Source organism: Biomphalaria glabrata, chromosome 11 (genome assembly GCF_947242115.1).
Source record: "Biomphalaria glabrata chromosome 11, xgBioGlab47.1, whole genome shotgun sequence".
NCBI classification, from domain to species: domain Eukaryota; kingdom Metazoa; phylum Mollusca; class Gastropoda; family Planorbidae; genus Biomphalaria; species Biomphalaria glabrata.
Genome location: NC_074721.1, coordinates 15,012,169 through 15,082,066, shown reverse-complemented (window position 1 = coordinate 15,082,066; position 69,898 = coordinate 15,012,169). Strand labels below are relative to the sequence as shown.

Genomic DNA, 69,898 nt, shown 5'->3' with positions numbered 1-69,898 from the left:
TTAGGTATCAGTTATAGAGATTTGTGTGTAGCGGGGGAGGGGGGGGGGATTTCCCCTCCCCCCAAAAAAATCCTGGCTACGCCAATGAGAATAAGCTACAGAAGCTAAGAGATGGAAATAAGATAAATAATTTACGTCTCTAGCTCATCCCCAAGTACACTCAGTAATGCAAAGTTGGGTTCAGAGGTCGCTGAGGAGGTATCCAGTTCATACGTCTCATTCAAGACCCACATTGCAATTTTGCTGTAACCAAGTTCTCTGCTACAAACGACTCAAACTTGTGTTGGGTGATACAACAGTTAACTCCCTCGTCCTATTTCATAGGTCTTTTTTTTTCGTTACCGAGACGCAAGGGACTCTATGATCTACTATGTTTATTTTTTTTTTTTAAGGTTTGAAAGTCTCTACAAAAATGAACATTACATATTCAGGTTTTAATGAACGGCTAATATGCAGACACACTAACATTTTTCCACACAGTAAATGTTGAAATTCTCAGTTTTCAAGGTTTTATATACAAAGTGTGTGATGACAAGTGCATCCTTTTTATACTGGTGAAGAAGAAGTCATGAATTGTCAAACAAAGATTTGACGAACTAGACACGTTCGTTTGTTTCTCAACAAGACGTTAAAGAGATTTGATTTTATTACAGAGCCTTATATTAACTTACTCTGTCTGTCTGTCTGGTAAAAAAGTTTGTATTACTCCCACTACCCAATCTCGAATCAATCTGAAATTTCGCACAATTATTTCTTTTACCTGCCAACACAATAACATTTATTAACTCTTGGTAAATTAATTAATTTGTTTGGTATTTCGAAAAAGGGAAATAAATAAATTTTACTTTAATTAAAAGGTGGTATAAGTTGAATTAGTCCCCTTTATTGTTTGTAGAAAGAAATGTTTGTAAATAACTATAAAACCTATTTCCATAATCAGCTCCCTGTCACAATGGTTACTATATTGTCTTGAGAAGGCTGTGAGGAGGTCTTAGTTTCAATTCAGGACGCTCACTTTTTTTTTCTATAAATCCATTTAAAAAGTGATCACCCATATACCCCCTTTTTTCTCCCCCACCTTTCCAACTGGTCCAGACAAGTGATAGGATAATAGCGTATTGAGAAAGCTAAAAGCAAGAAACTGCACTATACAAAAATAATTGGTAAAAATATTTCTAATCCCAAAGATTTATGATTGTTAGTCTAGAATTGTCTAGATCTATTAGGCCTACAACTAATTCAATTACACGACGGATTAAAACTAATTGATACAACTACGCTTGATAAAAGCTTTTCATAATTTTTTTATTTTGCTTTTGTTGTATGTCATAAAAATTATATAATATATTGATAATTATCGCACTTATCTGAATTTAGTTCTTAACAATGTATAAAATAGATAAAAACATTCTCCGTAATTTAATCGAGAGCTATGGCAATATACTTACAGTAAAAGATGACAAACACACAAAAATGCGCTGTTTTAAAAATTAAATCAAACACAACAAATACAACAAAACATCAAAATAATTAAATTGTAGAATATTCTACGTAGGGCGTAGTGAGAATATTTTGTGGCAAATCCCATTCATTAATGTGAATCTGATATAAAACAATTAGGAAAATGAAACTAAATAAATAATTTATCAAGCACACAATTTCTGAAATGTCACCAGACTAAACAGTTGACTGAATGCGCCTTAATATCTCCCTCTCTCTCTCTCGCTATTTCTAAATCTCTCTCTTTCTCTCTCTCGCTCTCTTTCTCGCTCGCTCTCTCTCTCTTTTCTCTCTCTCTCATTCTCTCTCTATCTCTCTCAATCTCTCTCTCTCAATCTCTCTCTCAATCTCTCTCTCTCAATCTCTCTCTCTCAATCTCTCTCTCTCAATCTCTCTCTCTCAATCTCTCTCTCTCAATCTCTCTCAATCTCTCTCTCAATGTCTCTTTCTCTCTCTCGCTCTCTTTCTCGCTCGCTCTCTCTCTATTTTCTCTCTCTCTCATTCTCTCTCAATCTCTCTCAATCTCTGTCTCAATCTCTCTCAATCTCTCTCTCAATCTCTCTCTCTCTCAATCTCTCTCAATCTCTCTCTCAATCTCTCTCAATCTATCTATCACATTCTCTCTCTCTCTCTCTTTCTTTCTCTCTCTCTCTCTAGTTCTGTATTTTACTCAACTTGGAGGCCGAAAAGAAGAAAGTGAAAAGACGGCCATCCACGTCTAGTATGGAGTCAACTCTTCTGAGAAAACCTCCACTCCGTGGTCACCAACTTGGAAGAGGCTGGAAGTCACTCAACCATGACTGATCTCTGCGAAGAGAGCCTGCCACCATGTGCGCCGAACGTCGCTGGAGGCCTAAGTTTAAGTAACTCTAAGTAAGGTTGTTGTTTTTTGCAACCCAGCAAGGAATGTATAAAATACTAGACATCAGAATGAAATTAACACATTAATGTTGTAAACCTAGTATCCTAACTTGCACACATCGCGTTTGAAACTTTTAACAGCTAAACAATGAAATAATTACGCTCTAAGTGAATACCATAGTCTTTATGTCAAGCCGTTTGACATACCCAAGAAGACTTTTAATTGTATGTATGTCTGTGGTGGTTACCATCTCGCACGATGCTCGATGGCAATAAAATAGTTTTTAAATATAATTTAATGCAACTATTTTGGTGGAAGCAGACTTGAATTTCTTTTTAATAATTTGTCGAAAGGATTTTCTAAATGCTTTAATAAATATTAAATAGACAAAAAAATTCAGAATGTTGGACAAATCATAAAAAAGAAAAAGTAAAATGTCTAGGACTGGGTTAACATGTCTATAATTAATGGCAGGCCTAATGAGACTGTAATAAAGGCTTCCTGGCATGGTAAGGACTACAAACAATATGGCTGAACAGAGCATAAGCCGAATTAATGTGTTTTCCATTTTATGACGAAGATGTGATTTTTGTACGTATCCAGAAGTTGGTTTTGAAAAGTTGAGTTTGACTATAATTAAAGTGGTAAGAACTGCAGTCAATAAAAAGGGCACTGCAAAACTAGCCAAAATTATTTTAAGATAATGACTAGAATTATTTAAAATGATACATAGTCTAGATGAGTCATTAAAGACTTTGTTCAAAACATTCAGAAGAACGGAGTAAACAATAATAATACATACCAGTGTTGCCATGGTAACGTGCACCCTTTTTGTTAAAAAAATAAAACGATGTTTTAAAGGAAAAAATATTAAAATAAATCGTTCAGTACATAGCACTACTAAAGTCCAGTTTGTAGTAGTCACCAAAACATTAGTCGGGATAAACCATGTTAAACAATACAAATATCGAAATCTTTCTGTAGCGAAATAGGTCAGCCCATAGTTAAAGACTTTAGCCATCAAGGCGAGCGTATCAAAGATTGCCATGTAGATGGTTAGTATTGATGTTGGACTTTTCAATCCTCTCAGAACAAGAATAATTGAAGTATTCCCGAACAATCCCAAGACAAACATCGCTGTAGTAATGAAAAATCGTGCCTTTAAGAAAATCCTGCAAGTGGAAATATTGTTCTTCATTACTTGATAAGCTTAAACTAGCCTCAAACCCAGAACATTAGTCATAGAAGGCCTCAACACTGACCTGCAACGTCACAACATTTAGGCAGTTTAGACCAATAGCTCGTTGCCACGTCGTACAGACATGTGATGCTATTAAGTTGTGACTTAGCAGGGCAGTGTTGAGGCGTTCTATAACGATTGGTCTCGGTCAAACTAACAATCTCACACAAAAGTCTACAAAGAAATGTGTCTATATCTGCATGGTGTATTTAAAAAAAAAAAAAAAAAATTTAATACCTAGATCATTCTGAAAAGTTATTTCCATTTGAATATTATAACGAAATAATGTTTTAGTGTGAAAATAATTTAATCATTACAAAGAAATCCTATAACTTACATCTCGCTTTCTTTACTTTTCGCATGCCAAACGTTTTGCTGTGAAGCCGTTGAAGAGGTGTTCAGTTCAAACGTCTCACTCATGACCAAAGGTGTGATGGTCCTCTAACTTGAAGTCTTGAAACTTAATTCAAAGTGCCTGAAGTAAACATATATTTAGCTTGTTAAAATTAGCCCGTGTCAGTAGTTAATGTACAAATCTGTATCATAACACCTCAATTCGTCCTTTATTTTCACGGCAAGAAATTAAACAAGTATGGTATTGAAGTTAATTATGAAAGTCTAGTCTATATTTTAAAGTAAAGTACTACATTATTGTATAAAATATTTTTAAAAGTATCACTCCAGTAAAATACTTTTTCTGAAGTCAAATATTCAATACGTTGAAACCAAAAGGAAATTGCATGTTAAAAAAAAGATCCACTATAATTAAAAGACAACTATTACACCAAACATATGCAGAATTATATTCACTGCCACACGCATACATAAAATGTAGATACAGTGTTTATTTTTACAGAGATTTAGTATTGAAGTATTCTCCCTGATAGGCATCGAATAAGAAAATTATATTTTTATATCAGCTCTTTATATAAACTGGAACGAACATGGCAACAATATATAGTCTAAGACCAAATCAACGGGCGAAGCCGGTGTTCAATGCTAGTTTAAATATAAAAAGATGACAAGAAGCTCTTGTTCTGTTTATTATAGAATGCAAACTAAGTCGTTTCTCAATGCTTGAATCGTTGTTGATAAAGGTGCTTGATTCAAGACAAACGTTCCTTCGTTCAATGTATATGTTGTCTTATAGGTCACTAAAGGAAGTCACCTTCTCAACCTGACACAGAGATGTGTTGCTGTACTTCCTTATATTATATTATAATTTGTCGCTTGTCCTACAAAATGAAAATATGCAACTTTTAACAATCTATAAGACATTTCATTTTGTTAAGTCTTAAGAAAATGTACTTACAGTGTAAAGCAATGTCGCAGCACTCAGTCGTCACTAAAATGCATACAAATGTTATTAAATTCAAACAAAACAGACCAGGGCACAGTGAAATTGAATCCAGAACACTTCCTATTATAAAGAGCAATGAGTATAGTGTGTGCCCATCCCATACATTGGATTTATATTACACGTAAAACAATTAGAAAACAAAATGAGTCTGAATTAAACATGAATGTAGCAAATAGTTTCCTAAAATGTCAGCAAAGTAAACAGATGAATGACCATGGCTAGGACTTTTGCTTGGTTCTTTGTAGATGACGGAATATAGAATGTTTCTTTTAAAAATTAACAATTGGAAAGATACGACACACCTTCATAATAATGATAATAAAAATAATAATACGATCAAGACTGCACGCCTCCAGCAATGAACTAGTTTCCATCCTAAGCGAATACGACTCCTAAGCAACTCTCTAAACCTAAACAACTCTGGTGTTAATGTTGGTTTTGACGACGCAGGGCATGAGATTTGCCATTGGGAAGAAAAAACACCCCACGGAAATTTCTAGGCTTTATTAGATAGGGAGAACATTGACAAGGCTGCTTCCTTAACATGGCTCAAAGCTGGTCATCTCTATCCTGAAACAGAAGGCTTTGTTACAGCAATACAGAACAGAGTAATTAGGACAAAAAATTACGAGAAGCATATCCTAAAACTTAATGTTGTTGACAAATGCCGAAAATGTGGTTATGTGGGTGAGTCGATTGAACACATAATGGCAAGATCTGCCTACCTAGGTCGCCATAATCAAGTTGCAAAATTAATACATCAACACTTGGATTTGACAGATAATTTGATCAATAAGAATACTTCTTCATATTACAGATACTAGCCACAAGAAAGTCTCGAGTTTACTGATCACTTATTATTCTGGGATAGGCCTATTTTGACTAACAAAACAGTAGACTCCCTGATCTGCTGTTTATTGACAAAAAGAAAACAAAACGCTACCATTATTGACCACTGTTTCATAATTTAAGAAAAAGCTGAAATGAAAAAAACAAAGAAAATATGGGAACCTAGTTCTGATTTTGTTTTATTTCAATATATTTGATTTCCTGCTTTGGTTTCTCAATTTCTGTATCTCTTTGAATTACCTTAGCTCTCGTCTTCTTTCTCACTTTTTGTTTTCTTTATTATTTAACTCTTTCCCTGTCCTCAGTCAGTTTGTATTTCATACATCAGGTTTTGTTCTCTTGACCTCTCTGTCTCAGTATTCTCTTGACCTCTCTGTCTCAGTATTCTCTTGACCTCTCTGTCTCAGTATTCTCTTGACCTCTCTGTCTCAGTATTCTCTTGACCTCTCTGTCTCAGTATTCTCTTGACCTCTCTGTCTCAGTATTCTCTTGACCTCTCTGTCTCAGTATTCTCTTGACCTCTCTGTCTCAGTATTCTCTTGACCTCTCTGTCTCAGTATTCTCTTGACCTCTCTGTCTCAGTATTCTCTTGACCTCTCTGTCTCAGTATTCTCTTGACCTCTCTGTCTCAGTATTCTCTTGACCTCTCTGTCTCAGTATTCTCTTGACCTCTCTGTCTCAGTATTCTCTTGACCTCTCTGTCTCAGTATTCTCTTGACCTCTCTGTCTCAGTATTCTCTTGACCTCTCTGTCTCAGTATTCTCTTGACCTCTCTGTCTCAGTATTCTCTTGACCTCTCTGTCTCAGTATTCTCTTGACCTCTCTGTCTCAGTATTCTCTTGACCTCTCTGTCTCAGTATTCTCTTGGCACGGTCGTCGTTTCTCTGCTTTTGTTTTATTTTAATACATTTCATTTCCTGCTTTGGTTTCTCTATTTCTGTATCTCTTTGAATCACTTTAGCTCTCGTCTCACTTTTACCCACAGTTCCTTTTGTTTTCTCCTCTGTTTCACGTCGTAACTCTAGTTGTATTTTTTCTATTTCTCCTATCAAGTTGATACAATTATTTATTGTGCCTAACAAAACAGGAATCAATAAACACAATTACTCAATAAGTCAATTAATTATGGGTAATTCATTATTTTAGTTGATATCGAATAAGGGTAATAGCTTGTACATTATTTGTATCTCTTTCTCTTCTTTTTTTTTCTCTCTCTCTCTCTCTCGTTTTTTTCTTCATACATATATATATATGTAACAATGTGCTGGAGTAAACAACTCTGTTGCTTTATTGCACGCTATTCAAAACTCAGTAAATTACATACAATAGAAATGAGCGATACCAGCAGACATTGTGATCTTCACAGATACATTATCGTACCTACCAACCAATAAAATCTCAGCTAAAGTCCAAAACTTCTGGCGACAAACACTGTCGTGCGTGGAGTGCTTAAAGTCAGGTAATGATAACTTTTCAGTACGTACTGTCACGTGTTGGAATAGCAGGTATTGAAATAGCTGACGAATTCGCAAAGCTAGAAGCTCTACATGACCCACCAGAAGAGGCACAAACTTTTGAGATGGTAAGCGCAATAATTTAAGAGCTACAGATCTAAGTGGCACAAAAGCTGGAACGTTATTACACAGGTCTAGAAGTGTGCATGTTACTTCGGACGGTTTCAAGAACCAGAAGACACATGTCATAGCCACAGCATGGAGGACGATGAGACAATAAACCACATTCTCTATGAATGTCATGTTTTGCATGAAGGGTGATCGTGACAAGGAGATGAGAGAGAGATCTTGTTCATGTGTGGCAACGGGTCTATCCTTGTACGTTTTGCATGAAGGGTGATCGTGACAAGGAGATGAGAGAGAGATCTGGTTCATGTGTGGCAACGGGTCTTTCCTTGTACGTTTTGCATGAAGGGTGATCGTGACAAGGAGATGAGAGAGAGATCTGGTTCATGTGTGGCAACGGGTCTTTCCTTGTACGTTTTGCATGAAGGGTGATCGTGACAAGGAGATGAGAGAGAGATCTGGTTCATGTGTGGCAACGGGTCTATCCTTGTACGTTTTGCATGAAGGGTGATCGTGACAAGGAGATGAGAGAGAGATCTTGTTCATGTGTGGCAACGGGTCTATTCTTGTACGTTTTGCAAGAAGGGTGATCGTGACAAGGAGAGAGAGAGAGATCTGGTTCATGTGTGGCAACGGGTCTATTCTTGTACGTTTTGCATGAAGGGTGATCGTGACAAGGAGAGAGAGAGAGATCTGGTTCATGTGTGGCAACGGGTCTATTCTTGTACGTTTTGCATGAAGGGTGATCGTGACAAGGAGAGAGAGAGAGAGATCTGGTTCATGTGTGGCAACGGGTCTATTCTTGTACGTTTTGCAAGAAGGGTGATCGTGACAAGGAGAGAGAGAGAGATCTGGTTCATGTGTGGCAACGGGTCTATCCTTGTACGTTTTGCATGAATGGTGATCTTGACAAGGAGAGAGAGAGAGATCTGGTTCATGTGTGGCAACGGGTCTATCCTTGTACGGGGACAAACTTAAAACCCACTGCTCGCTATCTTTCACGTGTTCTAAGGGAAGTAATCTCAACCTGATCATTTACTAATTGGTTTCTGATACGGAAGTGTGGAAGAACCTTAAACTCTCGAACAAGCAGGATGAGTGGTGGCAGAAATATACGAAGAAACTATTCCCAATTTCAAGATTCAAGACAAGTCACCTATTTGGCCAAAATAAAGAAACTTCCTTCCGATACTTCCTTCTTGACATGAAAAACATAGAGCACTGGTTTGCATGGAGTGCTCTCCCTGTACGGTAAAGGAATACTATAAACAACACTTCCGCCTTACTGGACTGAGTTACAGGAGTCACAGTGCCTTCACAGTGCCTCTGTCCGAGGAGAATAGCTCGGTTCTATCAGGATGTAGCGCTGTGGGTTAAAAGCTGTCCAAGGGTCAAATAATACTGATTTCCCTCGAGGCTACCTCCGAAACCTTCCCCATGTTTGGGTATAGCCGAAAGGTATCAGAGGTTTCGATAAGAAACATTAAGAAACTGGAACAGACACAAAATAGAGCAGTGAGATTCATAACAAACGAATATTCACATTTGACTAGAGTAACACCTTTATTAAAATCACTAAATTTAGAAAGCCTTTAGGAGAGAAGACTCAAAAGTAAAGTAGCAATTATACATCAAACTCTGAACCATAATCTTCAAATACAAAAACAAAATTTAATAAAATACTCTGAAAGACACAAAGATAAAGGCACATTCCTCATCCCATATGCTAAGACAAATTTGTACAAATACTCCTTCTTCCCTAGTGCTATTAGAGCATGGAATGGGTTGCCTGAGCTAGCCAGGAAAATCAGTGACTTGGCAGAATTTAAGTCATTGGTTAATATGCATGACTGAATGCATGACGTGTAGGACGTAATCATCTTCTTTTTCGAAGTAACGTATGTATTATATAAGATAAGATAAGAAGAAGTTTACATTCTCCCAGGTGGGTAGCTACGGCTAACGGACTAATGATTTAATGCCATGAAACTCTAAATTCTGTCACCTGATCTTCTTACTTGCTCAATTTACGTTGCAAACCTCTTGCACCATTGCAAAATAACAAACATACCATATGTATGTATTACAAACCCAGGAAAGCTCTCATTATTACAACAATGTCGGACCTATCTCGAACTAACCCATTGATACTTTTTTTTTATGTGCATGTTCAAAAACATTTTCTTTTTTATTATATGTAGACAGGTTTGTTATGGTAACATGAATAATATTGTTACGAATCTCACTATCCAGGCTCTCTGCAAACTGCACCATACACTACCAACTTAAAGAACTTGACAACTCAGGGCTCCAAAGTAACGTAACAGTTTAATGTCAATACTGTACAATTGGCAACACGTACACTGTACAAATATCTCTCCGATTACACCGTATCGCCGTATCAACTCTTGCACTGGCCTCTCCGTCTGGCTCCGGGCTTGCACTGGGTTCAACTGTTCTGGACTGACTTCACACACTAGGCTCGTTGTGTCGGACTTGATCACAGACCAAGATCAAGACGCTAGTCGTCTCAACTGTACTTGACAGTACTCCGCACCGAACCGTCGTAATGTTCCGTACAGAACCACACCGTTGAACTGTGCTGTAGTCGACCGTGTTCTGAGACCCTGTCGTGAACCCTGCTGTATTGAGCCCCTTTTCTCAACCGTCTTGACTGCGACACCTCCGCTCTTATATAGGGTCTCTACTGGCCTTCTATAACCGGACAGAATGCCGCTCGACGTTTCTGGGTGGTCAGGTGACTACAACTCTAGTGACGCTTCTGAGCTCTGTTCACGACACAGATCCTACTCGAACCTTCATGTTGTTAACTCGTCTCGGCTGACCGTCGTAGCTCGTCACGGTTGACCGCTCGTCTAGCACTGGCCTGGGGCGATTTGCGTCCGCTGACTACACACACACCACTACCCCCCATCTGTGCCACCACCAGGTTTATAACCTGGTTATATAATGGTTATCTAATATGAGCAAAAACTTTTTAAAAAAAATTGAGTTTAATGACTATGTTTTTTGTACATTGTCAAAATAAGTAAGTCTATAAAACATTTTTGAAAAACAAAACAATTTAATTAAATGTGTTAATAAGTTTCCCTTATCATGATGTAACTTTTAATAGGCTTCAAAAGTTTTCATTTTGAATATATAACTCAATATGCTTAGCAGATTAACATTTGAAAAAGTAATTTAAAATGAACACGAGCTTTTAATATAACCTGTCCTTTAACCTTTAATTGCAGAGAAGAATTGTCAAGAAATCTAAAAGCATGACTCCATAAACACTGGCAGTTAATAACAAAAAAAACTTTACTCCATATCAACATATAATTATTATTATAATTTTTATCATAATTATTTGAATGAAAAACTAACATTGAGATAAAAAAATATCTTAAAACTGAAGACAATTTAAAAACAAAAAGTAGGAATGGGAGGGGAAAAAATAATAAATGAACATTCTGTATACAATATTATATGACAACATATTAAGTCCCATGTGGAAAAATATAAAGATACCTACAAAAAAGGAGGCAATTCATCACTAACTGCACTGGCCACAAATAAAGCCAGAGTTATAGTTGAAGTGCCATAATACTGTTCAATTGTTCAACATTATTTGTGGGTTAACTAAAACTAATGCTGGACATATGCCTGCACCATGTCAGGGGTGTTTGGCATAACCTTGTCCACACGTGTGCCAGGTGGCAAGTTCAATAGATATAATTGTGATTCCTGCAGCTATAGACACAAACAAGTGTTTCTCAGGGATGACAACAGGAGCAACTTCCTTCAAGACACAACTCACAATGTTCAGTTTGACCGCAATCACTATCAGGTCACTTTTCTCCACGACTAATGTGTTATCTTTAGTTGTATTTACTCCAATGCCCGCTAGTACTTCCAACATCTGTTCACTACTATCACTCACATATATATTCTTTGCATGGACCAAACCTGATGAAATAAATCCATTGCTCATGACTTGTGCCATCTTCTATATTATAAAGTAGAATGTGAGGGGTATGTATGTATGGATGTATGTTACTTATAGACATCAAAACCGCTTGACCAATCTTGATAAAACTAGGCAGGAATGTTCCTTGGGTACCAACTTAGACCGTAGTGTATGTATTGTAGCCCTAAAACAAACTTAAGACTCTCAAAAAAAATAAAGTTGTCCGACTCTATTACAGCTATAGTATTTTATGGATCTAGGCCATGTCTACAATGTTGACATAAGAAAAGATAGAAAGGATTTAGACCTAGATCTAATTTTAAGAAATACACTTTGCGCAGATAGTTTTTTACTTTGACACATGAAAATACAAAAGAAGATCCATTGATTTCATTATATAATAAAATTAATCTTCAATTTTGTGTTTCAAAAGCATTTTTTACATTAATTAGTTCCTTATATCTGTGATTACAGATTTCCTGACGAACATTCTTTCATTAGACAATACCGTAATGAATCGCGTACTAAAAATTAATTCGTTTAATTGTTTACTTTATAATCCCATCCCTAGATCTAAAACTCTAATTCAACTCTAAGATGATAAAACTTCTCTTCGCACAGATAGTTTTATACTTTAACACATAGACATATTAATTAAAGTCCATTCATTTCATATTTTGATCAAATAAACATTCAAATTTGGTTTTCTAAAGCTACATTCGCCTACGAAAGCTGCGAAGCCGAGTTGAGATAGGCCTAGATGTATATTCATTCATGAATCGCGTACTAAAAATTATTTCGTTTAATTGTTCACTTTTTAATCCCATTCATTTAACAAAGCTATCGCTCTTTTCGTTTTTAATAGATAAGAATGTATCGACTTCGGGTAAACCCATTTTCGCAAACCTAATTTTATTTTCGTAGCGAAAGAGAAATAACGTGAAAGGATCATTAGCTAAGTTTAACATACATATAAATCAAATCCACTAGATTATTCAAAAGCATTTTTTACATAAATTAGTTCCTGATATCTACAGATTTCCTGGCGAACATTCTTTCATTAGACATTACCAAATGGTTACACATTAACACATCTCTCTTCTGAGGTCTGAGTCTATTCCTAGGCCTAGGTCTAAAACTCTTACTGAACTCTAAGATGATAAAACTTCTTTTCGCAAAGATAGTTTTATGCTTTAACACATAAACATACTAATTATTGTCCATTCATTTGATATTTTAATCAAATTAACATTCAAATTTGTTTTCTAAAGCATTTTTAATACATTCGTTCGCTGTTCGCTAAAGCTGCGTAGCCGTGTTGAGATAGGCCTATATTCATTCATGAAAAAAAGTTCACGCATGCGCAGCACAGAACTCTAGATTAGTGTAGATTTAGATCTACGTCTACCTCAAGATCTACTTTATACTTTATACACATGAACAAAATTTAGTCTATTCATCTCAAATTTTAATCAAATATATGTAGGCCTACAAGCAAATGTTTTAATTTGAAAAAAAAAATTGATTTAATTAAGCCTATTAGGTATTTTGATTTGATAGCTTCATTCACACTATTTTTACATTGACACATTCGCTTTACTTATTACATTATTATTTCGTTTAATTGTTTACAAAACACTCTCAGTGACTATATCGACAGTAATGCGCAAATAAAGACCCGCGGGTCGCGGGTAACATATGTCTAGTCTATATTATAAAGTAGAATGTGAGGTGTATGTATGTATGTATGTATGTTACTTATAGACATCAAAACCGCTTGACCAATCTTGATGAAACTATAAAGTAGAATGTGAGGTGTATGTATGTATGTATGTATGTTACTTATAGACATCAAAACCGCTTGACCAATCTTGATGAAACTAGGCAGGAATGTTCCTTGGGTACTAACTTAGACCGTAGTGTATGTATTGTAGCCCTAAAACAAACTTAAGACTCTCAAAAAAAAAATAAAGTTGTCCGACTCTATTACAGCTATAGTATTTTATGGATCTAGGCCATGGTTAACAATATTGACATGAGAAAAGATCGAAAGGATTTAGACCTAGATCTAATTTTAAGAAATACACTTTGCGCAGATAGTTTTTTACTTTGACACATGAAAATACAAAAGAAGATCCATTGATTTCATTATATAATAAAATTAACCTTCAATTTTGTGTTTCAAAAGCGTTTTACATAAATTAATTCCAGATATCTGTGATTACAGATTTCCTGGCGAACCTTCTTTCATTAGACATTACCAATCGGTTACACATTAACACATCTCTCTACTGAGTCAATTCCTAGCTTTACTTATTACATTATTATTTCGTTTAATTAATTGTGACTATATCGACAGTAATGCGCAAATAAAGAACCGCGGGTCGCGGGTAACATATGTCTAGTTCTTCCATAAATACAACAGTTTTATTTATTTCTTTTTGACAGTTTGCTGACAATAAAAAAAACAACTCGTGACTACAAAAAAAAATTAAAGTAACTCCATTGAAAGGGATCAAACTTCTCTTGGTTTTTTTTGTAATTATTTCTAGAAAGGATTTTCTAAAAGCTTTAACAAATATTACATAGACCACAAAATTCAGAATATGTGATAAATCAGATAGGAGAAAGAGAGAAATGTCTAGGACTGGGCTGACAGTTTCATAATCAAATGCAGGAAAAATTAGACAGTAATAAATTGTCCCTGGCGTCGTTAGGATCACAAACAAAATGGCTGAACTAACCATAATCCGACTAAATGTGCTTTCCAGTTTCAGGCGAGAATTTGATTTTTGTATACTTCTGGAATCTGGTTTTGAAAAATTGAGTTTCACTATGACTAAAGAGGTGATTAGTGTAGTCAATAAACTGGGCACTAGAACTGCGACAGCATTTATTAATATATTAAAATTGTCACCTGATATATTTATTGTGATACAGCCCTTAATTAAATCATTATATTCTCGAAGTGTCACATTAACTAGTATGGAGTATACAACAAAAATGCACAGCATTGTTGCCATAGTAACGTGTACTCTTTTTGTTGAAACAAAAGTTCGATAATGAAATGGAAAAAATATGGAGATAAAACGTTCTGTACATATTAAAACTAGAGTCCAGTTGGCAGTTGTTACTAAAGCAATAATTGAGGAAAAACTTACTAAGCAATATACATGTCCAAAAATGTCTATATTGTAATAATATTCAAATCCATATTTAATTACTTTATTTATCAAAGAGATAGTATCAAATGTTGCCATGTAGATAGTTAGTATTGATGTAGCTGTATTCAATCCTCTTAAAACTAAAATAATGGAAATATTTGCGAACAGCCCAAAGGTTAGCAACACGGATGTAATTACCAATCTTGCCTCTAAGAACAACCTGTAATAAAAAAAAAGTTATAGAGAACACTTTATTAAATCACCTGCTCTATATATAAGAATTATATAGATAGATAGATAGATAGATAGATAGATAGATAAATAGATAGATAGATAGATAGATAGATAGATAGATAGATAGATAGATAGATAGATAGATAGATAGATAGATAGATAGATAAATAGATAGATAGATAGATAGATAGATAGATAGATAGATAGATAGATAGATAGATAGATAGATAGATAGATAGATAGATAGATAGATAGATAGATAGATATAGGTAGAAGATAGATAGATAGATAGATAGATAGATAGATAGATAGATAGATAGATAGATAGATAGATAGATAGATAGATAGATAGATAGATAGATAGATAGATAGATAGATAGATAGATAGATAGATAGATAGATAGATAGATAGATAGATAGAGGTAGAAGATAGATAGATATAGGTAGAAGATAGATAGATAGATAGATAGATAGATAGATAGATAGATAGATAGATAGATAGATAGATAGATAGATAGATAGATAGATAGATAGATAGATAGATAGATAGATAGAGTAAGTTTTATAGTTCGTCCAACGTAGTTCGATGATGACCACTTTTATCATCCAGAGTGCTTTGCACTGGGGTTTTGTGCCTTCTCGTGTGGCTGGTGACACCTATGTGGCTGGTGACACCTATGTGTGCCCGGAACGTTCGGCTGCACACTGAGCAGGTTATTCGCTTGCCTGAATTTTTTCTCTGACGCTTTTCTTCTGCCAGCGCCCTTCACTTATACTCTCCAATTTGGGCGCCAGTTTTCACATCGCGACGCCATGATGCTCTATTATGTGCTTCCGTCTCCCAGGTTGCAGGGTTCATGGTGTTCCTAGAGCGTTTTCTTGTCCACCTTAGTGATCGCTTTCTTAAACTGACCCTAGTGGAATCTTTTAGAAATGCGGGAATCTTCCATCCTGCCCAATGTAACTAAGGCTGCATCAGGATTGTGTCAATTCTTTGCAGCCCAGCTCTTTGGAGGACTCCAGTTTCAGGTATTCTCTTACCATTTAACATTCTGTATTTTTACGAGACAAATCATTTAAAACTGATTCAGTTTTTATTCCGAAAGGGAAATAGACACTATTAGTTTGGTGTGGTCTGTCTGCCCGTCCGTCAGTCCGTCCTTCCGTCCGTCCCGTTTAGATATCGTAAACTAGAAAAGATATAGTATGTCCGACATCATGATATTTTAGACCAATCAAAGCTGCAATGGCTACTTTTTTTCTTTTCTGAAAGCGAAACATTTTTTTTATATCAAATATTTAAGCAGTTTGTTTGTTTTTTTCATAAAAATACATCATTTTTCAACTATTCACTATTAATAGTAACAAACACGGGAGACTGTTTACTATGGAAGATGGCTATTTATAATATTTTTAACACATTTATGTAAGCGGTCTTAGATTTTCTTGTCAAAATTTTTTTTAATTGTATTACTACGTTATGTAATTTCAGTCCTACAAACTACTAACATTTACCAACAAATGTTTACCTTTATTTAAAGAGAAAAAAATCTTTTTAGTTTCAAGCAACAATTAATGAGCAGTGTTTCATATTATAGACGTGAACTACAACGCAATACTATACATCTGGGACGCATAACTAAAGGGAAAATTTTTATTTGTTGAGACATTAAATGAGAGATCAATTAGATAATCAATCAATAACATCAGTTAGGCCAGGTTCACATTAAACTTCTTAACTTCATCTTCACCTATTCCCTTGTCTGTTAGACTGTTGGGGCACCATACAAGATCTGTCAACCGCCTTTCTCCATTCCTCATTTTCCTTTGCATTTAATACAATTTCATTCACTGACAGGCCTGTAAATTCATTGATGTTGTCTTCCCATCGCTTTCTTTAACTTCCTCTTCATCCTCTTCCTGTTACTGTTCCCTGAAAGAGGGCCTTTGCAATCTCTGAGGACCTTGTGATGTGGGCATTGAGTTTGAGTTTACCTTTTTTGACAGTGGTTAGCAGGCCATCGTGCGGTCCAATTGCTGTATTGATCATGTTTATAATTTCTTCATTCGTGATGCGGTCTATGTAAGTGACACCTAGGATATTTAACTAAATCTTCATAACTTTAAGTTTATTGAATATATATGAATATTATCAATGTAATAATAATAGCATTAATAAATCTCCATATCCTGCATTTTAACTACCCGAGCGGACCGTTTCTGGGGCCGATTTTGAGTTTGTGTTTCCGCACAAACTGTTTATGTCATGGGCGTATCCAAGTTTTTTATTTCGGGGGGGGGGGGGGGGGGGTTGGGCGGATTTTTTTTCTCGCCCTGGGTAGCAAGGGGTCTGGGGGAGAGCTGAGAGCTCACCCAGCGCGGGGTGGAGCCCCGCCACCAAGCACCATTTCTGGTATTGAAAGCCAACTAAATGCATATTCTGAAGTACGTACAGTGCATTATTTTTCTATTAAAAAGTTTCATTTCAAAAACCTAATGTGCTATTCTTACTGACTTAGACCCTCCCGCGCCGTTCGGCGCATTTGCTGGCAAGCTGTTTCCACAAAAATCTGTCACTGGCAATGTCTGAAGCCTATTCCCACCTGCTATGAGGACCTCCATGAAAGTATTGCGCATAGTTGTACTAGGATGTCATCGCAACTCTTATTATGCGTAATTCATTTTGTCAGAGAACATGTCCCGCAAACCTCATGCAACGCTCTGTCATTACCTTTAATAAGGGGTCGACTGCCACTTCGGTATAGGATTTCCTTGATTTAGACCCGATCTCTATAACTGGTTCCTAAAATCCGTCTTAGCCATCTTTGTAGAGCCACATTTAGTGCTTTTCAATTTCGGCAGATGACTATTCATTGCACTGTAACTTCTCTTAACTACGATCTTGGAATTAGGTGACTATTTTGCTTTACATGTTATATCGAAAAGAGGAGTTTTATCGTCAAAATCACCTTCTGGGGGGGTTTTAAACTAAAATATATCTGGAGTTGTTGATTTTTTTTATTCAAAACCACTTTTAGCTACGATCATAGAATTTGGTGACTGTAGTTTACTTTACAAATAATATTGAAGAGAGAGGTTTTCAACCTTAAAACTCTCTGTTGGGGGATTTTAAACTCAAAACTATCTTGAGGGGTTTTAAACTTTTTAAAAAGCCATCTGGAAGAGAGGGGTTGAAACTCAAAACCCCCCATTGGCTTGGCTACGCTCAAAGAATTTTAGAATGTAATTTGCTTTTTTTTTTATTGAAGAGGTATTTTTTACATCAAACCCCTCTGAAGGGAAATTTAAACTCAAAACACCCAATAGACTTGGCTACGCTCATAGTAATTTGATTGCGAAATTTTTTTTTTATTTTTTATTTTTGAAGATTTATTTTTTAGCTTTAAACCCCGTTGGCGGGGGGTTTAAACTAAAAACCTCTTTGGCTATGCTCATAGTATTTTGAGTACGTAATTTGCTTTTTTTATATTGAAGAGGTATTTTTAGCTTCAAACCCAGCTGAAGAGGGGTTTAAACTCAAAACCACTTTGGCTACGCTCATATAATTTTGAATGTGTAATTGCTTTTGTATATTATCGTAAATTTTGGAGAGGGGTTTAAAATCAAAATCTTCCTTAGATGTGCTCTTGGAATTTGGGGATTGTCGTTTGCATTTTTTTTTGTATTATAGAAGAGGGGGATTTAAATGCAAAACCCCATTTTAGGGGGTTTTAAACTCAAAACACCTTGCTAGTTGGTTTCAAGCTCAAAACCCCCTGGTAGGGGTTTTCAAACTCAAAACCCCCTGGTAGGGAGTTTTAAACTTAAAACCCCCTGGTAGGCAGTTTTAAACTTAAAACCCCCTGCTAGGGGTTTTTAAACTCAAAACCTCATGGTAGGGGGTTTAAACTCAAAACCCCTGGTAGGTGGTTTTCAACTCAAAATCCCCTGGTATGGGGTTTCAAACTCAAAACCATTTGGTTTGGGGTTTCAAACTCAAAACCCATTAAAACCCCCTGGTAGGGTGTTTCAAACTCAAAACACCATTGGCTGTGCTAGGGCAAGTGATTGTTTAGTATAAAAATTTCACCTAAAATAAAAAAAAGTTAAAGCAAAAGATCAGTCACTAAACTCCGACACCCTCCTTGCGGGGGGGGGGGATTTCATTTCGGGGGCACCCCCCCCTGGCTACGCCCATGGTTTATGTAACCTTGTTTTACATGTCTTCTGTATACTGTCCACGTTTCGGAGACAAAGAGCAGTGTAAGGAGGATAACAGCCCGATAGATTCCTAGCTTTGTGTTTGTGGTGATACCTCGTCTATTCCAAACATATTTAGACACTCTGCTATATGATGCACTGGCTTTGGTGATACGCAAGTCGATTTCATTATCGATGTTTCCGTTTTGGGAGAGTGGGCTGCCAAGGGTGGTAACTTAGTCCACTGCATTTATGTGTTGTCTATTCATCTAGAACAGGGGTGGGCAAATTACGTCCCGCGGGCCACATGCGGCCCGCCGAAGTGTTTTATGCGGCCCGCCGACACCTATAGAAATCAGGTGTGCCCACAGTATATACATATAAAAATGCAATTATTAAAAATAATATCTATATAAATTTTTGAAACTGTCTCATTATAAAAGTAAACGAAGATTATGCTTATTGGCTATACATCAACACATTCAATTCAAGACACAATCTCTGAGTGTTGGATTGGCTTGGAACAAGATGGCAAGTGTAACAACTGATGTAGCTCGATCTTTGACTAAGACATTTTTTTTTTATAAAAGATATCCCAACCATAAACTCTAAACAGGAAAGTTTGCGCAAAGCTGCATAAAATTTCAATTTATGGGTCATGTCATAATAGTAATCAAACTTAGTAGAGCTGGGTGTGTTAACCACGGGTAGTTCCGATTTATGGATCCGCTAGCGGCTAGCCTAGCACGGGCAAGGCAAATGAGGTAAAAAATCTCGAGGTAGAAATTGTTATGTTACTTGAAGGGCATTCACTGTGACTTTGTTACCAATATTTCTAATGAATAGTGGAACACAGATTTCATGTGTTTTATAATTGCTATTGCAATTGGTTGCTTACGTATGAAATATAATGCATGGTAAATCTTTTCAAACAAGGCTTTCCCATTTCTACAAGCAAGCAAAAGAAAATAGTTTTTGTCATTTTCCTTTGCTGAAAGACGAAACTATTTTTAGTGAAATAATTAAAAGTACAACACTTATTAAGATTCCTTAACTGTGCAATTTATAAAAGCAAATTTTAAGACGTCAAGAACCAGTCTTCAATACCATCAGCTCACCATTTATCGCAGAAGCTGATTCAGCTCCAGAGGACATAACTCCAAGCAAAGAGAAGTTCCAGTCATTACTACCACGGGAGTCTTATGGATGCCAGAAGCTGTATTTCCACACAAAAAAACTTTGCTGTTGTTCACACTATTTGGGTACACATACATGTTCTTCTTCGTTCTCATTTTACATGTTGGAGGGTTCAGATCAGCAATTCTACATCTGAGATGAACCGCGCAGTGGTTTCCGGATCAGGCAGTTCTCCGAATAGTCTTTGGTGAGTTTTTTTGGGGGGTCTCTTGATTTAGTATGTACCATTGAAGGTACATGGTCAGCATTCTCTGGTGATGCTCCACAAGGGCAGGTTTCGCTCGTCCCGACATTCAACTTCCGGAACATATATTATTGTCTCATTCCGTGATCAAACATTTTTGTGGAAAGTAAATAAGTATAATCACTGGTCAATGTTGACTGACTGTAATTTGACAGCAGTCACAGGGGTAACAACTAGTAAGCTAGTTCCACAGTTCCAGAACATTATGCACGAGTGTAAAAAGTTAAATACTGCTTATTAAGTACAACTGTATATTTGTGGGGATATTGTGATATAAAAAGACATTAGTAATTTTTAAAAAATCGTAAAATTGATTTCAAAATTGCTAACTCTTGTCGTAATTTTTTTACGCGGAGTTTGAAAAAACGTGAATATAATACATTGAATATAATACACTGTAAATGGGAATTAAAAGAAATTCTACACAGTTAGCGAGCGTATCTTTCTAAGAAATATACATATATGCGGCCCGCCATTCCCAAACTTTTTTTAATGCGGCCCTCGATACGAAAAGGTTGCCCACCCCTGATCTAGAAGTTTAGATACGAGATATTTATAGTAAATGTATTTTAAACCAAAACAAATGTCTTAGTTTTAATTTGGTTTTGCTTTAAAACAGTGTTTATTGTTGTTTATTGTTATTTTTTTATCCTATTCTTAAGAACTGTTATGACCTTTCTTTTGTTTGTAATGACCACCACTTTTCACGTGTAGCGCAAAGCTCTAGCTCAGGCCAGATGAAGAACTTTGTTTTAACTGTTAAAGTGACTGAATTATGTATCAAAACGAAATGACTTATTAAAAAAAAATTATGATATAGAACTTAGAAAATAACCAGAGTTCATCAGTATGAAAAAATGGTCATCAAATGACTTTTACAAATCAGATAACTTACATCGTACTGTCACTATACTTGTATGGCAAAATGGTATCGTTTGGTTCAAAAGTAAGTGAGGAGGTGTTCAAAGCAGACGTCTCATTCATGACGGTTGTTGTAGTGGTGCTGTAATATTGGATGTTAAAAGTCCAATTTAAAGTGGCTAAAAAATTATTTGTTTATTATTAAAATTACTTCGTATCTTTGTTATATTTAACAAGAGAAATATAACAATTACTTAGTAAAACAACAACAAAACCTTGAATTAAAGGTAATTGTATCAATTAGTTTGGATCAGTCATTTAATTAAATTTGTAATAGATAAAGACAAACAATAATAAATCTGTGGAATAAAAAATATTTTTACCGATTTGTTTTTGTTTAGCGCAATTTCATGCTTTTAGCTTTCTCAATGAGAAATGATCCTATCACCTGTCTTGACCAGTTGGGTCTGAATTCGAACATTAGGACTCAAACTTCATCAAGCCAATACACTAACCACTCTGCCAGCGAAGTTCTTATGAAAATAGAAGGTCCATAGCTATATATTGTTTGTTTTAAACTTTTAAGTAACGACCTGATTCTCTACACAAATAAGAAAAGCATCTAATTTAACTTTAATTTAATATCGACACATTATCCAAGTACATATTCTTTCCCTTGTTCAATACCAACCCCAAAAAAATAATCTCCAATAATAAATGTACTAATTATTTTTTTAAATATAATTTTTTGCTTTGTTATGTAAAAGAAATATTTGCTCAGAATTTCAACTTGATCTGAGACTGAGTGTGGGAGAAATAACGTGTACAAAAATTGCACCAAACAGACAGACAGAGTTAGCTATCTATATATCTCAAGTTGTCTTTTATGGTACTTGTGGAACTGCTCTAGTTAGTATCTAAGTTAACTATTATTTTCCATAATAAATTTTAAAACAATTTTATTTAAAGTTTAGTAAAATCTTACACTTTCAAACATTTCTTAAATTAAATTTCATACATTTTTCAAATTAAAATATAAAGTACATTGAAAAAAAAATGTGGTATAAATAAACAGCTATAAATACTTCAAATAAGATTACTTTGTACACATACTTTCTCTTGAGATAATCTCCTCATTCTTTGTCTAGACGTTTATTTAATTTATAATTATTATTTTTCTATCAAAAGTTTGTTTTCAATGTTTTAATCATCCATTAAAAAGTCCGGTGTAAAGACAAGAAGTTCCATGTCAGACATGTATAGTGACTTGTACCGCGTTGTACAATCTAAATGTGATGTGTTTTTGTTTTATTCCATTCTAGATTTGTATGCAAACGCGACATAAAGCTCTTCAAATGCTATATTTTTTAAAAGCTATTATGTATGAGTTATTTAGAGCAAATAAAGACATTTACAAAGGTTTTTCAGCTGCATGAAGAAGCAATGTCTTTTTTTTTAAGTCTTTTTGTTTATTTTACTTGTTTTTTTTTGTAAATTAATTTTCAATCTTTTTAAATTAAAAAAAGTGAACAGGTTGATAAGGAATTATGAAAGTATACTTACAGAGAAAATGAAACTAGTATACTTCCTGTGACAAAGTGCCGAATCCGCCCATTCAATCCTTTATATCACAAAAAATTGGGGAAATGAATAAAAAAAATTAATCTAGCATGTCATTTCGAAAATGTCACCAGAGTTCGACTGACCACGACTTTCAGGTGGAACCGTTGCTCTGTAGGCAACAGAAAATGTTATAAAAGGTCAACACTTGATTAGACTAATAAATAATAATAACTCTGCTGTCATCTCTCTGACCCTGAACTTTTCAAGCAAGACTGTCAGAGCGTGATATTGCTACATGGTTGACGTATTATGATTCATTACAACATTTCTCATTGAATACTTGCAATGAATTTTGTTTCCGTTTTTAAGGAATCAGGAGCATGACAGCGCCCTAAAATTAGAAACATGGCTTCAATAGTGTTACAAATGACAGTGATAGGTAGAGGTCAACGTATGACCCCGGCGAGATAACAAAGCAGCGAGTGTTTTCTGGAATGTACATGTATCAACAAAGACAGGATGTGACGTGTCCTTACGTGTTATTCCAGAAGGTACTAGCAATGTCCAGTGACAGATAGAGGTCACAACTTGTGACCCCGGCTAGATGACACTGCAGCCGATGTTTTCTGGAATCTACATGTATAAACAAAGACAGGATGTGACGTTTCCTCACGTGTTATTCCAGAGGATACTAGCCGTGTTTGTGCAACTTTGGACAAGCGATTAGGGACTCTATATAAGCCAGAGAGTTAATGTGAAAGTCAGTCGTATGGAGTCGTGAGTTAGCCGTTACAGTCGATACAGACGATGTAAGACGTGTGCGGCTCTAGTGGAAGAGAAATGTGTACGACTCGATGCAAGTTAACTAGGGTAGAGTTAACTGGAGTGGACTACTGTCGTTAAAGTCTATACAGCGAACTACAGTGGACTTGAGCCGTTACAGTCGATACAGTCGATGTAAGACGTGTGCGGCTCTGATGTGGTAGACTGGAGTACGACTTGGTTCAGCTTTGGGAGACCTGGAGCGACACTGGGAAGTGTGTCATTGGTCTGTTCTGTAGAATACGGCTCGATGCAAGTTGAGAAGAGATGAATTGCAACGAAGTGAAGAGATGCAGTGCAACGAAGTATAGCTAACTGTAAACTGACAGATATTGTACAGTCTTCTACGCTACATGTTAAAGTAATGTTAGAGTTAATAGTCATTAAAGTTATATGAAACTGAAAGTTTAGTCGTCAAGTTCTTTGCAGTGTTTTTATTTGTGTGCCTACTAATACATTTAGCCAGAAGATTCAGAAATACGTAACAATACTATTGCTACTAAAAATAAGAACGATAGTAATACAGGAGTATACTCTAGAGTTATTCTCTATGCTCTGGTTTTGTCTAACTATTTTACACGGATGAATTGAAGCTATATGCAGAAATTAAACAAAAATTACAAACAGTTATTAAAATGTTAAAACAATAAACTAGGTTTCTTTCTTTAGCAAATACGACTTAAATGCTGCTCTGCTGAACCTGGCCAATACTGATGTTTATATTGCTTTATATGACGCCAGTGGAAAGAAATCGTACTCCATGGAAGGTTCCTGGCTTTTTATATATTGAAAAGTTTGACAAGGTTTATTTCTTAGCATGGCTTGAAGCGGACACCTGAGACAAAAGGCTTTGTCACCACAGGACCGAGATAGTGCAGCTGAAATTTTGAAAGGCACATCCTGAAACCAGATGTTATTGACAAATATTGAAAATGAGAAAAGGTCGGTGAGTCAATCAAATGGCAGGATGCCCATCTTAGTCTGAATCGGCCTATCCTAGTCGCCATAATCAAGTTGCAAAACTAATACCTGGCCTTGAGATATGATTACAGTAGAATGCACCCCCTTACAACTAAAAATCACCACAGGATGTTCCTGAGTTAGCCAAATAAATACTTTACTGGGATAAATCTTAGAACTATTTAAACAGGCAAGAGCTTCTAAGCACCCTGCAGTTGTTGGGAATGTGTTCTACTGTCTCGTCTTCCACGTGACATCTGGAATCGTGGTACTCTCGGATCCTAGCGAAACAGGCTCCTATCGGAGTGTCCCTTGCGAAAACGGGCTAAAATTTCTGCCTCCACTAGTCCTGTTAGGGCGTTTGAGAACCTTCCAGACTTCCCATACCATGCTAAAATGGTCCCAGTATTTGTACCACTTGGATTTGATTCATTCACAAATCTACGCTTTCGCTCTTTCGTATGTATCTCTGGTGGGTCTAATAACGTTCCTAGCTTCACCAATCCGTCGGACTTCTCGTTTCCTCTGATTCACATCACCAGAAAATTTCCCAGAGGACACTCTTGAGGGGGGACTACAATGAATTTGTTTCCCTATAACAAATCTCGACCCTGACATTGAAAACTAGTTCATTTTTACAAAAATAAGTATAATAGTCTCCACAACTTAAGGCGGAAAAAGTTATAGCCAAGTATGTGCAATTAACCTTTTCTTTTTTTGAACAAGTCTGAACCTTCACTAATGAAAAAATAATCAACAGAAAGATAAACATCTCTCCTTCCCGAAAAATGATCCTAAATCAACCGTCAAACTATCACACAATCATCTGTTTCTCTGTTATATACTAAATATTGGCTTCCGCATTCAAAAATACATTTTACAAAATTTGCTCCAAATATAAATTAATAGTACAAGAACAAGAAGGCATCATAGGGAGGGTCGATGGACTGAAACAGATAATAAGGCAACTGACAACGCATGATTTATTGGATGATACCTTGAAATCGATTCGGTTACTATACGAAGAGATCAATAGCAGGGTGATTCTGTATCTCCGCTCTGGTCATACCTTGCAATGAATCATTTGTAAACATTTCTCCATTTCAAAACAATAGTCTCATCTATTGTACATGGATGACCTAAATTAGTTGATAAATCTGAAACGGTTCAAAAATAACATGCCCCTTCAGTGAAGATATTTTTTTTAAAAATCTTATCTGTAAAGCTCACTTCATCTGTCTGCTTGGCCATTTTTTGTTTCACTTCCATTCTAAGATCAAGTTGAAGATTGACACAATTATTTAATTTTGATGACAACACATGAATGAATTTTTTAAAAAATTATTGAATCAACTATTTGAAATAAATTAATTGTGTTTTATATATGTAAAACGGGAGATAAAGCTGGCAATATTGAGATATACGGCATCGATTGAACTCAATATTAGCTTTGTTAAAAAAAAGTATTTTTTGTTATGTTTGTCAATGACAATAAGATATGAATAGTAAGTCTACTATCATTTTGTAACATATGGAAGGAATTGATTATCTCCTAAAATGTTTATATTATTATATTAAATATATATTTTTTACTTGAATCAATATAAAAATAAAACATTGACTATAAGACTTTTGATTATTTCCTAAAATGTTTATATTATTATATTAAATATATATTTTTTATTTTAATCAATATAAAAATAAAACATTGACTATAAGACTTTTGATTATTTCCTAAAATGTTTATATTATTATATTAAATATATTTTTTTTCTTGAATCAATATAAAAATAAAACATTGACTATAAGACTTTTGATTATTTCCTAAAATGTTTATATTATTATATTAAATATATATTTTTTACTTTAATCAATATAAAAATAAAACATTGACTATAAGACTTGTCCTAACAAATAACTTCAATATTAATTAACATGCTTTTGTACAAACAATCCAACTCCTGGCCTTCACATGTATCTCAGATATAGCGTGGTCGAGAGGCCAAGTGTGCTTGAACTTGGCTTGGCTTGGCTACTTAGAAGGGGGCTTGAGGTTCAGCAACCGACTCGGGCTGAGTTGTGTTTACTGAGCGCCTAAAGGCAGCACGGAAAACCAACACCTAGATACCCCCTCCCCCCCCCCCCCCCACTGGTCCACAAATGAGATTTGACCAAAAGCACTCTGAGCATGCTATAAGCACGAAAGTAGCGCTATATAAAAGCTATAACTGTTCTCACTACTGAAGAAGGGGTAACTGGCGCCTTAACCAATAAGCTTCGGACAGGAGGGGCCCGTTAGAAGGAAAACTCCTTCGGATACATCAGCTTCGTGGAGAGGGACTCATGTATGGGCGACATAGTTCAGACAACAGCTAATGTCCAGGCATTCATCTTATTTCCATGAGATGATTCATAGTCACTTCGCGACTGAAGGAGGCTATAGAGAGTACCGTATTTTTAAATTATCGTTATAGTTATCGTGTTTTCATTAATACAAATCAATTAACGCAATACGACATTGGTTTACAGTTTGCGACATTTAAAAATGTAGGGATTCGGCAAGGAAATTAATATACAAGCGGTTCTTTAATATTTTTTTTCACGCCCCTCTAGAGGACGTGACGTGGTGACTAGTTGGTCTTTTTGTTTTTAAGAACAAAAATGTCTTGACTTTGGAATGTAATTGTTGACATATAAAATGGCATTAATACCGACGTTTCAAAAGTTTTCATTATTAAATAACGTTGCGTTGTATATCATTTGAAAGTAGAATCTTTCATGTTGTTTTGAGGAAAGTGCCAAGAAAAAAGTTTCGATTCAAGAAGTTCTTTTGAAACATCCCAACATTCTTCACTAATGGGATTCTAGAGTCCAACTGAGTATCTTTTATCTGAACGGTCTAATGTCAAAGAATGTATTGTTCTGTTGACGTCTTTTGCATGAAAACAAAACAGGCCCGCTACAAGACATCTTGCTACGAGGATGATCTTAGACCATCAAGCACATGCCAATCGTACCCGCTCTCGTACCTGTCTGTTCTATTTCAATAATGGTCCCTCCAGAATCGTAGTGAGCCAAACGTGCGCCCGGGACAAGGTACTTTATGGGCGCCCCCCCCCTCCCATTTACCATTAACATATATAGGTGCTTCTCTGTGTTTCCCTTTTAAATTTGACTTTAACGAACAACTCAAACTTATCTGCAAGAAATACTTCATTCTAGACCCAAGGGGAGGGAATTTCTAAAATTAAAAAAAACAACAAAACCCTGTTGTCTTTGACACCTTACAGCGTTCACCAGAGAGCGAACGTATTTTTTTTTTTGGGGTCTGGGTAGTACCACTAGTCTAAGATAGAGAAACGCTGCATGATATATACATTACAAAAATGTTTACAACAGACTTTGTTTATAATTAAATGTTTTCAGCAGCCACATTCTACCCCTTGCAGCGCCGCAATGAAATGTATGTGCTGCTATTGAAATCCTACCACATTTATAAACGTCTTCATAATGGAACTCCACGTAAGCTATTCAGATGCTCAGATCCTCTCTTCCAAAAGCCTTGGAGAAAATCTCTATCGTTATGCACTTTCAGATTCAAAATTGTATTGACTATTGGCCGTTCGTTGGACACATCATCTGCCTGGAGAGGAAATGATGGTATATACGGTGCCCTAGCCGACGCCCATGCTTTTATTTCATTCATTTTAAAAAGATGAACCATAATCTACGACTGAAGGAGGCCAACAATGCCTCCATACAAAAAAATCAAGAGCAAGTGGCATTACAAATCTAACTTAACTTGGAATTCAATAAGTCTGTGACAGCTCGTATCAGAATTCAGTAAGTCTGTGACAGCTCGTATCAGAATTCAGTAAGTCTGTGACAACTTCGTAAAAGAATTCAATAAATCTGTGACAGCTTTGACATAGAGATCTCAAAACTTAAAAATACTAGTGTTTCCAAATATACTAAAATGTTTAGAAGCTGAATATAATTTCTTGTTGTTTTTTTTTCTGTATAGCGTAGATTTCATGCTTATAGTATGCTCATGACATTGTGTCCAAAATCTTGTGTGGGCCAGAGGGTAGAATGAATATAATGGAGAGGATGCCCGTGCTTTAGGCACTAAGCAGACAAAAAAAAATCCCACCTCAGCTCGAGTCAGGAAAAGAAGTCAACCAGTTTTTACCACTCAGCGCTTTTGTCACAGTTGCCTTTATTTTCTTGCAATTATTTGGAGAAATTTGCTTCTAAATGCTTTAACAAATATTAAATAGACAACAAAATTAAGAATGTTGGATACATCCGACAGGAGAAAGAGTACAATGTCAATGACTGGGTCATCCTTCCTAGAATCAAGTGCAGGACTAATAAGGCAGTAGTAAAGTGTCCCTGGCAAGGTGAGGATCATGAATAAAATGGCCGAGCTGAGCATGAGCCGACTAAGTGAGCTCTCTAACTGTTGACGGCTGTTGGATTTTTGTTCTCGTCCAAAATTTCGTTTCGAAAATTTCAGCTTGAAGATGACTAACAATGTAAATGTTGTGATTAGTAAACTGGGCCCTGCAAATGCAACACAATTTATTATAGTATTAAATTTGGAACTAGACACGTTCATAAGGACACATTGCTTCGGTGAGTCGCTGTAAGCGATCGTCATAAAATTGAGTACAACTGAATATACCACGAAAATACATAATACTGTTGCCATGGTAACGTGTACTCTTCTTGTTGAAACAAAAGATCGGTGGTGAAAAGGAAAAAATATGGAAATAAAACGTTCAATGCATATCAAAACTAAAGTCCAGTTTGTAGTCGATCCGAAAATTATTGTCGGTATATACCAGGTTACACAATAGAAATAGCCATAATTGTACGTCTTATAGTATTCCAAGCCATAGCTATAGACTTTGCTCAACAAGGAGAGAGTATCAAATACTGCCATGTAGATAGCCAGTATCGATGTCAGGCTTTGAACTCCTTTTAAAACAAGGAAAATGAAATAATTTCCGAAGAGCCCCAAGCAAAGCAAACATACAGAGATGAAAAATCTTGTCTTGAGGAAATTTTCATTTCTGAAACAAAATAAAATGTGCTTTAATATTTTTGTCATTAATATTCATCATAACATCATCTTTTTACAATACCTCTATTCAAGTCGGAACTTCATGGAACTTTCAGGAACCTGGATCCAGGAAACTAGAAAGCTAATCTCAAAAACAACTCTTCAGATTTTCTTAGAAATTTAACATTTGATGTATAGGCCTATTACTGAGAAAGAATTACTAGCTCGTTGGCCACACTGGGAAAGCTCTAGTTTGGCGTTATAATTTTTCAAAGTAAAAAAAAAAACATTTTCTAAAGAATGAGAAAACATTTATCTTGAACGGGTATTTCCACATTCTGTCAAGAGTTTGATAAATGAATGTTCAGGAACATTTTACGCACCCTCTTCAAGATCTAGATCTAGAGGGCTTTCAGTAAAATATTATATAGTCTTGTAGATTTCTACTTTCGCCACTTAACCATTCAGACCAAAAAAGCCGTAGAACAAACACGCCTTTATTATCATCAGGGAAAGAGGTCAGGAAAAAAATGGGATACGTCAGTTTCTAGAAGGTCATAGTTAATACAAGATAGTAGTAACTGTCTTGGCGTTGTAATAAGTATTTAAATGATTTTAGGTCCGCTAGTGTAAGTTACAGTTGTATCATAAAGTTGTTTCAGTAATACGTTATACCAGTTAAGGTTGCATTAATAGAATAAGAAAGCTGAATACTAACAAGATATTGAAGTCAAGTTGGTATTGAATTGAAAATCCAGGTCCATGTTTAGTTTGAAGAAGTTTGATAAAGAAGCTAGAAAAGCACACAAATGTTTCTTCAGTGTGTTGTCAAGTTTCATATATATATATTATATATACGCAAGATGATTCCGTTTGTGCCATTGTTAATATAAGAAGAAAAGATACAGATTGTATTTAAAAAAAACAATAATGCATCATCGATTAATATTTGGCACTAAAGAAACAGAAATCACCACATGGACTACAGTCACTAAAATAACAGTAGAAGGAAAGCGTTTGTTCCTCTCCACTAAAAACAAAACAAAAACGGATTATCTCAAGCCAGCAGAAAGGAACAGTACAAGGGTTCTCTGGGTTGTCCGGAACGTGTGATAAGTAATAGAAGGTCGTACCTAAGTAAAGTAAAGTTCCCCGTTTCAGAACTTGTGATCTATAGGGCAGATGATGTAAAGGTCATTTGTTTCATTGTCCCACGGTTAACGAAGGTGTCAATGCACAATGACGAACCGCTTTTCCCCAACTAATGTTAGGTGGACTCAGGTGCGCCCAAAGATATCGAGATTAAAAATCCAAGTCTCCACTTAGATTCGAGTCCAGAACCCATGTCCATAAGCCAATCGCTTCACCACTAAGCCACTGGTCCACAAATGAGATTGGACCAAAGCGCTCTGAGCATGCTATAAGCATGAAAGTAGCGCTATATAAAAGCTATAATAATAATATGGAGACCATTCCTATGGGAAGTATAAAGCTACAGGTCTCTATAACACGGTGGAAGTGCAAGTGCAACAGACTCAGCACTAGTGCTGCCTGGTCGTGCGGTATGCGCGCTGGACTGTTGTTCGGACCTCTCGATGGTCCCGGGATCGTGCCCTGCCATCCCCCGTCGTCCTTCGGGAGGTTTGGACTAGGACGTAAATTATCTTCAACTCTGAAGGAACATCCGAAACGTGTAAAACAAAACAGAACTGTGGGAAATGAGCACAACCGAAGACCAGCACTGACCTTTATGTTCAAATCACTCTCAATAAACATCATGTCTTCTGGCGTCCTTTGTTAAATTGCTTCCCTTTGTTAAGTTGCCTCCATTTGTTAAGTTGCCTCCCTTTAACTTACAACAGTATAATCATCCAAAAAAAATAATGTAAAAAAAAATACATATTTTGGTATCTAATGACTTACTTTTCGTTTATAATACTATTCACATACATAGTTGTTTGGGTAGTTTCAGTAGTATATGAGAAGTTGTCCAAATCATACGTTTCATTTTTAATCCACATTGTGATGAGGTTATAATCCAAACTGTCTGCAGTAAATACTAGCCTATAGTGAATACACGTCTTTGTTGTTGTTCTAAAATGTTTATACCTTCTTATCAAAGAAGTTAGAGTTTATGCGCTTGAACTTGGCTTGTCTTGGCTACCTAGAAGGGGGCTCGAGGTTCGACACCCTACTCGGGCAGAGTTGTGTTGTTACCGGTTGTTGACTTGTAGCACCAAACTAAACCGCTGTAGGCATAATGTATCTTAACTAACAAAACTTTAAATAACTTGAAAACTTCCTTTTGTGAACACAACTAAATAGAACTTTATTTATAATATAGACAAAATCAACTTGTGATTAATGAAATAATACTATTTGTTAACAAAATCTAACTCACTACAATAACACAACCTTTCAGTCAAAAGGTCTGGAATCGTCTGTCCTAAATAAGACCAAGTGACGAAAATGTCATCTATGTTGCATTATTCACAACCAATCGATAACATCTTCCCACCGTAACTATATAAACACACACACACACACACACACTCCATGGTGGCGTGGTGGCTGTGTATTAGAGCACTTCTCTTCCATACTTAGGGGTCTCGGGTTCGAAAATCGGTGAAGACAGGGATTTTGAACTTCGGGATTTTCATGTCGCCCCTGAGTCCACCCAGCTCTAAAGGATACCTGATAGTATTTGGGGGAAATGAAGAAGTCTTTGTGCTAGCCAATGGCCACATGAAATTCTCATTAACCTTCGGCCACAAAACAGATGACCTTGATCTTTACTTCGTATGACTTCTAGAACGCACCATCTGCTAGTGGGGGACTTTACTTTCTTTCACACAGATATACTTTACTTTAAACATTTACTTTACCTTACAAATGTACTTTACTTTACTTTACTTTTTCATACTTTTCTTTACTTTACTTTTCTTTTCTTTTCTTTACTTAACTTACTTAGTTTACTTACTTTACATTTTACTTTACTTTACTTTACTTTACTTTACTTTACTTCAATTTACTTTACTTTACTTTACTTTACTTTACTTTACATTTTACTTTACTTTACTTTTCTTTTTACTTTTCTTTTTACTTTTCTTTTTACTTTACTTTTTACTTTACTTTACTTTACTTTACTTTATTTTATGTTACTTTTACTTTTACTTTTACTTTTACTTTTTTTTTTTATTTACTTTTACTTTTTTTTTTCTTTTACTTTTACTTTAGTTTACTTTCCTTTCCTTTACTTTTCTTTTCTTTACTTTTCTTTACTTTTCTTTACTTTTTTTTACTTTAATTTACTTTACTTTACTTTTTTTTACTTTACTTTTTTTACTTTACTTTTCATTTCTTTTCTTTACTTTTCTTTTTTTTTCTTTATTTTACTTTAGTTTACGTTTCTTTTCTTTATTTTACATTTCTTTACTTTTTTTTACTTTCCAATATTTTTCTTTACTTTACTGTACTTTTACTTTTACTTTTACTTTTACTTTACTTTACTTTATAATTTTTTGGCTAATATTTTAATCGGCTCTAAAATATACGAATATATTCTTGCAAGGAAATAATCTAATATATATATTTATATATAATTATCTACTTCGCTCAACCATGCGGGACACCACGCACGCACGCCGATTCTCTAGCCTTCGATGAAAAAGATAACTCTTTTATTTCTGCTAGTCGGACTAGAGTTACCCCACGTAACTTTCGCGACGACAGAGAGCGCGGCTCAGAAAAAAGAAGGGGGTAGGGGAAAACAAATAATCTTCTCTTCTCTGTTTATATAATTATCTACGTCGCCCAGCCATGCGGGACACCACGCATGCACTCCGTTTCCCTAACCTTCCACCCGCCCTCTCCCACCCGCAAACACGCCTTCTTCTCTCTTCAGGCATGCGCACACATTCGTTTGCCCAAACCCACCCATTCGGACAACTGTGTCTTTCAGGAAGTGTTCACTTGTCACTAAGTAGCGGCGTATGCTACGCCGCAGGTTGGATAATAGATATTTAAATTTGTGACAAAATGTTAGTGTTCTTGTTACGGAAGAAATGTATTTCTATGTTTCTTGACAAGCTGAGATAGACTACTTATATCTGGAATGAGTGAACTTCTGATTTAGTATGTAAGAGTTGGCAGACTGTTGATACAAATATCGTGGTTAAAATAACTAACCAATAAAGATATTCCAAAAATTATTTCTTGAGTTCAATTAGTGTGTACTATACTTCTAATAAAGTTTAAACACTCACGTCCGTCATTATAAGTAAAACGTTCGACTATGAGGAAACTATTAGAAAGTTATTTCATCTTATCTTATCTTATATAATACAGACGTTACTTCAAAAAAAAGATGATTACGTCCTACGCGTCATGCATTTAGTCATGCATATTAACCAATGACTTAAATTCTGCCAAGTCACTGGTTTTCCTGGCTAGCTCAGGCAACCCATTCCATGCTCTAATAGCACTAGGGAAGAAGGAGTATTTGTACAAATTTGTCCTAGCATATGGGACGAGGAATGTGCCTTTATCTTTGTGTCTTTCAGAGTATTTTATTAAATTTTGTTTTTGTATTTGAAGATCATGGTTCAGTGTTTTATGTATTATTGCTACTTTACTTTTGAGCCTTCTGTCCTGAAGGCTTTCTAAATTTAGTGATTTTACTAAAGGTGTTACTCTAGTCAAATGTGAATATTCGTTTGTTATGAATCGCACTGCTCTATTTTGTGTCTGTTCTAGTTTCTTAATGTTTTCTTGAGTTGAGGGGTCCCAAACAGAGGATGCATATTCTATTATTGGCCTAACAAAGGTTAAATAACATTTTAGTTTTATGTTCTTATTTGATTTATAGAAATTTCTTTTGATTTCAGTTGATTATGACACCAAATTATTTACTTTAAACATCAGACACTGTAAAGGATCGAAATTTAAATTGAAGGGGAAAAAATCAATAAAAAATAGATAGAGAGATTATATTACAACTAAAACGAAAATAGTACTATAAATATATAAGTGAATATGTAATTTTTTTATCCATGTCATAAATAGAGGCTGGTGTGTTTGTGCTGTTATGCCGTTGATCTGTCCCTTTGTCTGTCTGGTTATCATTTAGTTACATAAAGAAACGGAAACTATGAATGAAATAGTATTATCACAAAACGTCTTCATCCGGGTTAAAAGCAACGTTATTAAGCAGCGTTATTCTTACATGTGTTATACGAGATCAGGTCACTAGTGTAAAATACTTACAGCAGAGAAAAAAACAGACAAGACCCTAAATGTGAAGACAAAAAATGTTGAAACAGTTTTAAAGTTGATGAGAAGAAGTTGTGTGATCTACATTCACTCATCTATAGCACACATAAAACAAACAGAAAACATTAGACTCAATGAAACATTCATTCTGCAAACCTTTTATCTCAAATGTCAATGCAGTTAAACAGCTGACTGACCACAATCAATAGTTTTTGTGAGCACACTAACGTTATATAGTTTGTAGAACTTGTTGATAGTGATCAGAAAATGGCATAGAGCCTCCTCTGATATTCCTCTGTCTAATGCCATCCTATTTGTGTAGATCTCAAGGTCCATGTCGGGCAGATGTCGTAAAGTCACTTTGTTTCTAGTTTTGTTGACCACTAAAGGTGTGACCAGCGCAGCAATCAAATGTATTTACTTTGCCCAACTAGTGTCCGGTAACTATTAGATTTGGGTGGACTGGTGCAGGGCGTTCAAATAAAAATCTCGAACATTCCAGTCTTTAGCCGGATTCGAACTCGCGACCTTTTAATCAAGAACTTTACCGTTCGGCCATTATTTCAATCAAAACAAACATTTAAATAATTTTCTTGAAGCATATATCTGAATGAAACAGCAATGTCAAGCAAATTAGACCTGATTCCTTTTTTTTTATTTATTTTATATGTCTGTCGTCTTGTCCGTAAACTTTTAACAACGCATAAGTTTTGTGTGAGCGTCTCTACTTTCTTGAATGAGCTCGTTAAAACTTGCAAGCAGAAGGGAAAGTCCTTATAAGGCTAAATAATTAATTTATTTTTTTTTTTTTTTGGTTGAGACTAAAAACTCTATTAGTTTTGGCGTACTGGTGAACTACAATAAATGATGCTGACATATATGATGGCAGTAACTAGTGACAATATTTTTAGGGTTATTTCGTTATATTTAGTTCACCATTTTCTTCCACTCATAAATAGTGTACCTAACATTTAGAACAAATTTCCCTACTGATAATAGATTTTATTTTATTATTACTATTATGGCAAATTGGGAAGAACATTTATTCTCTGGCGCAGCCAGGATCGAGTTTTGTTAAAGTCCCTTTATCAGTTTCCTTTGAGGAATTTTCTGGTGATGTGGCAGGTCTGCAGTAGTACCGCCCTCTGACAGGCAACGAGAATGTTCCTAGGAATGCCAAGGGCCTTGAAGGTAGATGTGAGGTCAGTTGTTATTATCCCCTCTGTTGATATACCAATGGGGTATAATGTTGTTTTAGATAACTTCCATAAACGCTTAATCTCCAAGCCTCAAGGTTCTCATATCTTAAATTATGAGACAGTGGTACGGCGATGTCAGTAATGGTAGCGATGAGAAGCAGATCAGAGCGATTAAAATCTACCGTTTTGTCGGTCAAGATAGGCCTGTCCCAGTACAGCAAATGATCAGTAGACTCGAGAACATTTTGTGGTGAGTATTTGTACTAAGGAGTATCCTTACCGATCAAATTGTGTGTCAAAGCCAAGTGCTGGTGTATTAGCTTTGCAACTTTATGGCGACCTAGGTAGGCAGATTCCGATAGGGCTGAACATCTTGCTAATTATGTGTTCAATTGACTCACCCACATTCCCACATTCCCACATTTTCGGCATTTGTCAACAATATTGAGTTTTAGGATATGTTTCTCGTAATGTTTTGTCCTGATTACTCTGTCCAGTATTGCTGCAACAAAGCCTTCCGTTTCAGAATAGAGATGACCTGCTTTGAGCCATGCTAAGGAAGCAGCCTTTTCAATGTTGTCCCCATCTAATAAAGCCGGGAATTTTCCGTGGAGTGTTTTTTCTTACCATTGGCGAATCTTATGCCCTACGTCGTCGAGATTGACATTAGCATTAACATTGTGTAGGTTTAGAGGGGTCGCATCGGAGTCGTATTACCGTAGGAAGGAAACTAGTTCATTGCTGGAGGCGTGCAGTTTTGATCGTATTTTGGAAACTTGCGTCTTTCACAGTTTGAAGATGTTCTGCAATCCACGGCCTCCATCCGTCCTGGGCAGGTATAGCCTTATGGTGAAGGACTTGGGGTGTAAGCATCGAAATTTGGTTAGTAATTTCTTCCTGAGCCTGTCAATGTCATGTAGGTCAGTGTCAGTCCATTTGATGACACTGAACATGTATTGGAGCACTGGGACGGCTTAGATATTTCTTGCAGTGATGAGATTACTGCCAGACAGTTTTGTGTTGAGAATTTTATTTACTCTCTGCTTGTATTTACCAAGAAAGTATTTCTGAATTATTATTTATACCACTATCTATAAAGTTTTTAAGCATCACTCATTGTAAAAGTACCGGAGTTTATTGCCATTTTTTTTTTTAAATAAAGAGCAACTATACAAAAAATAACTAAAGACTTAGTAGTATTTATTCAACATATTCCGTATTCTTCAAGTGTTTATAAGCATCTTTACGATGACAAGCAAAGTAATAACTTAAAATTAAAAATAGACAAATAAAAATCAAGCTGATAAAGAATAAGGGTAGGTAATGCGATTTTCAACTTGTGCTAAATTCATGTCATGACTTAATTCCCTTTCAACCCTCGGTATCCCGGTATACGTTTTCCTGTCTTCCCTCTCCACGTTTCACTTCAGTTTCAAGATGTTTGTATACATCAGCGATTCTTGACTTACGGCCAGCGGGTCAAATCCGGTCCGTAACACAGCACTATCCGGCTTTTCGACGCGACAACTTTCTATAATGCAATTAGTGTAACCGAGACCATTCTTCATAGAAGGCCTCAACACTGACCTACAGCGTCATTACCTGTGGGCAATTTAGACCAATAGCTCGTTGCCACGACGTACAGAACAACAGAAATACATTTTATTCTTTTTTTTTCCTGGAGAAGCCTTAAGTTGAACATTATATCGTTTTCATTACATCTTTTTCTTATATCTTAAATTATGTTATTATACCGTCACTTTTCAATATCTTACTTGGATAATTGAAAATGCTTTCGAGGGCTATGAAGGTACTGTTAGCGTTTCGCAGATGACGTAGATGCCCTAGCTGGAACCAAAGATGAACTAGCTGACTTGGTGAAGAGCATATACAAAACCTCTGCAGCATTTTTTATGCAAATAAATGCAGAAAAAACTCAAATTATGACCAATAGCCAACATGGCTTTAAAAAGAGCTATAGCATTAGAGGGGAAAAGGCTGACTAGTATCAGTAGTTTCAAACGTCTCGGAGGTATCGTCTCTGATGTGGGAAGGAAACCTGAACTACTGGCTCGAATAGCACAGTCCACAGCAGCACTTGCAAAATTCAATATCACAGCGAAAGACAAAGACATAAAGGAAGGCAGACAGAGAAAGCGATGGGAAGACAGCATAAAAGAATGAACGGGCCTGCCATTGAAAGAGGTTCTAGTTTAAAAATAATTCAGCATTCTTAATGCCGATGAATATACATACGTTTCCTTTTCAGACCCTGCGATCTATAGGACAGATGATGTTAAGGCAGGGGTTCTCAACCTGTGGGTCGCGATTGACGATTTACCAGGGGTCGTCAAAGACCATCGAAACAGTTTATTTTTCTATTGCTGTGTGTGTGTGAGCAAGGGGGGGGGCGCGAAGAGTGAGGGATTGTAAAAAGGGGTCCTCGAGTTTAAAAGGTTGAGAACCGCTGTGTTAAGGCTACTTAACGATCAGCGTGTCATGTGGCCAGTACAACGACTAACCGCCTTTACTTTCCTTAACTATAAAGTCAGACACCCATTAGAGTTGGGTGTCCGGAAATTCAAAATCCCATTCACCGAGTTTTGAACCCAGGATCGGAATCCAAGCGCTTAACCGCTCAGCCACCGGGCTCCATATGATAATTAGTCACATAATATTGTAAAGATCTGTTGTCAGTCACAAGATACGTATTTTCAAGGACATTAAACTGTTGTCGATTCTAAAGTAAAGAGTTAAAGATAACCCTAACCCAAACCCTAATCCTATTTGCTCAATCCTTAAACATATCACAAACATATTGATTGTTTCAATAACAAATTAGTGTCACGTGACTATGTCTACAATACCATCAGTGGAAAGAAGTGGCATTACCAATTTATTGTAGACAGCAGTAAACATTTGTCAGAGCTCAGTGACTGGTGAAGTAAACAGTCCAACAGTAAACATTTGTCAGAGCTCAGTGACTGGTGAAGTAAACAGTCAAACAGTACACATCATAAACACTGAAGGGTGTTGTTTTTTTTGTAACACAGACAGTTGGTGGTTTTTGTCACGTGTACTGACAGTAGAAATGGGATTCACAAACTGCATGCATCGAGAGTTGGCAACACTTTACAAAGAGATGAGAACAGAAAGTATACATCTGAAAAAGTTGACAGAGAATCACTTGGTTGCCAACTGTGACTTTGAGGGAAGCGGAACAATAAGACAGAACAAGAGACAGAAAACAAGAGAAACATTTTAAAAATACTTTTAAAACAAAACGTATACGTAGTGTAATTGTATCAATCAGTTTGGGCCAGTCACGTGATTACATTTTTAATACATCTACGTCAACAACAAGTTTGACCACTTGTTTCTGTTTAGCCTCGCTATTTCATGCTTTTAGCATTCTCACTACAATATGACCCTATCACTTATCTGGACCAGTTGGGAAAATTAGGGGGGGGGGAAGAAAGAAAGAAATATCTGGGTTAATTTTTACCGTATTCGCTGTTTAAAAGCATTTATATTTAAAAGGGAAAACGACCTGAATTCAGACTTATGGCTCAAGCCTTCTCAAGCCGACATATTGATCACTCAGCTAGTTAGGCACCTATGAAAATTGATATAAGATTGTATAGTTATCTATTGTTTGTTAAAAACCTAATTTGAAGCGGCGACCAATAAAGGGGACTTATTCAGATTATGCCACAATTTCAGTCAAGTACAATTTCTTTCCCTTGATCGATTTACTAAACAAAATAATTAATTACCAATAGTTAATAACTAATTGGTTACTTTTTTAAAATGTATTCTTTTTTTCAGGTAAAAGTAATAATTGTTGTGCGAAATTTCAGTTTGATCCGAGATTGGGTGTCGGAGAAATAACTTATTACCATACAGACAGACGGACAGAGTGACTTGAGATAAGTTTTGTAAAAAATGGGGGGAAAAGTACACCTACAACATCTGTACACATGTAAGTGATAGAGACAAAAATAGAATAAATGAATCACTAAAAGAAACATTGATGATTAAGTAGATGAGTCCCCTTTAATAAAACAAGTATTACACTTGGTGCGCATAACATGAAGTGATGACTTATTATTTCTACTAGAAAGGATAAAATAACCAAACCAACCGAACCAGACCCCACTTACAACCAAACCAAACCCAAAAGAACGGACCCTAACCGGCGATTCTGATTTAATTCTTGATATGATCAAGACTTCCAAAGAAGTGGCAGGATACTTAATGCATGGAGGGAAAAAAATCAGGCACTACAACAAACTCTTCAATAGGATGTTGATACTCGTAATTAAAATAGTCTTGTGTTTTTTTCGTTCGCAATCTATATCATGTGAGTGAAATCATTTCAAACCACTCTTTCTGGTGCAAAGCAGTCTGACAAACTTGAACAACTCAACAAAATGTTCATGAAATATTGTTGGGTTACTGTGCAACTGTCACATGACTATGTACCGACATTTAGATAAGATAAGATAATTTTGTATTGATCCCATCAAATAGAAATTCAGTTTGACAACATTTGACAACCTCAGCGTAACTACTGTAACAATAACAATATAGATGCAAATACGAACAACATTCACACACGAAACACATACACACTCACAACCAGCGCTTTATGAATTAGACTTCTATGAACTACTCGATGATGACAGATGATCTTGTAACTCTGACCGACAGTTGGATGAAGGAGTTTTTAAATCTTTCTGTTTTAGTTCAGGTCTTATGTAATAGTGCTAACATACGGAATAACTTGTTGGCAAGGCAACGCCTCGTCTAAACTGTTGCGACGTCTAGAAAACATCATTAAAAAAGCATCCAAAATTACACTCACAACATTACCACATTTAAAGGAACTTTTTGAACAAAAGTGCCTAAGAAAAATCGAAAAAAGCATGGAAGACAACGGCCACCCGCTCCATCAGAACTACGTCAGGTCGTCGCGAAGTGGGTGACTGGTGTCAATCAAAACAAGAACAGAGCGGTACAAAACTCGTTCGTACCTCACTCGGTCAGACTCTATCACCGCCACTCATTGATCAGGGAACATGAAATGCACCAAGATACCTGTGTGTAGTCGCTGAATGAACTCTTTATGATGTCTGTTGTATTTATGTGTATTTTTCTGTTGTGTTGTCTTTATATGAGAAAAGAGTCCTTGTAATCACAACAAATTTCCGTAAGGATCAATAAAGCAGTCTTAGTCTTAGTCTTAGTCTTAATGGGTGAAGGTTGTCTTTAAGAAACGTGAGTGTTTTGGAAAGGCATCTTTCATAGAAACGCTGTTGAAGAGATGGTAGCTGTGTTCGAGTGAGATGGTAGCTGTGTTCGAGTGAGATGGTAGCTGTGTTCGAGTGATATACGATGCTTTTTTAATTAGTCTATTTCGTCTAAGTCTTTGTGCAAGTAAAGTATCTCCATACCAGCAGGTGAAGGCCAAGTTAATTAGACTGTTGATGGTCCTGGTGTATAGTCAATGCTACGTCGTCTTCGGTCCGTCTGTGAGTTCAATGTTTTAGACAGTGGCAATAGACGTGACTCAAGAGTAGCTTCCCTGTCCCATGTGATGCAAGATATGCCCAGTTTCAAATGGTTTTCTTTTGTGAATGCAGAAGATTGTCAGTGTGTGGATTGCCAATGTGCGAGCCAGGAAACAAGAAATGCTGACATTGCTCAAATGCAACTTTGACTGTTAAACGAACAATGGACTACTTAAGCTTTCATGGTCTGTGTTTGACGTCATATAGCCATCACATTTTGTGTACTTTGACTGCAGCAATTAGCAACTTGATTGTTTGAAGTTGCAAGAGATAGCACGATGCAAATAATGTGTTGGTTTTTTCTTTGTTCCTATCAAGTTGAAGTGATTTGGCTAATAAATTGTGTAGAACTTTATTACTTCGTTTTGCTATTATCTTATTTCATAAACTTTAACCAAACCTGGACCCAAACTCTAGATGTGACCGAACCGAACTAAATTGGATGGTTTAAGTTCCTGTGAATGAAAGAAAGTCTTGCGAAGTCGGCAAACTCAATAGACCGTGGAAATGAAATGAGACTAATAAGTTTGAAAATTAAGTTCAGTTTAAGTAAAAAATAGAATCTCAATTATAAACGTTTTACTATTCCGCACCGGGTGACACCAAACCTCTCCACACATCTGGCGGAAAGTAAATAAAACTTTGAACAGTAATGCATCTCATAAAAAAATGAATGAAATGTTTTATTTTTGTAATGAGACTTTAACAAAGTCTTGTAATAATTGTAGCTATTTTATAAAATGAACGAACTGTTTTTATACAGAGTAGGCATTTTGTTCAGTATTTTCAGGGTACACTAGTGACAATGTACACCTAGATACTTCCTTGAACAGAAGTTTTACATCACACAACACTCAACTCAAGTGTCAGCACCTTGTCAACTTCCTGTTGATTGTCTGGACGTCAACCACCATTCATTCATAGTTTCCTTCAAACAGGATTCGAATACATATATATGGAAATGCTTTTTAAAACAAATACTCAAAGGATTTGTCTTCACGGATTGTTTATTGTGACGTTTCTTTATTAAGAATTATTAATATAGACATGCTTAGCAAGTAACATAAAACTAAAAGTGAAGAAGACATTTACCTCGAATGTATCTGAATTGTTTATTTAAAATAATTTCTATTATTATGTTATGTGACGTCAAAAAGTTATTGTAAACTAATATATGACATCTTGCTATCATAAACTTCTATATTTCGTGGTGTAATTAATTCTACAAACTTCATTGATGGAAATGTTCACTGTACCAATGAATGTGTCTTCATTCAATGAAACCAAGACGTCAAGCAGTGAGTAAGTAAACATAGTACTTTATTGTTGGCGACGATTATAAGATAAGACGTTTTCGGGGTATGGATTTATAAATAAATCAGCCTGACTGCAGGGCTGCAAAATCTTAAGCCAATGACTGAACCAAGTGTCACTGAGAATATGACACATGGTATGACTTTGCCATTAGAGAATTCTTTAGATTTTAAAAAAAAATAATTTTACTCAAAAATTTAGCACACTTAGTATCTTTACCTCTAATTTACTAAAATATCAAACACTAGAATAATTACATAAAATGTAATATATTCTCAATATTCTTTCCTATGGTTTTGTTCCAGTACTTTGGTATATTTTTAAAGACAATTGAAAAATTTAAAATTATACTAAGCATGTATCATTCGAAATTTACATTAAATGATCAGTAGTTTGTTTTCTCTCGATGTTATTAAAAAAATTGTTTTTAAATCTCTTCATCTGTTTCAAACTTGCAGTCCTGCATTTTAGCTCTGTCCCCAATATATAGTTCTTTGTGGGGCATAGAAGTACAGCTTCCTAAGCACGTGTATCCATTTTAGAATCGGTTCTTTTGACTTAATAGTGGAAATGAATTACTAAACGTATTCATTAATAGGATAATAGTGTTTAACTTGACAACTTCAGCGAATGAGATTTAATTATGTATTTGCTATTGTTGTAGTTATTAAATAACTTAAATATAGCACAACATTTATGCTTACGGCATACTCACAGCGATGTGATCCAATCTCTTTTGTGGACCAGTAGGGGAAGGGGGTATCTGGGAGGTTTCCGTGCTGCCTTTAGACAACTCTGCTTAAGTCGGGTGTCGAACTCAAGCTTCCTTGATAGGTAGCCAAGCCGCTTAAGCATCTTGCCCACACATGATAGGTAGCCAAGCCGCTTAAGCATCTTGCCCACACATGATAGGTAGCCAAGCGGCTTAAGTATCTTGCCCACACATGATAGGTAGCCAAGCGGCTTAAGTATCTTGCCCACACATGATAGGTAGCCAAGCGGCTTAAGTATCTTGCCCACACATGATAGGTAGCCAAGCCGCTTAAGTATCTTGCCCACACATGATAGGTAGCCAAGCCGCTTAAGCATCTTGTCCACACATGATAGGTAGCCAAGCCGCTTAAGCATCTTGCCCACACATGTCGTAAGCCCTAAGAAAAACTTTTAATTTTTTTTCCTTTATTTCAGAAAAAATTTCATTGATGCAACTATTTATTACATGGTTCTGTTCTTGATGGCTGTCGGGCTGCCAGGAAACGTTGCTGCTGTAGTCGTCATGCTCAAAATGAAAGTCCGAACCCCAGCTGTTCTAGCCGTGGCCTACATGGCGTTATTTGACAGCTTGGCTTTGATAAGCAAAAGCATCTCTTACGGGCTGGAGTACGAGAAGGTGGACTTTGGTGTAGTCGGCTGTAAGCTGTATTACGTGCCAGTGGTGGCCTGCTCATCCATCGCTAACTGGACTCTTGTCCTCATTTGCGCGGAACGTTTCATCTCAGTCACCTACCCTTGGAAGAGGTCACAAATCATTAAGTTCAGGTACCTCCACAAAACGGTCATCGCCATCTCTGTAGTTCTGTCCATCTATTTCACAATTCATTTCTGCGTGTTCTTCGAGTGGGTCGACGGGAAGTGCCGGATCGTCAACTCCTACCTCGCGTACCGCTTCATCCGCCAAGCGGTGTCCACACTCTCTCCTCTCATCCTGATCATTATTTGCACCGTCAGCGTCATGAGAAAAGTTTCGTTCTCAAAGGTCAACAGGAACATTACGATGCAGACGAAGCTGAGCAGGAGGAAGCTGGAAGCCTTCATGAGTCGCATCATGATCACCACCGCCATTCTGTTCTTTGTACTCAACATCCCATACATAGTGTGTGTCTCCATCTTGTGGCCCGCCTTAGACTTTACCCGGAGATTGGACGTTGTGATCTTAATAAACATTTCCTATTTCCTGAGAGACTCTTCACACGCTCTAAACTTCTACATTTATGTTATTTCAGCGAAAGGTTTCAGAAAACAATTTTTTCTCATAATTAAAGAATTTTTATTTAAAGAGAAGAAGAAACGAGAAGCTTCCATTGCCCTGGGTGCAAGATTAAACGAATGCTATATTCTGAAGAGAGCAAGCAAGCTTTGAAAGCAGTCTGAATAGAATGTTATGTTCACACACATGGAGGTCCAGATAGAGAGCAGAACATACTGCTCGCTCTCCAAAGCAGTCGTAGAAATCATCATTGTACGCAATGAAACATCAGATTTTTCTGCACTTGATTAAGTCTTTCTCATCAAACTCCATTTGAATGAGGGCTTGAGAGGCTCAAATCCTCTCTTGCAAAAGCCCTGCACTTGAATCGAAGAAATTTGGAGCTTACAGCCGTAAGTCTTGGCCAGATCCGCTGCTAACACAAAGTATTATGAAGTGAACTCCATGTCTCGCTAATCTTGGGAGTCAGTCCACAAAAAGTGTTCGCTACTCTTAGACGTGTTCAAGATGAGTTACTAGGAAACTGACGTTTGAAATCCTTAGGATAGAGAGACAATGACATTGTTCTTTCTTTCCTTTTAACACTGTGATAAAACATTCTAGTTAAATAGATTTTTTTTAGAAACCAGATTCATTCTTTTTACTTTCCAACAATTGAAGAGCGACAGAGCGTTTGGGTTGCTAAATACATTTTGTGATATCTACATAACTATACTTTAAATTAACACAGAGATCTACAGCGTAATACAGATGTATAGTTAGTAGGGCGAGATATATTACAATGTGATATTTGTTACTTATAGACTTATATATACTTAAATTATTTAAATGTTACATTGTCCTTTTCATATGTTTATAGAAATATTAGATTTTTGAAATATTTTTCTTTATTTGTTAAATTGTGTGTTATAGTTACTAGGTGAAAATGCATAACATTTTAAACTGAACATCTTGATTAGCCCACATAGATAATAGATATGTTTTGGCAAATGTGTCTGTTTTTTGTTTTTTTGTCAACAAGCGTAAGAAGTGATTTAGATAAAAGCAACCGTCCAACCGTTCTTGAGGACCTACTGTCCTCTTCCAAGACAAAGACTTTCAAGTTAGATCTTCCCTCTATGTTCATCTCTGAGACCAGGACTAGTGCGCACTTTGTGGACACAATATCTTGCCACACCAAACCACATTAAGCCACATCAAAACACATCAGACCACATCAAGTCACATTGAAATATATCAAGCCACATCAAAACACATCAAACCATATAAAATTACAATCAATGTTCGTATTGTTCAGCGCCCAGTAGGTGATGTTTAGATTTAAAACAGTAATACCGTCCCTCGCCATTTGTCTCTTTGACTTCCAAGACCTCACTCCATTGTTTATCGTTGAAACATAAACCTTTTAATTATGTATTCATCATTACGTTTTCAAACTAAATAAATATGTATATATATGATTGTAGTTGATTGTATAAATAAATAAATATGTATATATATGATTGTAGTTGATTATATAAATAAATAAATATGTATATATATGATTGTAGTTGATTGTATAAATAAATAAATATGTATATATATGATTGTAGTTGATTATATAAATAAATAAATATGTATATATATGATTGTAGTTGATTATATAAATAAATAAATATGTATATATATGATTGTAGTTGATTATATAAATAAATAAATATGTATATATATGATTGTAGTTGATTATATAAATAAATAAATATGTATATATATATGATTGTAGTTGATTATATAAATAAATAAATATGTATATATATGATTGTAGTTGATTATATAAATGAATAAAATAAATGAATAAATATCCGATTTCTGAATGGTTATTATCGCAACAAGATCTCTAATGTAAAAAGTTCTTAGGGTGTTTTGTTTTTTTTAACTAGTGAACAAAATATTTAATTCCTATAAATAAACTTTAAGCTATAAGGATTTATCTACGTATACAGGCTACGAGGATATACTTTACATTTGGACTATGTTGTAGTGTACAGTGTTGATAAAAGAATAAATATCAGCAAAGTTTTCAGATTGTGTTTATGTCTGTAATGTTTATTGCTTTATTAAACTTGCTGGCAATGACAAATGTAGAGTTACATAAATCTAAACAATAATAGGACAGTGTAAGATGGTCTGGTTTTGAAAGTAATGTAAATAAAGCGAATGGCTTGTAGACTTAGCCAACATTGTAGATATATAAATCTATAATATAAAGCAAAAAGTAATGCGTATGTATATATGTATGTCCGGAATAAAAATAAAAACCCTTTGATCAATCTTGATAAAACTTGGCACAAAAGTTCCTAAGATCATGGCGGAGACCATAGGGTATGTCTGATGTCCCTACCACAATTGGAGGGCCCTAAAAATAGACAAAAAGTACCTAATTGTATCTCTATTAAATAGTGAAACTTTTTAACAAATCGGGTAAACCCTTCACACAGAAACACAGAAGTTTAGATATGAATATTTCGGCTGAACGAGTAAACCCATATTAGTGTATTCTACTTTTATTTTCGTTGCAAAGTTTTAAAGAATGTAAAGGGAACATTCCCCATGTTTGACAGATATAACTTCAATCCAGGAGATCAGTAATACCCAAACTAAGGCCAGCAGGCCGCGTGTCCTATCCGGCTAGTGTAATGTCAAATGTAATGTCCAGTTTCTCCTAGTGTACAAGACTAAAACATTCGGTAGCCTGTGTAAGGAGTTTTTGAGGGGAAAAAAAGGAATCAAACCAATCCTTGATTGTACACTACATCCTGCAATAAGTTCTTGTTTATTTGTTGTATTTTGGGGGGGGGAGATTAAATCAACTTCAGTGTTGGCTTGATGACCAGTCACACTTGTTTTCTTCTAAGTTTACACTTAGTTCATACTTGCTGGAGTCAAGAGAGTTGTTTGTTTTCAAGATGAGCTCTGAAGTGCACAGGTCACTCATGATCGTGTTTTTATGTGTCAGTCAACTTGAGCTCAGTAAGGTTGAATGTTAGTGTGTACTTGAAATATTAAGTCTTTTATGTTTGTCAGTGTAAGGTATTTTATAGTTCTTGAATTGTGTAGATGGAATGATTTATGCAATTGTCAGTTGGTTTATATTTTTTTATCAGTGTAAAAGGGGTGAGGAATAACGTGCATAAACAAACGATACATTATACTCAATCAAATCACCAAAAAGGCGAATACCATGATGACAGTCTCTAGAAAGATGAGGAGAATTTCAGTATTAGAAAATGATGACCTATTGACCTATGTTGCCCGTACCCTTCCCCCCGCCCAATAAATAAAAGACGCATTCAGTTAAATAAGAAAGTAATCAATCTACTACATCAGACAGTATATTATGATACAAATTATTTTTCTTAAAGCGAAAGTAAGTCTTAGTCAACTAGAGGGAAAGAATATCTAGATCTGAACATCGCCGTGAGTTATCCCCCTTAATTACACGCGTGAAATCTATATCTATCGGAACATCAATATCTAGTAACATCGGGTGTAAGAAAGTACAATATGTTTTCTTTGGACCTCAGCATGGAGCCGGCTCGAGTTATCGGAAACACGGAAGTTACTAGCAAGCAATTTTATTTTAGCTTACACAATCATAGCTGTAAAAGATTTTAGTTCGATAATCTAAGTGCCTATAAAGCAATGAGAAAAGTTCCAGGTAAAAACAAATGACGTTCTCATATTCCAATAGGCCTTTAGATGTAGGGTTAGAAGACGCTGCGCAAAAGTGTCCTAAAAATGTATTTATTAAATTGTTCAATGAGTAATACAAACATACGGAAATACTCGAAAATGTAAAGTCCTTTGAAAAATAACTATTTTCTCATTCTCTAGTCTAATTCAAATTTAATTTTTATTTTTTTTTTTACTTTGAAAAACTATAAAGGTCAAGTTAGATTTTTCCCAGTATGTCAAACAGGCTAGGAATTCTTGTCATTTTTCAAACGATATGCAGCAACTGTCAAATTTGTACGAAGAAAACCGTTAGAGCCGTTTTCCAGATCCGTGTCCATGTTGTTGAGTCCACCCACCCAGTGTCCATGTTGTTGAGTCCACCCACCCAGTGTCCATGTTGTTGAGTCCACCCACCCAGTGTCCATGTTGTTGAGTCCACCCACCCAGTGTCCATGTTGTTGAGTCCACCCACCCAGTGTCCATGTTGTTAAGTCCACCCACCCAGTGTCCATGTTGTGGAGTCCAACCAACCAGTGTCCATGTTGTTGAGTCCACCCACCCAGTGTCCACGTTGTTGAGTCCACCCACCCAGTGTCCATGTTGTTGAGTCCACCCACCCAGTGTCCATGTTGTTGAGTCCACCCACCCAGTGTCCATGTTGTTGAGTCCACCCACCCAGTGTCCACGAAAATACGAGTTCAATAGAGATATTGTTAAACGGAGAAATTAACTCCAGAAAGACTAGAGGTAAATAAATGCGAATAAGAGTAGGAATAAATGAACGTCTATAAGATTATAAGGCAAGAGATAAATGAAGTCCAATTAAACTAGGGATAAATAAGCTTCCAATAGGAACAAGGATAAAAATAAACTCCAATAAGAGTAGGACAAATGAACTCCAATAAAAGGATAAAAGGTAAACTAGGAATAAAAGAGCTTCAGTAAGACTAGTTATACATGAACACAAATTTAAAAAAAAGGAATAAATGAGCTCCAATAAACTAGAGATAAATGAACCTCAATAGACTAAGGTAAATGAAAGCCATTTTACTGGAGATAAACGAACTCCAATAGACAAAAGAAAAATGAAAGCCATTTAACTGGAGATAAATGAACTCCAATAGACTAGGGATAAATGAAAACCATTTTACTGGAGATAAATGAACCCCAATAGAGATAAATGAAAGCCATTTTACTGGAGATAAATGAGCTACAATTGACTAGAGATAAATGAAAGACATTTTACTGGAGATAATGAACTCCAATAGACTAGAGATAAATAAAAGCCATTTTAATGGAGATAAATGAACTCCAATAAAACAAGTGGTACTTGAACTCCAAAAGTGTTAATAAAAAGATTTCTGAAAAAAAAAATATTTAAATTCTAAATTTCTAGTTAGTAGGGATGAATAAAGTCAGGAGATTTTGGTTATCATCATAAACCATCTCCCCATTTCTCCGTGGACTTTAGCCTTTCTTGTAGCACGGTCTACGTTGTGAGTAGAACCTGAAATAGTAACATAGTGTACATGTGTTTGTGTTTCTCTCTCTTTCTTTGTGTGTGTATGTCCGTGAGTGAATGTAGGCCTATAAATATAAACCTTCTGCTGTTAAGAGAAGAACACTAACTAAGGCTACTCCATGACGTAAGGAGCTGGACAGGTGTTTATTGACTCACCCCCCCCCCCCTCAGTGCCCTCCTCTTCCTGTCTTTGTGTTTATTATAAACATATAAACTTTACATCCTTGTTGTTCCCTCAGTCATTCAATGTAATAAGCAGTAGAAGAGCCACTGCAAATGTTTTTGTGTGTGTAATATTTTCTATTATAACTTGTTAGTTGGACGGAACGAACAAAAGTCATTCCATGTTCTAGATCTACAAAGCTGAAGCTGACTTTGTTTTGTTTTAATTGTTACCCATTTATATCATGCAATTGCGCGAGATTTAAAAAAAAAAAAAAGGAAATAGATTTCTACTTTTTTTTTTGTAACGTTACGACTATTTCGATGTCGTAACAAGTACATACGAATGGGTTTTTTTTATATTAATGTTTACTCGGGTTAAATACAGTTATATATAATAACGACATAACAATAACACGGTTACAAAGACAGTTTGTGTGGAAACACAAATTCAAAGTCGGCCCCCAAAGTGGTATTTTCGGGAAGGGAAAAAGACAGGTTTCAATATTATCAGAAAGAATATCAGAAACTATGAACTACTATATATCAACAACTACAACCTTATCTCCGTCGATACAAAAAGAAGAGACTTGCATGTTGAAAGTGTTGCAGCTGCTGTTATAGTGTTAGTTCAACTAACGACTACACACATACAGGATACGGAAATGTATTAATATTATCATTATTACATTGTTCAATGAACTGATAGTTATGGAGGTACAGTTCAATGAGGACCTGGTCTAACTGATGTGATTGAATGATTCTCTAATAGTTTTGTGAAAGGCCTATCTCTCATTTAAAGCCTCAACAATTAAACTTTTCCCTTAAAGTAAAGAAAAAAATTCCCTTTCTTTTCGTGTATTGGGTTTTCTCTACATTTTTTGATCCTGTGATATAAAAGAGGGGGGGAAGGGGTAATATAATGAAAAGCTCTCCTGTTTCTAATGGACGGTTAACCAGGGTGTCATGTGACCAGCACAACGACAAAACCGCATTTACTTCCCCAACCGGTTCCCATTTCCGATTTTCTTAAAGATCTAAAAATCGTTAGTTATTGAGAGCAAAGTCGTGTCTCTAATAAGTGTAGAATGGAGGTATTGTCTTTATAGAAAAAGTTTAGTATTTTTTTATTTTTCTTGTTATTCTTCTCCATTGAATTTTATGTCTACACCTATGGACTTAGGCGTAAGCGCACGTGACACATCACGTGACCAAAATGGAATGAGAAAACAATATCAGAACAATCTCACACCTGCATGCATTATTTTTTAAAGACTGGCTAAGGGGCATAAACCTATCAAAGGAACTTCCTATCAAAGGGACTCCAGTTTGAATCCAGACTGCTTAAAGGCAGCAAAAAAAAGTTCCCAACCCTTCCCCACCCCCCCCCCGAGTTCTCGTTTGGTCCATAAAATAGATTAAACTACTGCACTGTGCATGGTATAAGCATAAAAGTGGTGATTAAACTAACGAATTCTTTTAAAATTTGAATTTAAATATACAACAATGCCTGATTAGTTATTTAATTTTTTTTATTTGTTTTAAATGAATTAAGAATTACAACATTACCTGATTGTTTTGATGATAATATTTAGCATAACACCGATTGTCATTTAAATAATAAAAATTTTATTTAATTCTCTAACACAGTAATAACACACCGGGAACAGGTGGATAACACATTGAAAGCGCACTGCTAACATCCAATCAAATCTTTTGATGTGTCTTTAAAACTCAAGTTTGTTGTTGACATTTTAAAAGCTCAACCAACGCTCTTCTAAATCCCCTGCATAAAAAGAAATACAGAAACATATTCAGCGCGTGAGAGACATCTTTGAAAACATACAGTAGCATTGATGCGTAGAAAGTGTTTTCTCTAATAAATGGGGCTATTAGGAACACGTACACAGACAGGGGAGCGTTCAGGATGAAGTACAAAGCCACTGCTATGATCATTAATACACTCATTGTCTTTTCGATATTTGGCTGCGGAGGTTTGTACGACGGAAGGAAGGTTCCAGCCTCGTTGGGAACGCTCCCTTCCCTCAGAGTGGACGCTCGATTCGTTTTCTCCCTGTAAATCTTTCTGATGACGGCGATGGTTAAAACTGTGATCAGAACGAACGGGATGAAAATGTCAAGGCCGTCTGACATCAAATGAAAGATAATGATGGTCCTCACAACGCATGAACATTTCTGGGCGTCGTAGTCTCGAAATGTCAAGCTCAAGGCACTGAGGGCTACAGCCAGGAGAACCGTCACGACAAGCACCGCGGCTTTCATTCGCGTCTTGGTGAGGAGGTACCTCTTCTGTAATGGGTAGTGGACGGCGATGAAACGTTCCACGCAGATGAGCACCAAGGTCCAGTTTGTGATCGCCGTGGACATGCTCATGGGCACCATGCCTAGCTTACAGAACATGGGGCCGTTTTCCAGGTTCAGCTCGTAGGTGGCGCACTTGGTCATCAGGGCCAGGGCGTCGCAAACGGCCAAGAAGGCCACCAAGAAGGAAGCTGAGCTGGATGTCTTCATCTTGCAGATCGTGACGAAGACCACAAGGTTTCCGGCCACTCCCACACTGGTGATGAAACGAACCGCAATCAGGATGTTTGCATTAGCTGTCGCTCTGTGGAACAGACGAAAGAGTGCAGGTTTAAAAAAAACAACATTATAACAGCAGAAATGTCTGGTAAATAGAATGTAGTGTTTAGCGTCGACTATTTAGACACTGTCTAATTACAGTAAGACAAACTTTATAAACTTACTTATATACACTGTTGTCTAAAAGTAGGTGGACACTAAACAGTAACATTTATTTAGATTTATACTTTATTATAGTTACATACACATTCATTACATTCACATTTTTTTTTATTGTGAACCAAAGTAATTATATATTTTGTACATACAGAAACTATTTCCCAATACATGACTTATTCCACTTACTGCCTAAATATTTTTTAACCTTCCTGTAGATAATAAAATACAAATGAATTATTGGAATGAGGTAGTCTTTGCATCCAAAAATGACTGAAAAATAATCAATATACCGAAGTCCAGAAGTGTTGGTCTCTGTATTTGTTACATAAGGATGCCTTCTTGTGCTTATTACTGAACTAAATAAGGTGATAATTTATTTTGTTTCATTATTAGGTAACTTTCGGTGACAAAACTTGCATCTTGTTGCGGGTGTGGTGATTTAGTAATCGGCGTGAAATGTGTTGATTGCATGTGTTTTGGTTTTATGAGTGCCCCCCCCCCTTTGATTACCACCTCTTATCAGTTTATGTTTAAAGGAGTATCTCTAGTTTGACTATTTATTAAGTATCTTTTAATGTTTTATGAGTAGCCCCCCTTTGATTACAACCGCTTATCAGTTTATGTTTAAAAGAGTATCTCTCGTTGGACTATTTATTGTTTATCAGTTAACGTTTTATGAGTTGTTCCCCTTTCATTATTTTATGACAAAGGAAGTTCACTCCCTTGTTTGTTTGTTGTTGTTTTGTTTCACGATTTCATGAGTCCCCCCTCCCCTTTTACTTTTCTATTGAGATTTCAGGTTTCTTAATTTTTACAAAGCTTATATCAAGTCACTCTGTCTGTCTATCTGTCTATCTGTCTGGTAAAAAGTGTGTACACGTTATTTCTCCCACACCCATTCTCGGATCAAGCTAAAATTTTGCTTAATTATTCATTGACATAAACCAGACATTAATTAATAAAAAAAAAATTAGACAATTAATTACTGGTAATTTATTTATTTATTTTATAGCAACAAGAGAAACTAATACTTCAGTATGCACAGATATTGGGTAAATCTGTTGGGTTTAGTCCCATTAAATAATTGATAACGCTATTTCTCCCTCATGCGTTCTCCGATTAAGTGGATACATTAAACAATTATTTATTGTACCTAACAAAATATGAGCCAATAAACAATTAGTCAATTAGTTATTGGCAATTAATTATTTATATATCGAATAAGGGAAATAGCTTGTACATTATTGTAGACATAATTTTAAGAACGGAGTTCTATCCCTTTAGATAAAGTTTTTTTTTTCAAAAGGATGTTTTATATTTTGCTTATTAACTGTTTCGTGTTATCGTTGCTTTATAAACTTATTTCTATGTAATTCTCAGATACTTCAGTATCCTACTAGTCAGATGTCTGCCTTGGTTGTGGAGTTCGCGATTCAGACTATCTTCACGATGATTCTAAGTTCACACACTGACGTTTTACCTTTGCAGTCCTCCAGGAGTTTCGAACACTAGTTCCTTCTTTTCTCTAAGTCATGTTTCAAAATGTAAGCGTTTGTTTCATTAAGCAACACGTTGTCACAATGCTTGTACTAAGAATAATAATCTTGTGACAAGAGAAGTGAAACAGACCTACGCCCTGGTCAATGTTGCAGTGGACAGACACTTCATCGTTGCCTTCCAATACAAGGTTAAAGTGGTGACAAAAATTATTTTTTTTTATATTTGCTTTTAGGTGTGCGTGTGTGTGTGTTAGCACATGATTGTGTGTATGTGCATATTTGTACAAGGTGCACAGCAGCTATTTAGGGCAGATAAAAGAACGACAATCCATGCGAATGGTGTTGCTACGGAAACAGAATGAAACATTTCAGCATTAAAACGTGATTAAATTATTAGGTATTAATTGAGCAATTGAAAAGCAATAAAACAGCTGGTATGGCAAATTAATTTTTTTCCTTCGATATAAATATATATAATGTGTATTTTTTTTAAAGCCCTAAGGGTATATAAAGTTATATGTGGGGCTTGAGTGGATGACGTTATGAAGTATTTGAAAGTTCATAATTAAGTAAATGAACCTGCAAAGTCGGCTCTTAAATCACAGAGATCTTAAAGCAAAACATAAAGTTTGAACTTAATTTAGCCTCTGATTTTCCTCTGTCACAAAATGTTCATTAAAATAAAACACTAAAACAAATTTAAAACAAGGTTATAAAAGACAGTTTGTGTGGAAACACAAACTCAAATCGGCCCCCGAAGAGGTCCACCCAGGCAGGCTTCAATATTTTCAGAAAGAACTGCCGAATGAAATTATATCAAAGACAAATATGAGATAAGATAGGAGAAAGAAGGTTAACAGATCTTGTGTAGTGCCCCAACGGTCCCGCAGATCAAAGGATAGGTGAAAGTGAATGTAAAGTTAGATGTGAACCTGGCCTAACTAGTTCCCCTTTCAGACCTTGTGGTCTATAGGGCAGTTGGTGTAAAGTTCATCTGTTTTTTGTGGCCTACGGTTAACGAGGGTGTCTTGTAGCCAGCCCAACGACCAACCGCCGTTACTTTTCCCCAACTAATGTCAGGTACCCATTAGAGCTGAGTGGACTCAGAGACGAAAAAGATTTAAAAGTTGAAAATTAGTCTTCACCAGGATTCGAACCCGGGACCCCCAGGTTCGAAAGCCAAGCGCTTTACTGCTCAGCCACAGCGCCTCCCCTGATCTAATTTTTTTTGTAAAAGCTCAAACTCTAATTTGAATCCTAAACTGCGGTATCATATAAGAAGTTAAGAAAAATTAAGTTTACAAGATTACTATTCGTTTTAAATTAGGTCTAACTTATAATGCATACTAATTAGCTTTTTCTCTTAAAAAAAAAATGCTTGCATAACTGATTTTAAAAATTAGATTTTTCGCTTTCAGAAAAGAAAAAAGTAGCCGTTGCATCAGAACTTTGAATGGTCTAAAATATTGTGATGTCGGATTTTCAATATCTTTTCTAGTTTACGAGATCTAAACGGGACAGACGGACAGACATTTCGCACAAAACTAATAGCGTCTTTTCCCCTTTCGGGGGCCGCTAAAAAAAAAAGAACGTCCGAGAATAAATTTGTTGACACTTGCTGTCGATTCACTTTACTAACAGGCGGTCTATGCTCAAACATTCTGCACGTATTTGTCTATTTTGTGTTGTTCTAAAGCTTATATCAACTCACTCTGTCTGTGTGTCTGTTTGTCTAGAAAAAAGGTTGTACACGTTATTTCTCCTACACCCAATCTTGGTTCAAATTGAAACTTTGTACATGTATTCGTTGACATAGACAAGACATGAATCAATTAATTTAAAAAAATAAACAATTTGTCAACTAATTACTGGTGATTAATTATTTGTTTGATACCAACAAGGGTAATTAATCCTTCAGTATTCGCAGATATGGCTAAATATGTGAGGGTTTGGTCCCCTTAGATAATTGTACATTTCATTTCTCCCACGCCCATTCGAATCAATTTAAAACTTTCAACACTTATTTAATGTACCTAAAAAAACATTCATCAATTAAAACAAACAGTAAATTAATTATTGGTGATTAATTATTTTGTTTGCTATCCAATAAGGGAAATATATATGTATATATATATAGTTCCCCTTTCAAAACGTGATCTATAGGCAGGGGATGTAAAGGTCATCTGTTTCTGTGGCCAACGGTTAACGAGGGCGTCATGTGGTTAGCACAACGACCAACTGGCTTTACTTTTTCCCGACTAATGTCGGGTACCTAATAGAGCTGGGTGGACTCAGAGGCGCCGAAAGATCCCGTAATTAAAAAGCCGGTCTTCACCAGGATTCGAACCCGGGCACCCGGCTCAGAAGACAAACGCTTTACGGCTCAGCCACCGCGCCTCCATAAAGGAGTCTTGCCATGTACGGAAACAGACAAACCCTACAGAACACCTGAACCGTGCTAGAAGAGATTAATCTCAGCACGGAGCAATTTTTCCATGGTGGCTTACGAATGGTACAGACACCCTATGGCTTGGTTTCTAAGGCAGCGATTACATTTTGTTGAAACTTTTAAAAAACGTATTTGTATTAATGAATCAATAAATAAACTTTATGGATCAACGAAATTATATTGGAGATTTTTTCACGGTGGGCCTAAACTAAACAATGTCAAGGACGATGAATTACATTTGACCAAAGCCATCTATTTAGAAAAGTAAAGGAAGCAAAGTTCAGATCTTGCGATCTATAGGGCAGAGGATGTATTGGTCATCGGTTTATGTGGTTAAGGGTTAACGAGGGTGTCATGTGGCCAGCACAACGACCAACCACCTTTACTTTTCTTCAACTAAAATCAGGTACCCATTAGAGCATGCTGGCTTTATCAGCCAGCCAGCTAAAAATTTCCGAAATTAAAAATTTCAGTCTTCACCAGGATTCCTACAACCGACTCCTCGGTCGGGAAGCCAAGGGCTTAACCACTTAGCACTAGCGCCTAAAAGTAAATTCTTATAGATAATGCAGTAAAGGTCATAAGTTTATGTGTCCCACGGTTAACGAGGGTGTCATGTGACCAGCAAAACGACCAACTGTCTTTACTTTTCCCCAACTAATGTCAGGTACCCATTAGAGCTGGGTGCCTAAAGATCCCGAAATAAAAACCCCAGTCTTCACCAGGATTCGAACAGGGGACCAGGGAAGCCAATCGCTTTACCACTCAGCCACCGCGCCTCAGTACAGTGTAAAACCAAGGTAAAAAGAGTGTATGCTCGTCTATTGTTGTTGTTGTTACTTGTGACTTTTTGGCGAGAAACTTAAGTGTAGTCGGGCGATTTCCAACAATCATTTAGCGTTCATGTTTTTAAATTTAGAAAATTCGGAGAAACTAAGTATCGGTAATGAGATTGTGGTTTAATCTATTGAGTTGTCTGACAGCAGAACTCGTTCAATACTGTACTTACATTTCTTGACTGAAAACAAACGATGTGTTCAGACATGTGTTTGGACATGTGTTCAGACATGTGTTTGTTGACGTGTTCGTTATGTTAGACAAACTGTTGGTCTCCGACATCATCGCCATCATCTTCCTCTGTTGTAGGTTACCAAGTGGACACAATCTCTTTGATTCTTTAATTCAACTGATTCTTTGGTATAAGAAATCTGGATTTAACAGATTTCTGCTATAAAAAAATGTCACACGTCATCAGGGACAGAGATTGTACTGACTTTTTGGAAATAGACAATAAAACCATTCCTCTGTATCTTGTGCACCTACAAGAATTTCACATTCGTCTTTGTTTAATATCTGGAATGAAAAAAAAACAAGAAAAACATTAAAAAATACTTTGAAAGTAAAAGCTTGTATAAAGTGTACTTATAGCATTTTTTTTTTATCAATTAGTTTGGATCATTCATGTACTCATGCCACCAGCCGGCCTGTACATAATAAATCTGTGTGCGATTAGAAATACGCTTACCATTTGTTTTTGTTTGTTAGCTTTTAGCTTTCTCAATGCGCTGTGATCCTATCACTTGTTTGAACCAGTTGTGAAAGGAGAGGGATGAAAGGGGGGGGGGATATCTTTGTGAATGTTTACATGATCGTTTTTTTTTAAATGCATAAAAGAATCACGAAGGGTTCAAAGGTCCTCAAGGGGACTAATTCAACTTATACCACCACATCAGTCAAGTATTATTTTTGTTAAGATACCAAAACAATTGATTACCTAACTAACTAACCAAGTGGTTAAATTTTTGTATTGATTCTTGTGTTGGGAGGTCAAAGTAATAAATGTGCTAAATTTCAACTTAATCCGAGATTGAATGTGGGAGAAATAGCGTATACAAACTTTTTGCTAGGCAGACAGAGTGAGTTATATAAGCTTTGTAATAAAATGTAAGTCTTTATAGACACTGTCACGTAACATAAAGCAGCTCTTGCAATAGTTTATTTTTAGATTGAATATTTGCAGTGCAAGGTCATGGTTGTATGATGTTGACAAGTGATGACAAGCTTAGTTAAAACGATGACGGATTTTACGTAAGCTTTAAAAAATGGTTTAGACATAACTTCTACATTATTGAGAGATATTTGTCTGTTTAGAGTTCTTCCACTTCGATAAGATTTTTTTAAATTGTATATTATGCTTGCTTTATGTCTATTATATTATGCTTGCTTTATGTCTATTATATTATGCTTGCTTTATGTCTATTATGAATAAGTGGCTACTAGGAGATTGTAAAAAAAAAAGGACAATTAAATTAGAAACAAATAAAAGACTAAGTGATAGTAGATCGCTCTTAAGAAAACTGTGAGTGAATGAAGCACTTCAGTCATTGGGACGAAATGTTCACACGTGTAACCACAATACTTCCACTCCTTCCGGGTCACCCAGGACCAGGGAAAAGGGGGGGGGGAAGTTTGGAGAACAGAGCAAGCATAAGATAAACTGATTTCCCCTGGTTAGAGCCTACACACTTCCCACGGCTTCAGCTCAACAAAAAGTGACAGTGGTTCTTATACTAGTGGTGTACCATCCATGCCTCTTTGTTGAGCAAACTGTTCTTATGTTGGTTATTTGTTTCACTAAAAGGGAAAGCTAGAGACATTGACTCTACTAGTAAAAACAAGACTTGGTTTTTAGGAAGAATAGCGAAATGTAGACAGACTACTTTTGACGGCTTTAGTGTCAAGCAGTTTCTAAGGACGTAGAGATTTAGCTTGACGACATTCGACAGTTCCCTTCTTTATTATTAAACTCTTTAATCGACATTCGCTATTAGCGTCCACTAACTTTCGCCTGTGTTATGTGAGTTCGTTATTTGACAGTTACCTCCGTTTGAATTATCTACATGAGACACAGCGCGAACGAGCCTGACAACTAATTGTTCCTTCAAAACAACTAAATTTGGAAGTATTAATTCAATAGTTAAAATGGGTATTAATGAAAATCGACATTATACGTCTAATTAATCATGTAAATTAAAGAAACTTTTACTCGAATACAATTCGATGTGCATATGTCAAGAGTACATTTTCTAATTGGAGGACATTTAGAATGTGAAATTGAATGTTGAATTGACTTGCGGTTATCTAGGAGTCAGGTTTTTGAAATCTGAAATTGATTTTGACATTTGAATACAACCCATTACACTACAGCTACACTACAAACTGTTTACTAATTAAAAAACTACAATCTAAATATAAACTAACAAATATAAAAGCAAACTACAAACAAAATAGAAACTAAACTACAAACTACAAACAAACTATAAAATACTAACAAACTACAACCAAAATACAAACAAAGTACCAAAACAAATCAAACTACAAACAAACTCAAAATGAGGTAGAAATTAACTACTTACTAATAAAAAAAAACAATTAAAAACTGCATAAAACTACAACCATAGTAGGCTACGAACTGCAAACAAGTTTTAAAAAACAAATTGCAAAATATATATACTACAATCATATACAAACCTATAAACAAACTACAAACAAACTACAAACACACTACAGTCTAATAGCAAATTACAACCTGTATACAAACTACAAACAAATTACAAAGTATAAAAAAAAAATTAAAAAAAAACAATACCATAACTTTGTTAATTAGATCCAATTACAATACAAGCAAAGATTTAACTTTAACTGAGTTCAACAACATCAAACTATAGGCTGCTTTATGTAACTTAGATTTTCAATACCACAAAACTCCAGAATTGTATAAATATATTATAAGTATTACTAAAAACAGAATGTTAAAAAGTACACTTACTGAAGTATGGGTGTACTCGAAGATGTAATCATTATATTAAACCAATAAATGTTATTTCAGTTAATGACCCCGGTAACAGATGAACTAAAACAGGTTGAGCGTGTGTAGTCTTACATTAATTAGCAACCACAGAAACAGAAAGATCACTAGTGGTGTCCACATAACTCACTAGACTCACTAGACAATTTCGTTCCTGTGTTAGGGAATTCAGAATGTATCTAGTTTTTATAAGTAATTGTGTCAAGATATTGTAACTGTGGTAACGCCTACTGAGTCTAATGGGGGACCCACTGTGGACCTCGTGTTTCCCTGGAGGGCTGTTCTGATGTTATTGCGGAAGTTGAGTGGAATGTTTGGATTGGATGAGGTGATTTTTTTCCCACGTGACAAAGTGCAGGCTTGAGAGTTATTACATCAACTATGGTTGCTAGGTGATCAGACCCGGTTATTTCACTTTAGTTTAGAAAACAAATATTTTATGCCTTTAAACTCTCTCTCTCTCTCTCTCTCTCTCTTACGTGTAGCGGTACTCAGGCCTACTCGATTTCAACTTGTTTGTTTTAATTCTCTCTCTCTCTTTTTTTCTTTCTCTCTTTCACTCTCTCTCTCTTTCTCTCTCTCTCTTTCTCTGTTTTTACAAAGCTTATATCAACTCTGTCCGTGTGGTAAAACGTTTATACACGTTATTTCTCCCACACCATATCAAGCTGAAATTGTGCACAATTATTTCTTTTACCTGACATAGCACAAGAATCAATAATTAAATAATTTTTGGTAATTAATTATTTTGTTTGGTATCTCGAACAAGGAAAGGAAATTTTGGTGGTGGAATATATGCTGAATAGGTTGCCCCTTCAAGGGAACATTCTACAAACAGTAGACAACAATACTTTCATGGGCGACTCATGGTTAGGATGTCGGGTTGAGGAGGTTTCAGCCATGAGTTCGAATTCAGATCGTTTCCCTTTTTTTTTATAAAGGCTTTTAAAAAGCGAATACGGTAAAAATTCACCCAGATATCCATTCCTTTCTCCTCCTCCCCCCCCCCTCCCAACAAAAAACTTTTTCCCAGCTGGTAAGTGATTGGATCAGTGTATTGAGAAAACTAAAAGCATGAAGTAGCGCTAAATAAATACATTTAATAAAACTATTTCTAATCTAATTTATTGTTGTTGATCTATTACAAATTTAATCACATGACTGATCCCAACTAATTGATACAACTACTCTTAGTATAAGCTTTGATTTTTTTTAAAAGTATTTCTTATGATTTTCTGTTTTAAAACCATCACTCGGTCTCTCTCTCTCTCTCTCTCTTTTTCTCTCTTTCTCTATCTCACTCTTTCTTTTTCTCTTTCTCTCTCTTCCAGACACATTCCTGCTCTGGGTTGTGTGGCTGAAGGGTATGAACTTCTTGATTTCCAAACCGCAGAGACGCCAAATGTTTCTTTAAATACGACATTTGACTGAGTTTAGACTGTTAGCTGAGTGTCCAAAGGGAGCATGGAAAGCATGTCCACAAGGGAGATTGACCAAGATGTCCACAAGGGAGATTGACCAAGATATCCACAAGGGAGATTGACCAAGATATTCACAAGGGAGATTGGAAAACGATGTCCACAAGGGAGATTGGACTACGATGTCCACAAGGGAGATTGGATTACTATGTCCACAAGGGAGATTGGACTACGATGTCCACAAGGGAGATTGGACTACTATGTCCACAAGGGAGATTGGACCACGATGTCCACAAGGGAGATTGGACCACGATGTCCACAAGGGAGATTGGACTACGATGTCCACAAGGGCGATTGGACCACGATGTCCACAAGGGAGATTGGACCACGATGTCCACAAGGGAGATTGGACTACGATGTCCACAAGGGAGATTGGACTACGATGTCCACAAGGGCGATTGGACCACGATGTCCACAAGGGAGATTGGACCACGATGTCCACAAGGGAGATTGGACTACTATGTCCACAAGGGAGATTGAACTACGATGTCTACAAGGGAGATTGGACCACAATGTCCACAAGGGAGATTGACCAAGATGTCCACAAGGGAGATTGAACTACGATGTCCACAAGGGAGATTGGACTACGATGTCCACAAGGGAGATTGGACTACGATGTCCACAAGGGAGATTGGACTACGATGTCCACAAGGGAGATTGGACCAAGATGTCCACAAGGGAGATTGGACTACGATGTCCACAAGAGAGATTGGACTACGATGTCAACAAGGTAGATTGGACTACGATGTCCACAAAGGAGATTGGACCAAGATGTCCACAAGGGAGATTGGACAACGATGTCCACATGGGACATTGGACTACGATGTCCACAAGGGACATTGGACCACGATGTCCACATGGGACATTGGACTACGATGTCCACAAGGGACATTGGACCACGATGTCCACAAGGGAGATTGGACTACGATGTCCACAAGGGAGATTGGACCAAGATGTCCACAAGGGAGATTGGACTACGATGTCTACAAGGGAGATTGACCAAGATGTCCACAAGGGAGATTGGACCACGATGTCCACAAGGGAGATTGAACTACGATGTCCACAAGGGAGATTGGACTACGATGTCCACAAGGAAGATTGGACTACGATGTCCACAAGGGAGATTGGACCACAATATCCACAAGGGAGATTGGACCACAATGTCCACAAGGGAGATTGGACTACGATGTCCACAAGGGAGATTGGACCACAATGTCCACAAGGGAGATGTGACCACGATGTCCACAAGGGAGATTGGACTACGATGTCCACAAGGAAGATTGGACTACGATGTCCACAAGGGAGATTGGACCACGATGTCCACAAGGGAGATTGGACCACGATGTCCACAAGGGAGATTGGACCACGATTCACTGAGCATGAAGGACTGCACTAAGCATGTATTAAGATCATGGAGACCTAAATGCAGTCAGCGTACATAATGCGCCATACAAAAGCTAGTACAATGATAATATGCCTGATATCCAATTTAGTTTTGGTATGTAAGCTAGCTGTATCACTACAACACGTAGCACTCCTTTACGTTGACACAGTTCGTTTTTTTTTTAAAGTTTCTATGGACAGTGGCGTAACTGAGGGGTGCGGGTGGTGAGGGCCGCACCGGGTGAAACAAATCGGGAGGGGGGAGGGGTGACACCCAAGTCGGAAAAATGCACTTGTTCAAAATGATTTTTTAGAAATAAAAAAAAGACTGCCTTGAATGTTTCTCAGTTTAGTATCATTATGTCCCATACTTTCTTCATTTTAATTCTATTTGACGTAATATTCTTATTATAAGAAGAATAATGCGTTGTAGACGCCAGGAGAAAGAGTTTCTGAAGCTCAGAAATGTAGAAAAACGCTTCTAAAAAGGTTTAATGTGGACGGCCATGTTTTTGCGTTCCTTTTTTTAGGCTTTCATGTTAAGGCTGACTTTGATAAACATGTTCGTCTTGTCTAATGATATGTCTCACAAATGTCAATCGATGCTCAGTCGCCATTTCCCTTAGTGGGTCAATGCCTGTGCGGGAAAAGATTTATCTATGGTATTATTATCTCGGGAGGCGCGGTGGCTGAGCGGTGAAGCACTTGGCTTCTGAACAGGGGGTCTTGGGTTCGAGTCCTGGTGAAGACTAGGATTTTTTATTTCGGTATCTTTGGACGCCTCTGAATCCATCCAGCTCTAATGGGTATGTGACATCAGTTGGGGAAACGTAATGAACGTTTATCGTTGTGCTGGCCACATGACACCCTTGTTAACCGTAGGGCCACAGAAACAGATGACCTTTACATCATCTGCCCTTTAGACCACAAAGTCTAAAAGGGGAACTTTCCTTTTCTTTACATTATCTCGGTACTTTATTCGTAGAATCCTTCTCAGACGGATCCTGCTTTCCAACCGACATGCTACACCATGATATACAACTTCTTTACTAGTGATAGCAGTGCCTTAATAGGTGAACATTTCTATTTCTTTGAGATCTGTATGACGAAAGTTGTTGGGGGCTTTGGGTAACCTGCACACAAGGATATGCGTCTTTATCCGTCATCTCGTGAATACATTTAATTGTATTTCAAGACCAAGAAAAGCGAGGACTGGTTTGAAGCTAGTCTACCGGAAATGGAAACTGCCACTAGGGAAAAGAGAGTAGCCATGCTAATCTACAAAAAGGATCTCACCCCTAGCAACTTAAAATGGCTCAGAGCTGAACGGAACAATGCCCAAAGAATAGCGAGACAGCGCGCTAACAAATACTGGCAGGAGCTTTGTGAAGATATTCAATCTTGTGGTAACTGAGGTAACATAAGAGGACTGTACGAGGGCATGAGAAAAGCCTTTGGACCTCACACCAGCAAGTGTGTTCCGCTCAAGTCAAAAGATGGCTCAATCATCAGTGATCGTGCACTGCAAATGCAGAACTTTACCAGATTGAAAACGCAATCTCACCAAATGCTGTTTCCAACTTCCCATCACTTCCAGTTTTGACGGAATTAAACAAAACGCCCTCAGTAAAGGAACTGAGCATAGCTATTGACATTTTTGCACACGGGAAAGTACCGGAAGGAGATGGCATTCCTGCTGAAGTCATTCAGGCTGGAAAGCATGCCTTAATCAAGCCACTCCACGAACTGCTAAGCTTGCGCTAGGAACAAGGAATAGTCCCCCAGGAATTGAAAGATTCCAACATAGTTACAATTTATAAAAATAAAGGCAAGAGTAACAACTGAGATGAGTTCTGAACCAAATTTTTTTAGTCGCTTTTTTCCAACCTTTACTCAATCTGGTATTTTTCTATTGAATAAATAAGTTGGAACTATTACTCAGAACTTATACTTGAATCCTAAAAATGTAAGAAATTTAGAGTAGAATCTAATAAGTCCACTTCATTTCTCCTTCTTCTATCAAACGTTTTTGTTTAGAGCTTTGAATTATAGTTCTGTTACAAAACGAAGTTACAAACACTGACAAACAGAGCTATTGAACCAAATGTATCAGTGACAAACAGGGCTATTGAACAAAATGTATCAGTGACAAACAGGGCTATTGAACAAAATGTATCAGTGACAAACAGGGCTATTGAACAAAATGTATCAGTGACAAACAGGGCTATTGAACAAAATGTATCAGTGACAAACAGGGCTATTGAACCAAATGTATCAGTGACAAACAGGGCTATTGAACAAAATGTATCAGTGACAAACAGGGCTATTGAACCAAATATATCAGTGACAAACAGGGCTATTGAACAAAATGTATCAGTGACAAACAGGGCTATTGAACAAAATGTATCAGTGACAAACAGGGCTATTGAACAAAATGTATCAGTGACAAACAGGGCTATTGAACAAAATGTATCAGTGACAAACAGGGCTATTGAACAAAATGTATCAGTGACAATTATTAAAAATATTATTTTTAGAACATTTTTTTTCGGCGGCGATCTTTAAAGCCTTAATCTAAAACTGTGGGGTATCGTATTGTTTCAAGAAACAAATTGGTTGTATTTGCAATGTGGTAAGAGCCTATAAATTCATATTAGAATATTTTTCAAATAAAACATTATTCAAAAGGTTCTTGAAAATTAGATATTTTTGAGCATTTAAACATCGTTCTGTTAATGTCTTATGATGATCAAAACAAGCCTACTACAAGAGGTCTCGCTTAACATAAAGATAATATTACAATAACTATGCCTAATAAAGATATACTTACGCTACTTGTACACTTCAGGATCGGCCCTTGCCCCCAAGTGACTTTATTTTACTTAATTATAACTGCCTTTTTAATAGGATGAATAATGAGCTGTAGATGTCATGATAATGCGTTTCTGCAGTGAAGTATGTAAGAAAACGCTTGGCTTACAGCGCACCCCCAGACCCCTTTTTAGTTGTTTTTTTCGCCGAAGGTTGAGAAACACTGTTTTTCGTTTTTGCATGTATGTATGTATGTATGTAAGTATGTATGTATGTATGTATGTGTGTGTGCGTGTGTGTGTGTGTGCGTGCGTGAGTTTATGCATAAGGTTAGGGTTTACTGGGCGTTAGGGTTAGCGTTTGGGAACCCCCCACACTCCAAAGTTCTGGATCCGCTAGTGTATCCGTTTCTGTGTTGAAGAGTTCGACCGTGTGTTGTGACACAACAGCTTGATTTGCTCCAGACATCTCGCTGAATCTCTACCTATTGTTGCGAGATGCTTATTCTCTTGCTATTTTCCAGAGCTATCAAACTTCTTTTTTTAATCTATAAAACTGATCCACATCCTTGGTTGGTATTTCAGACTTTGCTCGACGATTTTTCAAAGGACGTAAACCTTGTCAGTGCTTGTTTTGCCTTTTCGGAAACAGCTGTGAAACACTAGTGTAATTTAAAACCTTTTCTGTAAGAAGCTTTAAATAATCTCAAATAAAAATGTTCAAATGAATGTTTCTCATATAATTGTACCTTTATTAATTTATATTATCACTTTTGATAACATGTAAAAAACAACGACATTTTAAAATAGAATCCAAAACCATTTTCGGGTGTAAACAGTCAATTAATTAGCTTACAGTTTTAGTATTCAACATAACGAAAAAAAACAATAGTTGTTTTTCTAAGCGTAGATTTTATTCCTTGGAAGAAAGTGACACCCTGAGCTTACCGCACCGGATGACACCGACCCTAGTGACGCCTCTGTCTATGGATATTCAAATCTCATTCAATATAGAGGCCTATTTGGTGTATAAACCAATCAACTATAAATGTTAAAGAGGCAGAAAGAGAGAGATGGAAGTATGATTCAATTTTAATTTATCCTTAAATGTTGACCACCATAACTATAAATAATGTGCACATCCCGTTGTATCTTAATACAATCTTAATACAATCCCAGTATCGTGCAGTAGTTCTTCTGGCTTACTTCATTCTCTCCCCTAGTTACATTCCGCCGAGGTATTCTAAGTTATCTTCCATCGATAGCAGAGTCACTCAAGTTTGTACCTCTAAAAGTCGACCCTGTCTCTCTGTCTAGCTCTCTCTTTGTGCCACGTTTCTTTTGTCTCTTTCTCTTCCTTTCTCTCTTTCTTTCTTTCTCTTTCTTTATCTTTCCCTATTTCTTTTTCTTTTAACTATTTCTCTTTCTTCCTTTCTCTTTCTTCCTTTCTCTCTTTCTTTCTTTCTTTCTCTTTCTTTCTTTTTCTCTTTCTTTCTCTCTTTCTTTCGTTTTTTTTCTCTTTCTTTCTTTCTCTCTTTCTTTCGTTTTTTTTCTCTTTCTTTCTTTCTCTCTTTCTTTCTTTCTCTTTCTTTCTCTCTCTTTCTTTTTTCTCTTTCTCTGGCTTTCTTTCTCTTTTTCTCTTGCTTTCTCTTTCCTTTTCTCTTTCTTTCTCTCTTTCTTTCTCTTCCCTTTTCTCTTTCTTTCTCTCTTTCTCTTTCTTTTTTCTCTTTCTCTTTCTTCCGACATCACTTTCTCTCTTCTCTTTCTTTCTCTCTTTCTTATTCTCTCGTTCTCAGTCATTCTATCACTCTCAATATCTTTTTCTCTCTCTCTTTATATTTGTCAACAAGGGAGACTGGATGTCAAAATCAGCCAGGGCATTTCTATACAATCAGGCTCATAAAGTGTAAATCATTTGATGGGCATCTAATTCTAGGCGTAGTCCTCAAAATCATTATAGTAAGTTTAATTATTGATAACTGTACAGCTGTACAACTGTACAAGGGTCTCGGAGGAGGTTTGGCCCCAAGATGTGAGCCAGGCATGGCCCGTCGGCGTGCGGACACGCCCTGTTGCCCACAAACCAAACCCCTAGCTATAGGTCAATAGCCGCACTGCCTTGTGTGTGTGTCCCTGTAAGGTCTAAGGCTAAGGGAGTATACCCTAACAGAAAGTCCGGTCCTGGAGCCCCGTAGGCGGGGGGACAGTAGTAAGACTACTGCTCTCTGGCAAACTCCTGCAGCCACCTGGCCCCAAATTGTGATGGCTCGCCATCCCTTTGGACCCGGTCAGTATGGAAGAGAGGCGTGTGCTGACGTGTGGGCAGCCCAGCACTCGCAAATTTACCGCCCAGGCTTTCCCCCAGCAATGGAGAGGTCACTCCATCTCTGACAGTAATGTCTTTGAAAAAACACGGAGAGTTGTAGTTACCGGTGATAAGTTCCTAGCTGATTGGCGTAAGCTGGAACGCCAGGGACCACTCTTGACGGTAGGAGGGGCTTTTTAGCCTCACTGGATAGCTACTGCCTGCCTTAAGCCGAGCAGCCCTCGGACAATAAAGTGCTATCCCGCCACAGCTTGCCGCACCACTGGGTGCGTGGTGCTAAGACAAAATCAAAAAGCAAGCTGCTCACCCGCACCTGCAAATAAAATCAAAAGAAAACCCTCAACATTAATGCGTTTAGCAAGCTGGAACATACGGACAATGTGTCCTGGCTTCAATACTGACCCTGAGCTCGTCACCGACATGCGACAAATAGCTATCATCGACAGAGAACTCAGCAGACTAAACATTGATGTGGCCTGCCTGCAAGAAACCAGACTGGCAGACAGTGGATCTCTTACAGAAAGCAACTATACATTCTACTGGCAAGGAAAACCAGAACAAAGCCCTAGAATACATTGCGTCGACTTCGCAATAAGGAACAGTCTCGTCCCCTGCATTGCAATGTTTCCCATTGGCAATGAAAGAGTAGCACACATGAAATTTGCATCACCGCAAGGCAAAGTTAATATAATCTGTGCTTACTCACCAACCCTTGCTGCACCAGAAGAGGACAAAGACAGATTCTTTCAAGCTCTAGAGGACGTAATTAAAAGTATTCCAAAATCCGAGCACCTCTATATAAATGGAGACTTTAATGCCCGTGTTGGTGATGGAAATGATGCATGGCCAAAATGCTTGGGACCTCATGGTGTTGACAAAATAAATGACAATGGCCAAAGGCTACTC

The 69,898-nt window shown here is 36.5% G+C and overlaps 4 protein-coding genes across 10 annotated transcripts; 1 reads left to right on the top strand and 3 right to left on the bottom strand.

Moving 5' to 3' along the window:
• Positions 1-9,154: 9,154 nt before the first annotated feature.
• LOC129928923 (FMRFamide receptor-like) lies at positions 9,155-23,238 on the bottom strand. 4 transcript variants are annotated; one of them, XM_056045433.1, is made up of 4 exons: positions 22,828-23,238; positions 21,648-21,797; positions 21,299-21,406; positions 9,155-14,748 (listed from the first exon to the last, which is right to left on the bottom strand). In XM_056045433.1, the coding sequence occupies exons 3-4, from the start codon at positions 21,385-21,387 to the stop codon at positions 13,698-13,700; spliced, it is 1,140 nt and encodes a 379-aa protein (XP_055901408.1). In that variant the 5' UTR covers positions 21,388-21,406; positions 21,648-21,797; positions 22,828-23,238; the 3' UTR covers positions 9,155-13,697. The 4 variants fall into 4 exon arrangements, with proteins under 4 accessions (XP_055901408.1, XP_055901407.1, XP_055901406.1 ...); XM_056045432.1 differs by having other exon boundaries at positions 21,299-21,443; positions 21,648-23,238; XM_056045431.1 differs by having other exon boundaries at positions 21,648-23,238.
• Positions 23,239-26,841: 3,603 nt separating this feature from the next.
• LOC106069828 (probable G-protein coupled receptor B0563.6) lies at positions 26,842-31,924 on the bottom strand. The gene is made up of 2 exons (XM_013229572.2): positions 31,601-31,924; positions 26,842-29,687 (listed from the first exon to the last, which is right to left on the bottom strand). Exons 1-2 carry the CDS (start codon positions 31,696-31,698, stop codon positions 28,829-28,831), a joined length of 957 nt encoding a protein of 318 aa, XP_013085026.2. The 5' UTR covers positions 31,699-31,924; the 3' UTR covers positions 26,842-28,828.
• A 10,520-nt stretch (positions 31,925-42,444) lies between these two features.
• LOC106069791 (galanin-like G-protein coupled receptor npr-9) lies at positions 42,445-46,603 on the top strand. 2 transcript variants are annotated; one of them, XM_056004999.1, is made up of 2 exons: positions 42,445-43,018; positions 44,223-46,603. In XM_056004999.1, exon 2 carries the CDS (start codon positions 44,254-44,256, stop codon positions 45,172-45,174), a length of 921 nt encoding a protein of 306 aa, XP_055860974.1. In that variant the 5' UTR covers positions 42,445-43,018; positions 44,223-44,253; the 3' UTR covers positions 45,175-46,603. The 2 variants fall into 2 exon arrangements, with proteins under 2 accessions (XP_055860974.1, XP_013084989.2); XM_013229535.2 differs by having other exon boundaries at positions 42,446-43,022; positions 44,223-46,602.
• A 5,361-nt stretch (positions 46,604-51,964) lies between these two features.
• Positions 51,965-61,265, bottom strand: LOC106069832 (neurotensin receptor type 1-like). 3 transcript variants are annotated; one of them, XM_056045440.1, is made up of 3 exons: positions 60,957-61,265; positions 58,137-58,480; positions 51,965-53,045 (listed from the first exon to the last, which is right to left on the bottom strand). In XM_056045440.1, the coding sequence occupies exons 2-3, from the start codon at positions 58,256-58,258 to the stop codon at positions 52,154-52,156; spliced, it is 1,014 nt and encodes a 337-aa protein (XP_055901415.1). In that variant the 5' UTR covers positions 58,259-58,480; positions 60,957-61,265; the 3' UTR covers positions 51,965-52,153. The 3 variants fall into 3 exon arrangements, with proteins under 3 accessions (XP_055901415.1, XP_055901416.1, XP_055901418.1); XM_056045441.1 differs by having other exon boundaries at positions 61,071-61,265; XM_056045443.1 differs by having other exon boundaries at positions 61,126-61,265.
• Positions 61,266-69,898: the final 8,633 nt, after the last annotated feature.

Excerpts from the sequence above, each read along its gene's own strand:
- LOC106069828 (XM_013229572.2), bottom strand. The coding sequence starts at position 31,698 with ATGTGGATTAAAAATGAAACGTATGATTTGGACAACTTCTCATATACT. Across the intron at positions 29,688-31,600 it reads AATAGTATTATAAACGAAAA|AAATGAAAATTTCCTCAAGA; the intron begins GTAAGTCATTAG and ends ATTTTGTTTCAG.
- LOC106069791 (XM_013229535.2), top strand. The coding sequence starts at position 42,958 with ATGGAAATGTTCACTGTACCAATGAATGTGTCTTCATTCAATGAAACC. Across the intron at positions 43,023-44,222 it reads ACCAAGACGTCAAGCAGTGA|AAAAAATTTCATTGATGCAA; the intron begins GTAAGTAAACAT and ends CCTTTATTTCAG.
- LOC106069832 (XM_056045440.1), bottom strand. The coding sequence starts at position 58,258 with ATGATGGCGATGATGTCGGAGACCAACAGTTTGTCTAACATAACGAAC. Across the intron at positions 53,046-58,136 it reads TTTGTTTTCAGTCAAGAAAT|AGCGACAGCTAATGCAAACA; the intron begins GTAAGTACAGTA and ends TCTGTTCCACAG.
- LOC129928923 (XM_056045432.1), bottom strand. The coding sequence starts at position 21,387 with ATGAATGAGACGTCTGCTTTGAACACCTCCTCACTTACTTTTGAACCA. Across the intron at positions 14,749-21,298 it reads AAGTATAGTGACAGTACGAT|GTTGTTCTTAGAGGCAAGAT; the intron begins GTAAGTTATCTG and ends TTTTTATTACAG.